Raw genomic sequence first — 65,439 nt, 5'->3', positions numbered from 1 at the left:
ATCTGTAAAATTAACAAATTTTCTATATTCAATACTAAAAAACCATAATTATAATCGAATGGTGGTTTTAACAATTTCCATATCAATAATTTGAACTGAATTGTATCGATTATAAAATTTTTTTTTTAAATTCAGTAAATGAAGCCGATTTTAATTTAGAATTAAATCGTCAGAACATCAAATATTAGTCGTTGCAACCGAAAAATAGTAGAGAGTAAAAAATATTGAGCACTGCAACCAATTATCAATGGAAACATTATTTAAAATTGAATGATGATAAGAGGAACCAAATTCGATGTTCACAACCAATAAGTTGGTGATTTTAGTTGACGTTTATAAAAATATATAAAAAAGCCAAATTGAATCTGCGTATAAATAAAATCGGAAAGATCGGATAGAAAAGGTAATGTTTAATATGTTTTTTATCTTCTAATATATTTTGTGTTATTTTAGTTTTCATAATTTTACAGCTGCGGAAATGTAGTACTCCTTTGGACATGTTGGACATGTTGGACAGGTTGAAGAGCAAAATTTCCGACACATAAACATCAAATTTTCATCATCAACCATCAACTTATATATCTATATAAGTTTTGTAAGTTTATTCATTCATATTTTATTGTAAATATTTTAAATAAAATTAAATATATTTTAAAATACACAAAATCCACAAATTTGTTTTCAATAAATAATATTTCAGTTGCAAATACCAATAATTTCAAATCACATTACCGAATAAATAACAAAAATAGTTATGTACATCATATATTCAGTTACAGGAACCGAATTTTTCAATAATTACAATCGAATTTTGGTATAGTTGTGAGAACCGACTGAATTCGATTGGAAACAAATTCGGTTATCACAACGAATCTGTTTTCTCTGTGCACATTCTGATGTAATTTACTCGAAACTATGCAAGATAATTCCATAAAAATTGGCATACATTCGTTTCCACACAAGAACTTAATCTCTGCGTAAAATCGCCAGAATCGGTCCACAATTTCATATACCTCCCATACAAAAGTACAAATTCCCGGAAATTTGGTTTTTTGCTAATAACTTCCGTCGTAATGTCAATATTTTCACAAAATTTTAGAAATTTAAATTTTAATACAATAGAATTATTCAGAGGAAAATTTTTTTGGATGGGTCCATAATTGGCCATAGCTCCCATACAAGGTCCCCTCCCGAAAATCACTTAAACGCCCATAACTCATTACTAAATTAAGATATCGATATAAAATTTGGTACAAGTATTGCCCTTATACACAGAAATATTACAATGAAAGATTTTTTGGATCGGTCCATAATTGGTCATAGCTCCCATACAAGGTCCCCTCCCGAAAATCACTTAAACGCGCATAACTCATTAGTAAATCAAGATATCGATATAAAATTTGGTACAAGTATTGCTTTTATAAACAGAAATATTACAATGAAAGATTTCTTGGATCGGTCCATAATTGGTTATAGTTCCCATACAAGGTCCCCTCTCGAAAATCAGTTAAACCCGCATAACTCATTACCAAATCAAGATATCGCTATAAGGTTTGGTCCAAATATTTATCTTATATACAGGAATATTACAATGAAAGCTTTTTTTGGATCGGTCCATAATTGGTCATAGCTCCCATACAAGGTCCCCTCCGAAAATAACTAAAACGCACATAACTCATTTCTTAATTAAGATATCCATATAAAATTTGGTACAAGTATTGCTCTTATATACAGAAATATAACCATGAAAGTTTATTTGGATCGGTTCATAATTGGTCATAGCACTCATACAAGGTCCCCTCCCGAAAATCAGTTAAACCGCATAACTCATTAGTAAATCAAGATATCGATATAAAATTTAGTACTAGTATCGTTTTTATATACAGAAATATTACAATGAAAGATTTTTTGGATCGGTCCATATTTGGTCATAGCTCCCATACAAGGTCCCCTCCCGAAAATCACCTAAACGCACATAATTCATTAGTAAATTAAGATATCCATATAAAATTTGTTGCAGGCATTGTTCTCACATAAAGGAATACTACCACGAAATCTTTTTCCGATCGGTCCATAATTGGTCATAGCTCCCATATTAGTTCCCCTTCCGAAAAACACTTAAACACGTACAAATCATTACTTAATTAAGATATCCATATACAATTTGGTACAAGTATTGATCATATACAAAAAATATTACTAAGAAATTTTTCCATCGGTCTATAACTGGTCATAGCTCCCATACACGGTCTTCTCCCGAAAATAACTAAAACGCACATAACTCATTACTAAATTAAAATATCCATATATAGTGCTCATATACAGTGAAATAATATTATGAAATGTTTTTCTGATCGGTCCAGAATTGATCATAGCTCCCACACAAGGTCCCTCTTAGAAAAACACACATACAAAATTCCCTTCCGAAAATCAGAAAAAACGCACATAACTCATAACCAAATATTGATATCCATACATTTATCAAAAATATTGCTCTTATATACATAAATTCACTATAAAATTGTTTTACGATCGGTCCATATTTGGTCATAGCTCTTATACTAGGTCCAGAAAATCACTTAGATTCACAATATTTATTACCAAGTAATGATATAGATACAAAATTCTGAAATTTTGTCTTTATATACATAATTGGACATAGCTCCCATACAAAGTCCTTTTACGAAAATCTCTTAAACGCACATTACTTATTACCAAATTAAGCTATTAATACATAATTTGGCAAAAATATTAGTTTTGTATACTTATATTTCTCCCATATTTAAAGAGCATTATCAATTTGTGTTGAACAAAATTTTGTGTAGAACATAATTATATATGTATTTGTATTTTGAAAATCTTTAAATCTTTCACACATATACATACATACATGCAAATTAAACTAAATTTATAATGTTCAATAAATCTTGGTATTTTAATAAATTTAACTTTTGGGATTTTTTCCATTAAAGACATGAGAAAACTTATTTCTACAAATATTTGATCAATTAGAAAAGTAATAACATAAAAGTAGCTGGTGGAGGGTATCTAAGATTCGGCACAGCCGAATATAGCACTCTAACTTGTTTCTTTTGACTTGGCAACAGCTAGAAAAACCCAAACAATCGCATACAAAAACACCCTTTAATTATTAAAAAAAATTCTATTAAACCATTGGCAAACTTTTCTTTATTTTTTTTAATTTCTTTTGAAGATAAAGATAATGATTGTGATGATTTATAAAAAAATATGTAGTAACCAATGAGTCAAATTAAAATTAATCAAATAGGTATTTCTTTTATTTTGTTTTGATTTAAATTATTCATATACAATTGTTTATGTATGTACAGTAAATCAACTAAGTTTTTTGCTTACCTTTTTTTAAGAGAATTTTGTTTTTCGTTCATAAATAAATTTTCCCAAATTTACCGAGGATCGCCCTATATTTGACCTATATAAAGCCTCATTTAGAAATTTTAGTTTTTTTTATCAATAAATTGCTTAAATATTTTGGAATTATGGCAATATTCAACATACTTAAAAGTTTCTTTATAAAAAAATTAAAAAGTAAAAATTCATGGTGTAGGGTATTATATGGTCAGCCATGCCCGACTATACTTTCCTACTTGTTCAATCGTTATTTGCAAAAATCATATCCTCATTGTGTAAAAATGTGATGTTATTTGCCTTAAAAATGTTTAAAGGATAATAATAAGGCAATTTCGATATAAAAAATTAGTTTAGATTTCTAGAACAAGTGTAAATCAATGAAATATAATTATGAGATGCTTAATCAATAACATTAAAAAATATTAAATAGAGTAATTGATGAAATGATCCAAAGAATTATTAGAAAAAACGCACTGAGTGGTGCTTCAAAATCTTTAACTGCCAAAGGGAGGAGACTTGTATCCATGGAAAACCATTGGACTCCTGATTTATCTTCTCCAAAATCCATATACGAACTAGGAGGAACACTACGTTTTAATTTAGACCTCTAAACAGACCTTAGGATGCTTGGAACCAATGTAAAGTAAACTGTTGTGTAGTACAGGAAAAATACCTAATTTAGATATTTTAAAATAGAGGTGGTTATCATACCCTAAGGTCAACAAAAGCAAAAATTTTCAGCGAATACATACACTTATAAATATTTAGAACCCAAATCAAGAATAACTATTCAGATCTTAATACGCCTAATGTATCTTATTCATAAAATAAAGCATTTAAAATATGAGGTTGAAAATCAGGATTTTATCATGTAATAGTTTTATAGTTGTATATGGTGATGTCCTCATACTCAGAGTGGCTAGGATGGTACTTAGTGTTAGATTTATTGAATAAGAATCAATATTATACAATTCTAAATAAAATTTACACAGTACTCCCCAGTATAATGGGGTTTCAGTAATGTAGTTTTTATCAATACAAAATGACCAAAAACCTAGATTATTTTTGTTATAATATATAGATATACCTGTTTAGTCTAGGTCCAAATCCATTGATTATCTAATATATCATGTATCCAATTCAAGATTACTTATTATTTTCGAAATTTAATCAAAGAAACGATAGATAGACTTAATATGAATTAAGTCAAATATTGATAAATTCTTATAGGTTTAGGGGATAATAAATCAGTTAAGAAATGGCCAAGAAGAAACAAAAAAAAAATATATAAAATTTTACATAGGCAAATTACTTAATTGATTCACTGTATGTACATGCATATCAAAAACATACATGTATATTTATGTAATACACTCATACATTTTTGTTGTTTTAACCTTTCACAATGTAAAATTACAAAAACAACATTTTATGTTTTTATGTCCCTCTTAATTTTATTTTCATAAAAACTTGGACAAATTGGATTGATGCCAAACAATTCTGTTACAAACAATATGTTTAAATATATCCTGTAAAAACAATTTTTTACATACATATTTGAATATATTTTTACATATGATCCTCTAATTATTTATCTACTTTTTTTTTCTAATTATATTACCTTTTACAATAAATACAAATACATACATTTTAATACTCCACATAAAAATTATAAATTTAATAAATACATACATTCAATAATTCAATTAAAAAATTTTGTAATTAAAATTTGGTTATTTCATGCATACATTTCTCCCATTATATACATACTGCTCGAACATGTAGTCCATCTCCGTTTAAAATCTACCACACTTTTGGACACCTTTTTTGTACTCTTCAATTCTCTTTTAACAAGAGCCCAATATCTCTCCACTGGCTGAAATAATGGACCGATTTCAACCATTTTCAATAAGCTTCGTCCCTGTGCCAAAAAACATACTTGGTCCAAATTTCATCAAATTATCTTGAAAATTGCGGTCTGTACCTTGCGCACAAGGTTTACATGGACAGCCAGCCAGCCAGCCGGACAGACGAACGGACGGACTTTAAGGTGGGTATTGGACCAATATTTTTGTATGTTACAAACATCAGCACAAACGTATAATATCCTCCCCACTATAGTGGTGTAGGGTATAAGTACAAAAACAACATTTTATGTTTTTATGTCCCTCTTAATTTTTTGCATTCCTGTTACAAATTTCTAAAATACATATAATTTCCTTCATTACACCGTCCAACACCATTTTTCACACACGAACCAAACCATATACATACGAAAGCACATAATTTATATGGTATAACTGATCTTGAAAATTGCGGCCTGTACCTTGCGCACAAGGTTTACATGGACAGCCAGCCAGCCGGACAGATGGACGGACGGACATGTCTTAATCGACTCAAAAAATGATTCTGAATCGATCGGTATACTTTAAGGTGGGTATATATTTTTGTATGTTACAAACATCAGCACAAACGTATAATACCCTCCCCACTATAGTGGTGTAGGGTATAAAAATCCAACAAAATAAACCGAAATTCTCAATATGCAAACTACTTTTTTGACATGCAAATTCTAATGAAGAATAATAAAATGCAACAACAAATGCACCAAAATTTGTATTTTAATATTTATACCCTACACCACTTTAAATTCTACATAAATAATATTGAAGAAGACTTAACTACCCCTACCAACATTTTTAAGGATAGGGCCATATTTTGCCCTACTCCACTTTGGGCCCTCTTAAAAAAAAATCTCTATTTTTGTCAAAAAAGTAAAACTATTCCGAAATAAAGTTAAAAAAACAAACCAAATGCTTTATTTTTTAAATAATCCCCATTTTTAACATTCATACTGACTGGTGTAGGGTATCATATGGTCGGCTACGCCCTACTATACATTCATACTTGTTTTTTCTTGGTTTTCCCATTTTACACAATTTCTATTTTTAATTGGAAAACATTAATTTACTTTTTACATATTTTTTTCCAATTTTATTTATGAATAAAAATCTAAATTCTCTTAGAAAAAGTAGGCAAAAAACTTAGTTTATACAGAGTATGTGAAAATGTACGTGTGAAGCAATAACAAAAAACACACTCGTCATAAAAATGACCTATAACAGTACTTCTCTTTCCTACTTTACCGTTTTACGCACATTCCTACATGGTGGTTTACGCAAGGTCATTTTTTTGGTATGCCTGAATTGGTGGTGGAGAGAAGAAGAAGGAAATATCATTATTATATAGTCTTTTTATACCCTACACCACTTTAGTGGGGAGGGTCGATTTAGCGATGTCCGTCCGTCTGTCCGTCCGTCCATATAAACCTTGTAATCAAACTACAGGTCGCAATTTTTAAGATAATTCAATGAAATTTGGTACATAATCTTCTTCGAATTTAGGTATACTATGATAAGAAACCAAATTTAATATTTTTTTTTGCTGCAAAATAAATAAATAAATTTGTTATATTATCTAGACAGTCCTTAGGTTTCATATCACCCTTTTTAAAATTTCAAAAATTTACATTTACTTAAATTAATTAAGCTTTTTTTTAAAAAAAAGTCCATAAAATTACCTCACTAAAGTATTCGAATTTTTCCTGTATTTTACATTTCATCATATTATACGAAACATAAAATTGGAATCAAATGGTTTTTTGCTTAAAATTGTTTAGGGGATTACTATCAACCGAAGGGATATATTTTTGGCTCATTTGGGCCACAATTTTGGGGGATAGTACTATATTTTTATGTAATATCATTAAAATTTATCCAGAGATAAAACAAAAATTCGATATACTAGCCAACTTTGCCGGAAAATATCAATCCTAGTGCAACGAAAAGGTGCTTAAGATCCAGATAATTCAATTAGAAACTGAAGAACGATCCCAAAAATACATCATGGAACGTTTAAGTACAGATCCCTACAACAAAATATATTACTTTTAGATACCTCAAAGAGTCTAATAAATCTCAATATTAAATTTTGGATTTATCTCTGGAAAAGGGAAAAATAAATTAAAAATCCGCCATTTTAATGATATTACTTATAAAGATGGTAAAATCGCCCCAAAATTGTGGCCCAAATGGTCAAAAATATATCCCTTCGGTTGATAGTAACCCCTTAAACAATTTTATGCAAAAAAAAACATTTGATTCTAATTTTATGTTTCGTATAATACGATGAAATATGAAATACAGGAAAAATTCGAATACTTTTGTGAGGTAATTTTATGGACTTCCTTAAAAAAACTTAATTAATTAAAGTAAATGAAGATTTTTAAAGTTATAAAAATTGTGATATGAAACCTAAGGACTGCCTAGATAATATAACAAATGTATTTATTTATTTAGCACACAAAAAATATATTAAATTTGGTTTCTTTCCATAGATTACCTAAATTCGAATACTTATGAGAGACACTGTATATATACCAGATATAAATATACATATGTATGTATGTAAGTATGTGTGAAACAATAACAAAAAACATAAAAATGACCTGTAAAATGACGCACATTCCATAACGGTGGATTACGCTAGGTCATTTTTTTGCTTTACCTTTGAATTGGTGGTGGGAAGAAGATATGTAGATATGCACATGTGATGCAAAAACACATTCCTTATAAAAATGACCTGTAGTAGTGCTTCTCTTTCCTACTTTATCATTTTACGGACATTCCTTAACAATGGTTTACGCAATATCCTTTTTTGCTTTACTTGAATTGGAGGTTGAGAGAAGAGGAAAGAAATATCATTATTATTTAGTCTCTCTCATGTAAATTCAAAAGGTTGGCAATGTCATATGCAAATTTGTTAACACCTAATTTTTTGCATTCCTGTTACAAATTTCTAAAATACCTTTAATTTCCTTCATTATTGATCATTTCATAGACACTACTAATGCATTACTACCTGTTTACAAAGTTATTGTTATTGTTTCTTGCTTTATATTGAAGTTATTCCATATCATCCTGTTACAAACAATATGTTTAAATATATCCCCCAAAAACAATTTTTTACATACATATTTGAATATATTTTTACATTCATATGATCCTCTAAGTATTTATCTACTTTTTTCTAATTATATTACCTTTTACAATAAATACAAATAAAAATTATAAATTTAATAAATACATACAGTATCTCTCATAAGTATTCGAATTTAGGTATAATATGAAAAGAAACCAAATTTAATAACATATTTTGTATGCAAAATTAATAATTTAATTTGTGAAATTCTTTAGACAGTCCTTAGCCTTAATATCACGCTTTTTAAAACTTTAAAAATTCACATTTAGTTAAATTAATTTAGCTTTATTTAAAAAAAGTCCATAAAATTACCTCACAAAAGTATACGATTTTTTTCTGTATTTCAAATTTGACTATATTATACGAAACACAAAAATAAGAATCAAATGATTTTTTTGTTAAAAATTGTTTTAAGGGGTAACTATCAACCGAATGGATATATTTTTGGACCATTTGGTCCAAAATTTTTGGGCATTTGTACCATCTTTTTATGTAATATCATTAAAATTGCGGTTTTTGGCAATATTTGTATTTTTTCTTCTTTTTCCCAGAGATAAAAACAAAATTTGTTATTGGAATTTAATATACCCCTTGCGGTATCTAAAAATAACATTTTTAATTACAAGAATCTGTATTTAAACGTTCCAAGATATATTATTGGAATCATTCTTCTATCGCTAATTAAATTTATTGGAACTCAACTCCATTTTTATAATACTAGGGTCAAAAATTTTCAGGAAAACTTGTCTTCTATATATTGTTTTAGATAAACGTTTTAAGTTTTTAATATATTGTGGAAGTGTACAACTCCAAAGCATACCTCGAAGAAACGCCATTCAATATAGTGGAATCTTTCTTTTTATAACCAATGGCCTCAAGGCTGAATGTCACTATATAATTATGGTCTGACTCAAAAATATTGATATCTATTTAAATATTATCTACTATGATTAAAATAAACCCAAAATTTTGAACATACAGTGTTGTTGTAATCGGCAACATAATCAAGAATGTTATGAGTAGTAAAAACTAAAATCTACTGTATAGGATGACGTTTTGTAAAGGCATGTTTTGTAGTTGTACACCGCTACGATGTCTTGAAAATTTAAAATATATTAATGCTAATATCTACAATTATATATACTAGCCAACTTTGTCGGAAAATATCGATGATAGTGGTACGAAAAGGGAATTAAGATCCAGATAATTCAATTAGAAACAGATGAACGATACCAAAAATATATCATGGAATGTTTAAAAACAAATCCTTATAACAAAGATTATTATTTTTAGATACCTGAAGGAATCTATTAAATCCCAATATTAAATTTTGGTTTTATCTCTTGAAAAAGAGAAAAAAATGCCAAATATGTTCAAAAATCGTAATTTTAATGATATTGTATGAAAAGATGGTACAAATGTCCCAAAATTGTGGACCAAATGGTCAAAAAATATATCCATTCGGTTGATAGTTACCCCTTAAAATAATTTGTAGTAAAAAACTAAGGACTGTATAGAGAATTTAACAACTAAATTTATTAATTTTGCATACAAAATATGTTATTAAATTTAGTTTCTTTTTATATTATACCTAAATTCGAATACTTATGAGAGACACTGTACGTTCAATAATTCAAAAATTTTCTAATTAAAATTTGGTTATTTCATGCATACATTTCTCCCATTATATACACACAAATAAACGTTTTCAATTATTTTCTAAATAAAATTTGGTTATATCTTGCATACATTTTTCACATTTTATAATATTTCAAGTTCAACATGAAATGTTAAATTTTAGACCATAAGTCATTTCCTATAGTAAATAATATTTAAGTTTTATAGTAAAAATATTGTAACCTGATAGTCTCGACTATCGTTTTGTTTCGTGTTTTCGTCGGCACATATATGCTTTGCTTGCGTACATTTCATGTTCGTATATTACTGCTTGAAAGGCTTCAATATTGTTGACTTCGAATAATTTGTGTAGGAAAATATTTTAATATTATAGGCAAGCCATATTAAATATATATGGGTATTATAAATATGTTAGCGAGTTGATGCGTAATATATTGTATGTGAACACATTTTATATTTGTCTGTAAGCTGTAATATGCAATAGCTTGTATGCGTAAATATTTTTTAGCAAAAATACTAGAAATATTTCGAATGGGAGCAATTAAAGATATTATATTCATAAAATATATTTATATTTTAATATAACATACGTATGCATAGGAGAAAATATGCATTTTGGTTACTAATATATTAGTAATTTTAATCACTGGTTTTAAGTTATGTAGTAAACCCTTACAGCTTACATGTTAACTGTAAGGGTTTGCTGAAAATAATGTAACATAAAAAGCAAAATAAATAAATACTACTTAAATATTAAGAAAGAACATTTTGGCGCCCGAGCAGGGACTTGTGAAAAAATAATAAATAAAGAATAAAAAATTGTTTTTGATCAATTAATTCAAACTTATTTTTATTAAATAAAAAGTTTTTTTACATAAATATTCACAAGCAATAAACAGTGATAATAACAAAAAAAGTGAAGTGTTTAAACAAACAATAAATAAACAAACACAACACTAAAGGTACGTTCACACCTATTAAATATTTGACGTTTTTTATCAAATATTTGTTGGCTGTAATGTGAACACAAAATATTTTTGAAGAGCAAACAAAATATCAGCTGTTTTTCGTGAAACATTTTTATTTGTTAACCTACAAATTTCTTCTTAGTGTGAACACAATGTGAACACCAAACATGAAACATTTTATTTAATAATATTTTTTACGATTTCATAGAAATTTCTGCCTATAAACAAAAAATTAAATACATTTTTATTTCATAATGTGCTTAAAATGAGTATTTCTATTTTGACGTTTTGTTTGAAGAAACAAAGCCAAACACAATTCAATACAAATAGTAAAAGTTTGTTTGCCCGGTGTTCACATTACAACAAATAATTTCGTAAAGCAATTGACGGATAAAACAGTAAAAAAACAAGATTTTGTTTGCAGGCAAAGAAGAACATAACAACAAGAACAGCTAATGCGCAACCAAACCAAAAGCCAAAAATATATGTGTTTATATTTACTAAAAAGCTATATCATTGAATAATAACTTCTATATATTCTAAAATTTCATTTAATTTTGTTTTTCATCAAAATTTTTCCACAAAAAAATACAAATTACATTTCAATACCTTGAGCAAGTGGAAAAGAGATAGATAGACTTGCATAAGGTATTGAAATTACATTTCAATGTCTTGTGCAAGTGGAAAAGAGATAGATAGACTTGCACAATGTATTGAAATTATATTTCAATACCTTGTACAAGTGGAAAAGAGATAGATGGTGGATCTTTACTGTCATGTTGTTGCTATTTAGTATAGTCAATGTAGCGAAAAACCTTGGTTGTTTGGAACGGTTTATAGCAATTTCAAAAAAATCGCTATAAGCCCGGAAATAACCAAATTATAAATAATTCTCATTAAATTACATATCTATAAAATTGAAAATTATAGAGAATTGTTTATTATTAATGTATTTTTATATCCATTAATATAATAAATAATTGTTGAAATAAATTGAGTAATAAATTAATTAAATAATTTCTCAATTAATTACTAAACTATAGACTAGATTATAACCTATAGACTAGACTATAAACAATACTATAAACTAGAGTATAGACAAGACTATAGACTAAACTATAGCTTGACTATAGACTAGACCAGCGGTTCCCCCGGTTTTTACTTCACGGACCCCTTGAGGAATTTATTTAAATTCGCCGACCCCCATACATATTTTGATATCTTATTGTTCTAAATATGTAATTGTTCATCCGAAAATTGTCATAGTCTATAAATCCCAAGGTCAAACAGATGTAGATATGTCATTTCTATAAAATATTTCCGTACATTGAGAATAATTAATATTTCAGAGAAGTTTCAATTGCCTGTTTTTGAAGATAGAATGACTTCATTGTTGAAATGTTAACATGATGTTTAATTTTATGATCGTGAGATCTTTCACGTTCATTTTTTTAAGGTAACGAAAAGGTTTTTCATCAAATATCGTCGACATGTGCTTAAAGAGTCACGTTGCAAAATTATTTTGCGATTACAGACGGGTAATCTGAGTATGTTATCTAATTTTTCGGGAAAATAATATAAGAAAGTTGAACTTCTTCGATATTGTTGCGGAATGCGTTTATCCGCATAATATATGACTTGAACTCTTCGCGAAAGTACCGTGAATTTTACTGCATGGTTTTGACTATTTATGCATTTTCTGATGTTAATTTAATAATATTGGTCGACAAGTTAAAATCTGTGTATCACGTCGGAATGGAATATTTATATTTAAAATTACCTGGATTAACGTATTGAAGACGAATAAAGAGTCACCTCTGTTTCGGAAATATATTATTTTAGTCCTTCCAAACAAGAACTTAAATCTGCGATAAGCTTGTCCTTGAATTATGAAATGTGGCGACTATTTACATTTTCGTATGACGTGATAACACTTCTTTTCAGAAAATAAACAAAGAACAGCTGTCATTGACGCTGTTTGATCTTACATTTGGTTTGCAAGATCAAATAATTATTTTACCAAAATGACGTAAATTATTTGACTTTTGGTGTTCACATTGATGAAACAATGAGAAAATATTTATGTGCCAGCAAATCAATTTGTTTTATGCAAATCATCCGCATTGCTGTTTGTTAACATGAAATATTTTATGTTCAGATTCGACAAACAAAGTTTTTTCAATCGTGTTATATATTAATCCATAAATCCCAAGGTCAAACAGATGTGGATATGTCATTTCTATAAAATATTTCCGTACATTGAGAATAATTAATATTTTAAAGAAGTTTCAATTGCCTGTTTTTGAAGATAGAATGACTTCATTGTTGAAATGTTAACATGATGTTTAATTTTAGGATCGTGAGATCTTTCACGTTCATTTTTCTTTAAGGTAACGAAAAGGTTTCTTCATCAAATATCGTCGACATGTGCTTAAAGAGTCACGTTGCAAAATTTTTTTGCGATTGCAGACGGTTTATGCATTTTCTGATGTTAATTTAATAATATTAGTCGACAAAATCAAGTTAAAATCTGTGTATCACGTCGGAATGGAATATTTATATCTAAAATTACCTGGATTAACGTATTGAAGACGAATAAAGAGTCACCTCTGTTTCGGAAATATATTATTTTAGTCCTTCCAAACAAGAACAATTTTGTTTACAATTTGACAAACTTAAATCTGCGATAAGCTTGTCCTTGAATTATGAAATGTGGCCTAACTTCATACTCCGAGATAAGAGTATCTCTTATTTAATTGTAATTTGGGAACCGTTGGACTAGACTGCAAACTAGACTATAGATGCATATATTATGTAGTATAACTATATATAGTATGTTGTTACCAACCAATAAATAACAAAACAAACAACAAAAATAATAATTATCATTAATTTACGCAATTGCTTGAATTTCAATTAAATGTCACAACTTTGTCTCAGATTTATATTTTATAAAAAATAAAATAAAACCAGTCATATAAGCGACTATTTACATTTTTGTATGAGGTGATAACACTCTTTTTCAGAAAATAAACAAAGAACAGCTGTCATTGACGCTGTTTGATCTTACATTTGGTTTGCAAGATCAAATAATTATTTTACCAAAATGACGTAAATTTTTTGACTTTTGGTGTTCACATTGATGAGACAATGAGAAAATATTTATTTGCCAGCAAATCAATTTGTTTTATGAAAATCATCCGCATTGCTGTTTGTTAACATGAAATATTTTATGTTCAGATTCGACAAACAAAGTTTTTTTCAATGGTGTTATATATTAATATTATACACTTTTATTATAAAAATTTAATTTTAAACCTAATAAAAATAGTTAAAATTAAAACAAATTGCCAAATTGTTTTTTTCTTGCATGAAAATATACGATATACCTTGGCTGCAAAACATGTGTGTGTTTGAACCAAATTATTTTTGCACTGTTTGATAAAACAATACCATTAAATATTTATTCAAGTCTGAACATGAAATAAATATTGCATTTGTTTGACGCAACTTTATAAATATTTTATAACAAATATTTGGACCAAATATTTTACAGGTCTGAACGTAGCTTAACCTAAACAACATTTAAAAAAACAAAACATCGTCCACGGATTCCAACATACAGGTCATCTTCCTCATCTTCATAGCCACCAGATGCCTAGTCGTTGCCGCTGCATTATTTGTCGTGCTGGAAGAGGTAAAAAGTGTAAAAATATTAGTGTAAAAACCTTAAATTTGAAATTTAATCAAATTTAAGAGATTTTTGTAAATTATTCAAAAATTTTATCACCTTGCAAGTCGTACACTATAAAATATTTTTTACACTTTATTGTTGTGAAACATTTTATTTATTTAAATATTTTATTTAAAAAACCCACCCTTAAAAGTGAGACAATCGCGAGTGTTTTGTTTTTATTCAAAGTAGGCATTTTTTTCACTCGTGAATACAATTTTATTTATTTCTCTCGTTTTACAACTCAGTTTCACGAGATTTATTTTTAATCTCGCGAGATCTATTTTTTTAAACTCTTCATTTTTTATGCTCACTTCATGAGCGATAGTTATATATATATTGTTTTTTAATTTCTCTCACAAGAGATATCAAAATGAATAGAATTTGAATAAAAATCGCACACAGAAAATGTGTGCACGAAACCCGGTTTAATGGCGGTGGTAAAAAATAAATTTAGTAAGAAGGATGTACGTACATATGTATGTGAAAGATGGATGTGTGTGCGGAGAAAAAGGTTTTATGGCGACAAACAAATGTTTTAAAAAATAAAAATGTTTTTTTGCGAAACAAAAACTTGCATATATTTTTAAGCATTTTATTTGGTTAAACACTAATTTATAAATATTTAATAAAGATATTAATGGGTTATTGTAGGAATTTTGTATGGAAACGGGGATAATTGTGTGAGTACGGGGATAATTAAATAGCTGTCGAAGTATTGATATTATTATTATTATTCAAATACTCTAAAACTAAATTACATATTTATTTTAAATATGACCATGCAATTATGATGTTACATTAATGCTAATATTAAAATGCTCTTTAAACATATAAATAATTAAATCCTTAAAATTTAAAAAACCCAATTAAAATAACTGGAATTCCAAAAAACTCAAAATATTATTGACCTGTAAATTTTTATGAAAAAAAAACAAAATAAATTGCATCAACAAATGTTGTTTAGTACAAAAACTTAATTGACACTTCAATTACAATAACAATTGATATTTCTATTTGCACACGTGCACAAAGATCGTAAAAAGCCATAAAATCAAAATTAAATTTCTGGAAATTGATAACATTTTAAAAATTTACGAACATCTACAGGCAAACATAACTCTTTAAAGTTTACACACGCATATACATAAATGCACATGTATTCTTACACATTTACACATAAAAAAGTTAATTTTCATTTTCTTAAGATTTACAATATTATAAAACTTATGAAATACTCTTTTGTACTCGTTTCATGAGAGAAATTTATTTTCCGCTCTTTAAATTTAAATATCACTCGTGAAATTTATTTTAGAAAGTCACGAGAAAACAAGTATGAATGTATAGTCGGACGTAGCCGACTATATAATACCCTACACCTGTTTTTTTAACTTTATTTCGGAGTATTTTTACTTTTATTTTGGCAAAAAAAGATTTTTTACAATAGGGGAGTAGGGAAAAATATGGCCCTATCCTTAAAAATGTTGGTGGGGGGAGTTAAGTCTTCTTCAATAATATTTATGTAGAATTTAAAAGTGTTAATAGTGTTTGTAAGTGAATTTTGACCTTTAAGTCATTTTCTGAAGGGGAGTTTGTATGGGGAATAGGATCAAATGAAGCCCGATCATTACAAAAATAGGTAGTGTCATTTAAAGTTCTATAAAACTAAGTTTTGTCGACTTTTGTTAACATAATAGATCATTTAAATTAATTATAAGCCAAAAGGCCCTATTTGGGGGGTACGGTTGTATGGGGGCTAGTCGAAATAATGGACCGATTTTAACCATTTTCAATAGGCTTGGGTCAAAAGAAGCGGGTGTGCCAAATTTCATCTAATTATCTTCAAAATAGCGCCCTGTACCTTGCGCACAAGGTTTACATGGACAGCCGGCCAGACGGACGGACATAGCTTAATCGACTCAGAAAATGATTCTAAGCCGATTGATATACTTTAAGGTGGGTATTGGACGAATATTTTTCTATGTTACAAACATCAGCACAAACCCAATATACCCTCCCCACTAAAGTGGTGTAGGGTATAAAAAGATAAATTCACAAGAAAGTAAACAATTTATTTCGCTCGAATTAATATCACTCGAGAGAGAAATCAATTTGAATGCTCTTCCTACTCTGTTTTTATTATAAAAATATATACACACACGCACATACAACTTACTCTTTTTATCGTTGAGAGATATTTCATATTTTCACAATTTAGTCTTGTATGCCGTCGGTATTATTTTCATTTGAAAAATAATTTTTTATTTTATTAAAAATACACTAAAATATTCCCGGGTATTAAATTTTTTAATTACAAAATTATTAACTTTTTATTTATTTACTTCTTGTTTTCTTTTATTCTTTCATTTGTTGGTCAAGATCATATTTCAATTCCAGGCGTTCCTATACCACTCACATTGAATTGTTTACATTAGCTGTAACAGTGTAGTGCGTTTACACTAGCATCGAAAAGTTAAATTTCATACAAATTGAAAATTAAATAAATTAATTTTAATTTGGAATAAAGTGATCGGTACAAAATTGCGAATAAAAGAATAATTCGAGAAGAAATAGTCCGAATATTGTGTAACCGACGAGAGATTTCATTTAAATTCGAAAATAAATATTTTTTTATACAATTCTGAGATCCAAAGCAAGAATTTAAATTCTTTTTGAAAAATTTTGATTTGTCAATAAATTATTTTGATAATATTTTTATAGTTTTTTATTTTTATAATGGTTGGTAAAAAACGTCAAGATTTACCTTCCAAATCGGATGCTTTGACAAAAGCATTAGAAAAGAAAGCAAAGGTTGTACAAAATATACAGAGAAAATACTATTTCTTTTAATCCTATTGAGCTAGAATGTAGATTGGACATATTGACAAGTTATATAGACCAAGCAATGAAGCTTTAGTCTGAGGTTGATAATTTAGATCCCAATAATGATGACAGAGCTGAGCTTGAGGATATTTGTGTGACAACAAAATCATTGTTTTTAAGTATCTTGGCTAAAACTAGGAAATCGAGTGTGCCTGAAACATCGTTTAGTGTACAGTCGAGATTACCAAATATGAAGCTTCCAAAATTCAGCGGAAAATATTCCGATTATAAAAACTTTATGTGCCTATTTAAGAACTTGGTCCACAATGATCCGATGTTGACAGACATAGAAAAATTTAACCATTTAATATCATGCTTGTCCGAAGAAGCTTTAGGAACAGTAAAAGCTTTTCAGATTTCTGAAGAAAATTATGCCAGAGCTTTAGCTAGTTTAAAGAAGGTTTACGACAATGAATGATTGATATTTTTCGATAATATCTCTAAACTTATTAATCTTCCAGAGATCACTAAACCTTCGGCTTCTGCTTTGCGAACATGATTGATACTGTTTCTGCAATTTATGATTCTCTTTTATCTATAGGAGATGATAAAAAGATTACAAATGCTATTTTAATCCTTTTAGTGATGTCAAAAGTAGATCCAGTGACCAAATTTAAGTGAACAGAACAGCTAGATTTCGAAAAGCTGCCACTATGGTCAGACTGTGATGCCGCCTTGAACAAACGGTATCAGCATATTGCTGCTGATGAATCTTCAAGTTCAAGGCCGAGGTTTAATAAGAACAAAACTGACAATTCTACGAAGAAAAATAATAAAACATCACTAAATTGTACGACATCAAGACAATCTACTTCATTTGCAGCTGAGCCTGTACTTCAAAGATTTGATTTATAAAATCTGTAACAGCTTGCATCAATTGTTTGAAAAAAGGACATACAGTAGCTAGATGTTCAGCACCTAAGTGTAGAATTTGCAGAAATTTGGTTCACACAATGCACTGCTACACAGATACACAACTTCTGATAACAGTAATGCGTCTAATAGCAACTTTGAACAGCAGTCAACTTCTAACGCGTCAATAAATTACTCGTCTTCTGATGATAGAATTATTCAAGCGACAGCTGTGGTAAAAGTTAGAAATAGTTCTGGCAATTTTATATTAGCCAGAGCTCTTTTAGATTCCGGTTCTCAACCAAACTTAATAACTGAGGAACTTGCACAGCTACTACGATAAAAGAGAAGGAGGTAGATTGAATTTGAATGGCATTTGCGAAACAAATTCATATTCAAAATCTTGTGTTAATTTAACTGTCACGTCGAGGCTTAACTCTACTCAATTTAGCTTAGAAATTCCTAAAAATATAGAATTAGCTGATCCTTGCTTTCACAAACCCCATAATATTGACTTATTAATTGGTGCAGAGATATTCTTTGACTTAATTTGTGTCGGACAAATTAAATCTGGTCCTAGTCTTCCAATTTTACAGAAGACTTCTCTTGGTTGGATTATAATCAATCAATCAAAGGGATCTAACGCCAATAATAAAGTTTTTCATATAAATTCTTCTATTGAAAACGATAGCAATATAGATTATATTGTTAAAAAATTCTGGGAATTAGAAGAAATTCCGAAAGAAACGACAAAAATATATTCTGAAGAGCAGCAGAAATGCGAGGAAATCTTTAGAAATTCAGTACGACGTTTATCGTCAGGACGATTTGAAGTCTCATTGCCTTTCAAATCTGATACAAAATTGCTAGGTTCATCTTTCGAAAACGCTAAAAAAAGATTTCTTTCATTAGAACGAAAACTTTCTAAAAATAATGAAATCAAGCAAATGTATCATGATTTTATGAAAGAGTATTTCGACTTAGGTCATATGTCAATTGTAGACAAAATACCAGATTTTCCTTATTATTTCATTCCACATCAATGTGTATTGCGACCTCAGAGTAGCACTACTAAACTTCGAGTAGTTTTTGATGCTTCATGTCAAACTTCTACACATGTATCACTTAACGATCTGTTAAAGGTTGATCCCACAGTGCAAGAAGAATTATATCCGACATTGATTCATTTTCGTTTTCATAAATATGCGATCACTGCAGATATTGAAAAAATGTATCGTCAAGTTTTAGTTGGCGAAAACGATAGAAATTATCAATTGATCATTTGGAGGCAGAATCCATCTGATAGTTTGAATATGTTTCGCTTAAATACTGTGACTTATGGCACAGCGTCTGCACCATTTTTAGCTATCAGTTGTTTGATTCAATTAAGCGATTTATACAAAGAGGTTCAAAAGTAGTTCGCAGTGATTTTTATGTTGATTATTTGTTAACTGGAGCTGAAAGCTACCAAGACCATAAAATAATTCAAACCAGGTTACTGAAATTTCAAGTTCAGCTGGTTTTAAACTTATAAAATGGTTTTCAAATCATCCAAATTTTATTAGTTCTTTGGGGAATGATAAACTATTATACAGTGATTCCGATTTAGCTAAAGCTCTAGGCATATACTGGGTTCCGAAGAATGATTCTTTTGAAGACAATTTTCATGATTAAAAAGCCACAACAAGAAACATTTTATCAGTTTCTTCTCGATTGTTCGATCTTCTCGGACTCCTATGCCCTATTGTAACAAAATCCAAAATGTTGTTACAAAAACTTGACTGGGATGAAACAATTCCCATGAGACTAAATACTTCATGGGAAAATTTCAAATCTAATTTAATGGAAATTGATTCAATAACTATCCCAAGATTCGTCCACACGACTTCGACAGCAAAAATTCAAATACATGGATTTGCTGATGCTTCCATTAGAGCATATGGGTGTTGTTTGTACATTAGAAGTTCTGATGCAAATAATGCTTACAGCTAAATCTAAAGTTGCTCCGCTCAAAACTAAATCTCTTCAGAGACTTGAGTTATGTGCTGCGCACCTATTGTCTAAATTGTGGTCTCGAATTAAGTTATTATTGAACTTTGAAATCGAGAGTGTTAATTTCTGGACAGATTCAGAAATTACACTTCACTGGATAAAAACACATCCTTCATCACTTGCAACTTTTGTTTCAAACCGAGTTGCTGAGATTCAAAAATGGTCAGATTACTAGAAAAAGAAAAACGAATGTATTTGTTGCAGTAGAGGATTCACAAAATTGCTTGTTAAATCTGACAGGAAAATATTCTTCTTACAAAAAGTTACTACATATAACTTCTTTTGTACTTCGATTTGTCAACGTTTTGAAGAAACGAAAAATAAGTAAATCATCTGTACCTACTGCAAAAGAGTTAAAGTGGTCATTCTTACGACTTGTAGAGACAATCCAGAAAATTAACTTTTCTTAGGAGATATTAAAAATGCAAAAATCTCTTGTCTTGCCGTCTAATATACAAAGACTGACGCCATTTATACATACATTAGAAGAAGAAAAGAGAAAGTTTTCACTATTAAGGGTAGGTGGGAGATTGCTTAACGCAAATTTGGACTACAATACCAAATTCCGCAAGTGTGTACATTGCTTCCGCTATAAACCTAAACTTATGTCTCAAATAATGGGAAATTTACTCACTAATAGAGTGAGAGCTACTCGACCATTTTCAACTGTCGGAGAAGACTTTTGTGGTCCCATAAACGTTTCTTTAAGAATTCGTGGTAGACCCCCATTAAAAATGTGTGTTTCACTTCTAAGGCGGTACATCTAGAATTAGTATCTGATCTTTCGACTGATACTTTTCTTCTTTCTTTTAAAAGGTTCGCTGCCAGGAGAGGACTTCCACAAGTGTTGCTGTGCGACAATGGGACGAACTTCGTCGGAGCCAGCCGTGTTCTCAAGGAACTTCATCAAGCGTTCGACAAGAGCCGGCAAGCAGTCGAATTGTTCGCAGCGTCGTGCGGGGTAAAGTTCAGCTTCATACCACCCCGGGCTCCTCACTTCGGCGGGCTGTGGGAAGCCGCCGTCAAGCAAGCGAAGTTCCTACTTCTGCGAGCCGTGGGCAACGCGTTGCTAACGCAAGAAGAAATGGAGTCGCAGAGGCAGAGGCGGTGCTCAACAGTCGTCCAATAGCACCGCTGTCTCCAGACCCCAACAACGGAGAAGCGCTGACACCAGCACACCTACTAATCGGCGGGGGTCTGCGTTCGCTGCCGCCCGAATCCGCTGAAGGCGTTACAGGCTAAGGGGCGAAGTTATGGAAGCGTTGGCGTCTGCTTTGCGGCCTCAAGTAGACATTTTGGCAAGCCTGGTCTCGAGACTACATCCTGGGGCTTCAGGGCAAAGCGAAGTGGACCAAGGAAATGCCCAACCTCCAGGAAGGCCAAGTGGTCATAGTCCACGAGGACAATTGCCCGCCACAGCAATGGTTGACCGGGAGAGTCATTCGCGTCGTCGAAGGTGAAGGCGGCAAGATCAGATTGGCGGAGGTCAAGACCAGAAGCGGCGTATTTAGACGTCCTGTCCACAAACTGGCTCCACTGCCAAACATTTGAAGACCTTCGGTCTTTCAATGGGGCCAGAATGTTGGGCCACAATGGTTTTTTTTAATATTAATTTTTTCCCCTTTTTCTCTTTTTAATTATTATAATGAATTGAATTCAATAATAATAACAATAATAATATAATAAATGAATTTAATAATACTTACCTTTACTTACTTACCTTTACTTTACTTTACTTACTTACCTTAGTTTTAAGTTATGTAGTAAACCCTTACAGCTTACATGTTAACTGTAACGGGTTTGCTGAAAATACATAAAAAGCGAAATAAATACTTACATGCGAAGTAAACTTAAAACCTTACGGTCATTTTTATTTAGACAATTTCACCAGTGCCCAAATTTTTAAATTATAATTTATTTAATTTTGTTTTTTTTTAATTTCTTAAAATATATTAAGAAAGAACAGTAGGCATGTTATATATCAATGGAAAGTTAATTTTGTCTATTTTTCAAAGCTGTATATAATTTTTGAAAACTAAAAAAAATCGCGGAATACTTTTTTTAAATTAAAAAATGTTTTTTATTCAGTTTTTGCGAAGATACAAATTTTTCAAACTGCAATAAAAATTTTATTTATGAATATTTGATGAAATTTTACAGTTAGGTAATTTTTTTTACTCAAAATCCAAAATTAAATAAAAATTTCGAATTTTCTTATTAGAAATCCCGGAATTCCCAAAAAGTTTTAAAAAATCCCAAAAATGGGATTTTTTGGTCTTTTGCCTATTATATCCATACCAGGGGCGGGGTTATCGAAACCCGTTACAAAATTATTAAGAACATATTGGGACATATAAAGCAGGTCACTATAATTTGATATCGACTATGCGATTTGAGAATTTTTGCTCAAAATTGAATTTTCCATAAAAAATAGGATTTTTTTTTTGATGGACCTGGTCCCCTCGGCATCAAAAATTTTTAGGTTTTGTTTTATTTATCATATTGACTTTACATTCAGCTTTCAAAAAGTATAAATTCTATATACACCTTCTTAAAAACTTTTTAGATAACTTAAAAAGAACAAATAATATTTCTATATTCGACTGTCCCGAATCTTATATACCCTTCACCAAGTATATTAAAAAAAAACAGTTTTTATTTATTTTGTATATCTGCACACATGTCACACATAACATACACACAAACAAATATAAACTGTAGCAGAAAGAAATATTTACCGTTCTACTGTAATACCACCGTCAAACTGTATTAACACCCACAAAAAAATATGAGCTGTATTACCAACATATCACTGCTTTATCTCCTTGTTCTTGTTATACCCTTCACCATCGTGAGAACAGAACAGCATCCAAACATAAAAAATACACAGCTGAATTACGTCGTCATTTTAAGTCCGATCGTTACATATGATATATCAATATTTATGGCTTGGCTGTAGCTACATTTCACGCTTAGACGATTTTTAAATTAGACGTAATATTCTATGCCCGACTTCTGATATCTCGGATCCTTCCCCAAAATCTGAAATTGTGGCTATACAATAATAAGGAGCCTTTAATTATATGAAAAAAATTTTCCAGATAATTCGATACAAATAGGCTGATATTTCTCACTTTACCCAAGAACGAAGTTTTTTGAGAATAGATTAAATCGGACCATTATTCCCCTTATAAAAAGGGCTTCAAGGTCATTAATTCCATCTTAAACACTACAATTAGGATGAAATTCTGCAAAATATCTCTTATAACAAAATAAATCAAACACTAAATTTTAATAGGATCGATCCATAATTGATCCTAGCTCTCTTTCAGAATATCAGTGTTTCATCAATAAAACAAATATGAATGTAAAGTCGGACATTGCCGACTATATACACCAGTCAGTATGTTAAAAAGGCGGATAATTTTAAACAAGTAAGAGTGCTATATTCGGCTGTGCCGAATCGTATATACCCTTCACCATAGTGTATTTTAAACATATTAGTTTCATACATTTTTTCCCGACTACATTATTATTACACCAAAAGCAAAACAAAATGAACAACAACAACGCTAAACGAATAGATGCCTTGTGTATTTTGTTATTTATTTCGCTTAGCGTTGTTGTTGTTCTTTTTGTTTAGCTTTTTATGTAATAATAATGTAGTCGGGAAAAAATTTAAAAATTATAAAAGATGTATAAAATACACTATGGTGAAGGGTATATAAGATTCGGCACAGCCGAATATAGCACTCTTACTTGTTTAAATTAAAATGCATATAACTTTGGACTCAGTCATGATTTTTACATAATTCTTTCACTGCTTGATATATAAGTATTGTGATTTCAATTTCATATATATTTCAATCTTTATTTATCATAAATTCATGTACAATACAATTCACGTGGTTTGTTCTTAAGCTCAGTCTCCTTTTGATTTTCTCTTCTATTCTATATCATTTATTATGACAAAAGTTACCATATTGCTTATTATCTATAAGTGCTGCCAACACCTTCCCTTCTTAGTTAGTTCCTGGAAGGACTAAACCTATCTACAGGTTTCCGTTGTCTGGCTGATCTGCGTGGTGTTGAGGATTCAGCAAAATTGCGGCTTAAAACTTCTTGTCTTCCTGGTACTTCTTTTAGGTTTTCAAAAACAGTTGGGTTAAATTTCGTCCTTCGCTCGGTGTGTTACTATCACAATCTTGAAGCTCACTGTTTTCCACAGTTGGTTGTTTATCCGATATTATAACTTCTGGGAAGTAGTCCAGTCCAATGCCTAACCTACGGGGACTTGATGTTGTATCCGTGCTATTTCTTGGACGTAGTTGATTTTTGTGTGCACGAATCAACCTGCCGTTATCAAGCCTTACATTATACATGACGTTACCTCTACGCTCTATTATTTTTCCAGATTTCCAGACAAAACTGTTATTAGGTACATGGATACTGGCGTAAACTTTGTCTCCTGTCTTAAATTCTTTTTCAATAACGCCGTGTTTCTTATCATATTGTTTTTTCATGCGTTCGGCATGGCCATTTGGATAAAAGGCGTTTTGGGATGTTGAAGGTGGATGGAGAAGATCTAGGTGTATACGCATTTTCCGGTTGTATAAAAGTTCTGCTGGTGATTTATTATTGTTGCAGTATCGATTTGGTGTGGAACGGTAACATTGAAGAAATGTTTGCAAGTTTTCCCGTATATTACCCTCCTCATGTAGTTTTTTTTAACGCTCTTTTGAATGTGTCCACGAATCTTTCAGCTTGCCCATTTGACATCGGGTAATATGGACTGGAGAGAAGTTGTTGAATACCTCTAGATGTAGTGAATTCTTGAAACGGTGTACTCTTGAATTGAGTTCCGTTATCGGAAACAATTGTGCGCGGTAGCCCATGTCTGGAGAATATTTCATTTAAAATATCTATTGTCTGCTGAGCGGTTATAGACTTAGTTGGAACTATTTCAGGCCATTTGGAAAAGGCGTCGACCACAACCAAGAAATAATATCCTTCAATTGGGCCACCGTAATCTACATGAATGCGCTCCCATGCGTTTTCAGGTGTAGGCCAAGGACTAAGCCCAGTTTTCGTTGACATTTTTGCTACTGAGGCACATTGGCCACACTGTTGTATAAAGGCTTTTATATCCTCATCAATTCCAGGCCAAAATACATAACCGCGAGCAATAGATTTTGTTCGTTCAATTCCTGGATGTCCCTTGTGAAGATCTTTTAGGAGACGTTTGCGATAAACTTTGGGAACAACTACACGTTCTCCTACCATGATACACCCATCAATGACACTAATTGCTTCTTTGCGTTTGAAATACGATCGGAGTTCTGGGTTAATATCACTGTTGTTTGGCCATCCGTTTTGGCAATATTCTATTATTGAACGTAAAGTCTGGTCCTTTTCTGATTGCTCTTTTATCATCATGTGTGTTATTGGAATTTTTGTAAGATTATTAGCAAGTACTTGATTGACTTCATTTTCTAATTGTATTGAGGCAATGACAAATTCGTCTAAATCAGTGTTTTGCTTATTTATAAGCCGTGATAGCACATCGGCGTACCCAAAGCTGCTGGTAGATTCAAAACTGATTTCGAAATCGTATGCTAATAGTTTGGTTGCCCATCTCTGAAGGCGATTGGCTTGATGTGCACTTATACCACTCTTTTTCCCAAAAATAGCTATGACAGGTTTGTGGTCCGTTTTTAACTTAAACTTCCTGCCAAAAATCATTTTATGGAATTTTGTTGTTGCAAAAATATGAGCCAGTGCTTCTTTCTCTATTTGCCTGTATGATTTTTCCGCTGCCGTGATTGATTGCCCCGAGAAACGTCGGTTGGCTTTGTAGCACTACGAGCGGTTTGTGTGACTTTTTGCAATTCGTGTATGCGGAGTTTGTTGAAAACTTCTTCTGTAATAATTGTTATGTCCGAGCCAGTGTCAAGTTGTAATTTTACATCGATTCCATTGATTTTAATTGTGGCGAATTTCCTCAATGAACTATTTATTGTGTTACATGTGAAAATACTTCTTGCTTCGGGACCAGAGTTGTATGATGGGTCGGAGTGTTTTTTATTATTTTTCCTTTTGAAGCAATAACCCTCTTTGTGTCCCAGTTTATTGCATTCTTCACACTTATGATTTTTATACATGCAAAGACGGGCATAATGCATGCCGCCATAATACCAGCATGGTGAATTTGGTTTGCTGTTACTTTTGTTTTTTTCCAGTTGTAAACGATGTACTTGATTTTCACCATGTGCATTTTCAATGAGAGCTGAATCAGTTTTTAGATTTATGATTCTTTGACATTCTCTTGATAGAATATCTAGCGTAATTACGTTTGCTTCACTATCCAATTTACTTAACAGTTTTGTACGCACATCAAAATCTTCTGTTGACTTGAGTCCCATTACAAACATCAGACACTTGAACTGATCTAGAGTAAGATCATTTAATTTAAACTGTTCGCATTGTTTATTAACAAACCCTGTGTATGTAATGAAGTCCATTTGTGGTTCTTTTGTTAATTGCAGACACTTGAAGCGAGTATTAAAAATTGATATTTGGCTTCCAAACAACTGTTTTAATTTTTCTACAGTTTCTTTAAAACTGCACAATTATATTCATTTTCCGTAACAAGAGTCTGACTTTTGCAGCATCATCTAATTTGTTTGCATCTATTTCGAATAAATCTTCATATCTTGCATACCATGAGTCGAAAGTTAGGTTAAGTTCGGCATCATAGCAAAATTCACTTATATTGGATGCAAGTGCTTCAAGAATAAATTCGTTCCCCTTCTCCATTTTAGGAGTTGTATCGGACGAAGTTGTTGAAGCTGTAGACTGTTTGGACAGTATTTGGGACATAAGTTGATGTAATGCCATACTATCCTGATGGTTTTGACGTTGTTGAGCTTGCATTTGCTCCAGCAACCCTTTGATATTTTCATCCATTATTCTTGCACTCTATACAATATTTTTATTGTGTTAAAAATAAGTATGTTCCTTTACACCTCGTCGCCAATATTGTGATTTCAATTTCATATATATTTCAATCTTTATTTATCATAAATTCATGTACAATACAATTCACGTGGTTTGTTCTTAAGCTCAGTCTCCTTTTGATTTTCTCTTCTATTCTATATCATTTATTATGACAAAAGTTACCATATTGCTTATTATCTATAAGTGCTGCCAACAATAAGCTTGTTGTTAAGTGAATAAAATAAAACGAAAATCGGGAATATTTGGACCCGCTATTATCAAAAAACTAATGTAAGGACGGTAAAAACTTTAAAATTTTAATTTTCAAATGCGAATATTTCCTAAACTATAAGAAATAATTTACTGCTACAACGACATTTTTTATAGTGCTCGATGAGGAGATTATATATACGATTTTTTTTTTAATCGGAACTCAAATGAAGAAATAGGATCGTTTTAAAAATTTAACATAGCCTAATTTGAGGACCCCCCGCCGGGCCCCTGGTTGGCCTATAAGGTCCAAATTCAAAACCTAAACTCGACAACACCTCATCTTTGTGTGTACCAAATTTCATTAAAATCGGAATAATTGTTTAGAAGTTACCGAATTATTTCCCACTTTTTTTTTCCTATACCACTGTGTGCTGTTGCCTCCTCCACAACCAAAATTCCTAAAAATTCGGTCATTATTTTGACTTCCTTTTGATTAAAATAACGTATACAAATTGCCATCCACTTTACTCTAGATATATCAGTTGATTCATCAACTATTAAAGAATATTTTCCATTACCAACATTTAATAACAATTCTTCTAGTAGTGTTGGCGCAATGACATACTTAATTAAAGCAGAACATTTGGTTCGATGCATTTTTAACTTAAGTGATTTGTTATTAATTTGTAGTGTTTTGGGAAATAGATCACATAAATGGTCGACGGATATTATGCTTGTGTGCGTAGATATATACATTGCCAATTTTATTTCAAAAATCTTACTTTCTTTTTATGTTTTTAATATACCTTTAATAAAATTTGAACAATTAATGTTAAAATAATTTATTTATGTATGTAGGTTTTTTGTCTCCCACCACCAAATATCATTTAAGTATAAGAACACATTCATAGAACATTAAGAAAATTACAAGTATTGAAAATACCTTAAAGACACCAAAACCAAGCCCTTTGTATACAGTATGATAACCTACACCATGGGTATACATCGTCACCTAAATCGCAAACGGCCCTACCTAACATTTTTAAAATTTTACAGGAGAAGCAAAAAACTATTTAAATTGAAAAGTTTGTTTCTATTAACGCGATTTTGAAATTTTAGTTAGCCGTTTGCGTTTCAGGTGACAATATTTATATAAGTCAATTTATTATTCTCCGCATTAGTCCATTGATTATTCTGAGAACTAGTCTTTTGAAAAGATCATGGACTAATCGATTGTCTAGTCTCTTGAAAAGTCAACTACTACTCAATAGACAATTTCATAGATTAGTCAATTGAATGTCAATAGATTATTCCATGAACTGGACAATACCTATATTTTTCAATAGAATAATTAATATACTAGTCCATGGACTTATCAATAAATTAGTACCTATAGTAGTCAATATTCTAATCCATTGCACTAGTCATTTGAAAAGTCCATAGACTTATTTATAGACCAGTCCATAGAATATACAACAGATTAGTCCATGGACTTGCCAATAGACTAGTCATCTGAAGAGTCAATAAGACATACATAAACTAGCCAATAGTTAATGGACTTGTCTATTGACATGTTCATTGACAAATCTATTGAATAGTGAATTCATTAATCTCTGAACTAATTCATTGGTCAATAGATTTGTTTATTTACTTGCCAATTGACTTGTCTATGCACTAGTTTATTTACTATTTATACTAATGTTTTGACTATTCTATTGACCATTTAATATAGAAATATATATTTAAAAACAATCTGCATACATAGGTATGTCAAGATGTAAAAACTTTAGAAGAATGTTAAAAATAATTCTGGGTAACTAAATAAAACTGGAAAGTTACATGTTTTGATGGTGGGAATATTCTGTATTTTATTAAATGGACTTACCATAATTTTTAATTGTTTTTGATGTCTTCAACGAATTTAAATTTATGCTATGTTTATCTGTCAATCCGTGTTTTTTTAAATCTTTTTTGGCACTGCAGTCCAACTTTACAAACCTTGCACCACGCTCCATTCAGGTGTCTCCTCGATAGGAACAAGCCAGCCTGTTTATTACAAAATTATTTTAAAATTTATGTTTTACTCAAAGCCGCCGTCAAGCAAGCGAAGTTCCTACTTCTGCGAGCCGTGGGCAACGCGTTGCTAACGCAAGAAGAGGTAGAGGCGGTGCTCAACAGTCGTCCAATAGCACTACTGTCTCCAGACCCCAACGACGGAGAAGCGCTGACACCAGCACACCTACTAATCGGCGGGGGCCTGCGTTCGCTGCCGCCCGAATCCGCAGAAGGCGTGACAGGCAAAGGGGGGAAGCGTTGACGTCTGCTTTGTGGTCTCAAGTAGACATTTTGGCAAGTCTGGTCTCGAGACTACATCCTGGGGCTTCAGGGCAAAGCGAAGTGGACCAAGGAAATGCCCAACCTCCAGGAAGGCCAAGTGGTCATAGTCCATGAGGACAATTGCCCGCCACAGCAATGGTTGGCGGGTTTTTTTAAATTTATTTTTTTACCCTTTTTTAATTATAATAATGAATTTAATAATAATAACAATAATAATATAATAAATAATAAATGAATTTAATAATACTTATCTTTATTTACTTACCTTTACTTACTTATCATTACTTTCTTACCTTAGTTTTAAGTTATGTAGTAAACCCTTACAGCTTACATGTTAACTGTAACGGGTTTGCTGAAAATAATGTATATAGAAAAAAGTAGGCTTTTTATTTTTATATAAAAAGCAAAATAAATACTTACTTGCGAAGTAAACTTAAAACCTTACGGTCGTTTTTTATTTAGACAATTTCACCAGTGTCCAAATTTTTAAATTATAATTTATTTAATTTTGTTTTTGTTTTTAATTTCTTAAAAAATATTAAGAAAGAACATGCTGTAAAAGGAATGCTACCCCATAAAAATCAGGGTGATATTTGGAATCAATTATGGATCGAACTCTTTTGAACCATGAGTAATTTTCTCAAGAGGACCTTTATATGCGTCAATTATGAACCAAAACCGCTTATGAAAAATTTCAGTACAATACTCTTATTTTAAATAAGAAAAACTCTTATTTTAATAACCAAAACTCGTTGCAGAAGGGAAACTTTTATAGGGGCTAGGGTCAGTTATAAATCAGTCATTATTACTCATTAAATTTGGAATGAAGAATTATGTTATTAAGTATACATTTTTATGTCGACTTTCAGCGTTGTGCTAGTATTTTTTTCTGAATTTTCTTCAGCAAATTTTCTAAAGTTGATCTTATATTCTCATAACTTTTTGTAGACCGATTTTGGTTCATATAAATCATGTTCTCATTGAATATCATTGCTGTACTCTCATTTTTATTTCAGTAATTAAAGTTAATGTAATTTTATAACGGCGGCTTTCACACATTTCGCATGAAATTCGGAGCGAATTTCATAATCGTATTTCATAACTCATATTTTTAAGCCAGTAATGATCGTTTAAGTAATTTTCTGAAGGTGACCTTATATAGGGGGTAGGGTCTCGCGAGAAACTTACATACTTGTATCACATTTTATCGCTATACTCGTATTTTTTAATTAATAATGAAGGAAACCATGTATGGGCGGTAGGACAAATTATAGACCGATCCTTCATAAATTTGTTGGAGAGATTTTGGCAAGCATTAAACTAATGTGTGTCAAATTTCGTCAGTACATTCATATTTTTAAGCCAGTAATGAGCATTCTAATCATTTGCAGATGGCGGCCTTATATAGGGGAAAAGTTCATTTATGGGTCGATCTTAAAAAAATTGGTTAAAAGGTTTTGGTACGTAAGAAACTTACTTATTCCGAATTTCATCGCTATACACTCATTTTTGGGCCAGTAATGAGTGTTAAAGTAATTTTTGAAGGTGACCATATATGGGGGGTAGGGTCATTTATGGGCCGATACTAACAAAAATTGGTTTAAAGGTTTTGGTTCGTAAGAAACTTACTTGTACCGAATTTCATCGCTATACTCGAGTTTTTAGGCCAGTAATGAGTGTAAAGTCATTTTCTGGGGGGTAGGGTCATTTATGAGCCTAAAAAAATTGGTAGAGAGGTTTTGGTTCGTATGAAACTTACTTATACCGAATTTCATTGTTATACAGTAGTTTTCCGATTTAACGAACCCATATGTTGTCAGGCCTGTTCGTAAAATTGAAAAGTTCGTTATATGCAGTACTAAGTAAAACGTGAGTTTTTGGTAGGAAAATAATTAAAAATAGGTACATAAAATATTTTTTAAATGTATTTTATAAAAATTTATTCTTTTTTTTATAAAAATAGTACAAAACACAAAATTCCGAATCTTATATACCCACCTTCAAACCATATTTGTGTCGAATTTAATCGCTGTATTTTTAATTCTGTCATGAGCTTTAAAGTTATTTCTCGAAGTTCATCGCTATACTCGTATTTTTAAGCGAGTAATGAGCGTTGAAGTAATTTTCTTAAGGGGGCCTGATATGGAGGGTAAGGTCAATTATGGACCGATTCCCATAAAATTTGTTAGAGATATCGGTTAGTACTCGGCGTACTCGTATTGTTAAGCGAGTATTAAGCGTTAAAGTCATTATCTGAAGGACGGACGGACATAGCTACATCGAACTAAAATTTAATAAGAACACAGAATGAGTTACAGTTTTGGGTATAAAAGCACCGCTTGCTACAACTTAGGTTATTTGTTATTTTTGATAAATGTCATTTTATCTTAATTTAAATAATAATATTTTTATTAGTTCGTTAAACAGAGTACAAAAAACAAGTTTTGTTCGTTATTTAAGGTAGTCAATAGGAAAAATTAGCTAGTTCGTTAAATGCGATGTTCGTAGAATTGAATGGTCGTTAAATCGGAAAACTACTGTACATGCATTTTTGGGCCAGTAATGAGTGTGTAGGGTCATATATGTGCCGATCTTTAAAAAATTGGTTAAAAGGTTTTGGTTTGAAAGAAACTTACTTGCACCGAATTTCATCCCTATACTCGCATTTTTAAGCAGTAATGTGGGGTAGGATTGTGGACTGTGGGGTAGGATTGTGGATAATGGACTGATCCTCAAAAAATTTGGTACAAAGATTTTGGCTTATATGAAACTTATTTATGTCGAATTTCATAGCTATACTCGTACTTATAAAGCAGTTATGACCATAAAAGCTGTCTTCAGGAGGTCTACTTGTATGGGGGCTATCCGAAAAAGTGACCGATATGGCCCATTGTCAATACTAAACAAATGAGGAATATTTATGCAAAATTTAAACTGTCTAGATTTTTGCCGTTTTTTTGCCCAAAATGTGTCTTAACTCTTTTATTAATAAAATAAAATTTTCTTTAAGAACATATAACGCTTTGGCGTAAAAGACTTGTCCTATTTTTTGAAAATGTTGACACTGCGTCCTTCCAAATATGACCTATTTTTTATCAAAACTTAAACTTTGGGCGACATGTTCTAAAATCCCAAAGCTGGGATCAGAAAACTGAAAGCAGTTTTGGAAACCTCAATATGTTTTCTATTTACTCCAAAAGTATTTTCCCAGCCCTGAAAGAAATGTGGACCCTATGGGCAAAAATGTAAAAAATCCCATTTTTGGGATTTTCATTCCTATTTTTGGGAATTGCGGGATGCCCTTTGATCTTTTCCATTTTTTTGCATTTTCTTATTTGAAATGACAAGCGTTGAAGATTTCATTGAGTTTTGTTCATAAATAAAGATTTTGTCATATATTACATATTTGTTAAATTTCTAAAACTATGATTTATATCAAAATTTTAATAGGGTCGCAGCTATCTGTTGTGCGTGGCTCACACTAAAATTATATTTTTTTATTGTATATACAATTTTATAGTCTTTAATAAAATAATTAGCTAAATAATTTTTAAAAATTGTCCAAATATTTTATTCAACACCAAATGTATGTTCTGTCATACTTAATACTAAAATATGAAAAATATGAAATTAAAGGTTACAGGTTTAAATGAACATATTTTTGAATGTAATTGAGATATTGGCTTGAAATTTTTTGTAAAGGGTCGATAATTTCCATATCTAACTAAAAAAAGATATTAAGGGATAAATATGGACTAAATTGTTGTAGCTATCTGCGACCCTATTAAAATTTTGATATAAATCATAGTTTTAGAAATTTAACAAATATGTAATATATGACAAAATCTTTATTTATGAACAAAACTCAATGAAATCTTCAACGCTTGTTAAATTTGTCATTTCAAATAAGAAAATGCAAAAAAAATTGAAAAGGTCAAAGGGCATCCCGCAATTCCCAAAAATAGGAATGAAAATCCCAAAAATGGGATTTTTTACATTATTGCCCATAGGGTCCACATTTCTTTCAGGGCTGGGAAAATACTTTTGGAGTAAATAGAAAACATATTGAGGTTTCCAAAACTGCTTTCAGTTTTCTGATCCCAGCTTTAGGATTTTAGAACATGGTAAAGGTAAAAATTCTATGAAATTTCCAACTTAGAATCTGATTTGCTAATAGCATATAATTTAAAAAAAAAAGCAAATATTAAACTTGATTTTGAAAATTGAACGATTACTTGTGGCAATAAAACTGATAAATTTTTAAATTTTAATAAACCTACGTCAATATCTAGTAGAACTATTAGTGATAATAATCATAGAAGGGAAAGTGAAGAAAATATTGTAAATAAGATTATCGACTCAGGAAATAATCTGGAGGGCAAACATTATATAGATTGATACTTTCAATTATGAGAAAAATACAATTGATAGATTAGAATGTGAAATTCGCAAGAAAATATATAATTTTTTTCAAAAATTAATACAATTTTACCATTTAGTAAACAAATGACGGAATTATACGTCCCAGTAAAGCCCTTACAACTCCGCAAAATGCGAATGGTTTTCGATTATAAAAAAATGAAATGAAAACACAATATCATATAAATATCCGACACCGGATGGTAACGTTATACTTTCAAATTTAGAAAAGCAAAATACTTTTCCACCATTGATCTCGAATCAGGATTCTATCAAATTATGATGGAAATGAAATCGGAAGATATTGGGAAAACTGCATTTTCCATAAATAATGGAAAATGTGAGTTTATTACACTACCTTTTGGATTAAAAAAATGCACCAAGCATTTTTCAAAGCGCCATGGATAACATTTTAAGAGACTATATAGGGATATTTTGTCGTCTATATAGATGATATAATTTAGAAGAACACAGAAAACATTTAAATATGGTAGTCCAAAGACTTAGGGATTCTAATATAAAAATCTCCATTGAAAAATCGAATCTTTTTAAGAAAGAAGTAGAGTTTTTGGGTTATATGGTTGCCCATGGATTAATCAAAATTGAATAATCCAGGAAAAATGAAGACTATAGTAAACTACCCTGAATCTAAAACTCTTAGACAGTTGAGAGGATTTCTTTGTATAAATGGATACCAGAGAAAATTTATAAAGGACTATGCCAAGATTTCAAACCCATTGACAAACAAGTAAGAAATTATAGTCGGGCGAGGACGACCATATAATACCCTACACCTGTAAAAAAAATATAATGTGATTTAGTTGCTATAAAAGCATTTAAGTTGAATTATACCTTGCTTTAGATATATTGTTGAATTAAATTGTGGACATTTAAGTGAAATTTTGATGGGGGCTAGGGTCATAATAATAATAATAATAGGTCCTCATTATTATGGAATTCGTGAGGATCATCAAGTTAGTATAGAACTTGCTTTTTGCAGCTTTTTGTCGAGATATGAGTATTTTAAACATAATTATGAACTTAAAAGCCCGTACACTTCGTGTACGGTAACATAAAACATCATGTGTCAAATTTTATTGAATTATCTTCAAAATTGCGACATATATTGTGATTACAAGGTTTACAAGCCCTATTGGGGGGTTCAGTTGTATGGGGGCTAGGTGAAATAATGGACCGATCTTAACCATTTTAAATCGACTCAGAAAATGATTTTGAGCCACCTTAAGGTTAGTATAGACCAATATTATTGTGGGTTACAAACATCAGCACAAACCCAATATACCCTCAACCAAAGTATAACAAGTAGTCCAACTCTCACATATAGGAAATTGCTCTCTTACATCTACGAGTGCCGTGTGAATTCGACTCTCTTGTGAGAAATTAAAACTCGTCAAAACCCTTAAATGTTTAACTTACTTTTTTGGCCACTTTTAAAGATTGTACGCAAAATTACGGTTGTGCACAAAAAATCTGTAATTTTTAAAAATAATTTTATCTCACTTTTCATACAAAATTTTGTTTAATTTTCTTAAACTGGAAAAAAATATTTTTTTATAATTATTGACATTTCATTTTTGTTGTTGTTGAATTTTTATTTTCAAACAGAGTTTAAATTTTTGGTTTTGAAAATTCGAACAAATTTAAAATTGTAACTTTTTTATAAATGCACCAATACATATACATTTTTGTTACTAACACATATTTAGAGTTATGCACTTTTTCCCTAACACATGCTTAGAGTTAGGTACTGCTGTCAAAGAGTCGGACTACTTGTTATACTTTGCCCTCAACACTTAAGTGGTGTAGAGTATAAATATCTTACTGGAGAGAATGGAAGAATTTCACAATATATGTCCAAGAAGACAGAAGTAGAATTCGATTTAGAGGCAAAAACAGCTTTGGAGTCTCCTATAGGAGTCTCCTATACACAGTGTTTTTTGACCGTTATTAAATTTACACAGATTACTCACACGCATAGAAAACACAATTCAGTCTCATTTGAGCTGTCAAAGAAGAAGGTTGTGTCGTCGCTCGTTTTAAAAAATATATTTTTTTTATAATTATTGACATTTCATTTTTGTTGTTGTTAAATTTTTATTTCAAACAGAGTTTCAATTTTTGGTTTTGAAAATTCGAACAAATTTAAAATTGTAACTTTTTATAAAACTCTGTGTGTTTGGAATGCACCAATACATATACATTTTTGTTACTAACACATATTTAGAGTTATGTACTTTTTCCCTAAACATGCTTAGAGTTAGGTACTGCTGTCAAAGAGTCGGACTACTGTTATACTTTGCCCTCAACACTTAAGTGGTGTAGGGTATAAATATCTTACTGGAGAGAATGAAGAATTTCACAATATATGTCCAAGAAGACAGAAGTAGAATTCGATTTAGAGGCAAAAACAGCTTTGGAGTCTCCTATAGGAGTCTCCTATACACAGTGTTTTTTGACCGTTATTAAATTTACACAGATTACTCACACGCATAGAAAACACAATTCAGTCTCATTTGAGCTGTCAAAGATGAAGGTTGTGTCGTCGCTCGTTTCTTGCTTTTGCAATGAAAATGAACGAAAGTATATTAATGAAGGGAGGGACAATACTAATTTTGTTGTACTTTTTTAGTATCTACACTACATATTTAGTAGTTTTTAGAATTATTAACTTTTTAATTACAAATATAGTTAAAAAGCTCAAATTTGTGTTTTTTTATATACATATATATTAATATTGAAAATAAATATGTGCAAAGCAGGACAAAAAATATTTGCTACTTTTAAACTAAAAATATTAGTTTTGTGTTACATTAAATTTATTTCTAAATTTCAGTTTTCGATACATGCATTTTTCTTTCACTTATACAAGTGCAAAATGTAGTAGTATATGTCTGCCGATCCTAGGTTTACACTCTTGGGTTAAGACAGCTCCAACTACTGTGTAGACGCGTCAGTTGTTAGTTTAAATTTTTTAGACTAACAACTGATAGGTTGCGATAGCGCAACTTGGTTAGTTAACAAACCTATAGGAGACTCCAAAGCTGTTTTTGCCTCTAAATCGAATTCTACTTCTGTCTTCTTGGACATATATTGTGAAATTCTTCCATTCTCTCCAGTAAGATATTTATACTCTACACCACTTAAGTGTTGAGGGCAAAGTATAACAAGTAGTCCGACTCTTTGACAGCAGTACCTAACTCTAAGCATGTGTTAGGGAAAAAGTGCATAACTCTAAATATGTGTTAGTAACAAAAATGTATATGTATTGGTGCATTTATAAAAAAGTTACAATTTTAAATTTGTTCGAATTTTCAAAACCAAAAATTTAAACTCTGTTTGAAAATAAAAATTCAACAACAACAAAAATGAAATGTCAATAATTATAAAAAAATATTTTTTTCCAGTTTAAGAAAATTAAACAAAATTTTGTATGAAAAGTGAGATAAAATTATTTTTAAAAATTACAGATTTTTTGTGCACAACCGTAATTTTGCGTACAATCTTTAAAAGTGGCCAAAAAAGTAAGTTAAACATTTAAGGGTTTTGACGAGTTTTAATTTCTCACAAGAGAGTCGAATTCACACGGCACTCGTAGATGTAAGAGAGCAATTTCCTATATGTGAGAGTTGGACTACTTGTTATACTTTGGTTGAGGGTATATTGGGTTTGTGCTGATGTTTGTAACCCACAATAATATTGGTCTATACTAACCTTAAGGTGGCTCAAAATCATTTTCTGAGTCGATTTAAAATGGTTAAGATCGGTCCATTATTTCACCTAGCCCCCATACAACTGAACCCCCCAATAGGGCTTGTAAACCTTGTAATCACAATATATGTCGCAATTTTGAAGATAATTCAATAAAATTTGACACATGATGTTTTATGTTAACGTACACGAAGTGTACGGGCTTTTAAGTTCATAATTATGTTTAAAATACTCATATCTCGACAAAAAGCTGCAAAAAGCAAGTTCTATACTAACTTGATGATCCTCACGAATTCCATAATAATGAGGACCTATTATTATTATTATGACCCTAGCCCCCATCAAAATTTCACTTAAATGTCCACAATTTAATTCAACAATATATCTAAAGCAAGGTATAATTCAACTTAAATGCTTTTATAGCAACTAAATCACATTATATTTTTTTTACAGGTGTAGGGTATTATATGGTCGTCCTCGCCCGACTATAATTTCTTACTTGTTTGTCAATGGGTTTGAAATCTTGGCATAGTCCTTTATAAATTTTCTCTGGTATCCATTTATACAAAGAAATCCTCTCAACTGTCTAAGAGTTTTAGATTCAGGGTAGTTTACTATAGTCTTCATTTTTCCTGGATTATTCAATTTTGATTAATCCATGGGCAACCATATAACCCAAAAACTCTACTTCTTTCTTAAAAAGATTCGATTTTTCAATGGAGATTTTTATATTAGAATCCCTAAGTCTTTGGACTTTGAAAGAAATTTTAAGACCAAATTTAGTGACAGCGATACATTGTTGTCCAGAAAATCTATATGAGTTTAAGGAAACAATAAAAGGAATATTTACCAACAAGTTTGTTTTTACAAGAATCTTTGCAATTGATATTGTTAATATTGATGACCAAAAAGCCAATATTATTAGGCCGAAATGATTCATTATTTTAAAGAATTTGTAAGGAATTGTGATATTTGCAATAAAGCGAAATATGATTCTAATTGGAGAGGTTCCAATTCCTAGCAAGGAGGGAGAGTTCCTTCAAATTAACATTTTTTATGCTAGTCCAAAGACTTAGGGATTCTAATATAAAAATCTCCATTGAAAAATCGAATCTTTTTAAGAAAGAAGTAGAGTTTTTGGGTTATATGGTTGCCCATGGATTAATCAAAATTGAATAATCCAGGAAAAATGAAGACTATAGTAAACTACCCTGAATCTAAAACTCTTAGACAGTTGAGAGGATTTCTTTGTATAAATGGATACCAGAGAAAATTTATAAAGGACTATGCCAAGATTTCAAACCCATTGACAAACAAGTAAGAAATTATAGTCGGGCGAGGACGACCATATAATACCCTACACCTGTAAAAAAAATATAATGTGATTTAGTTGCTATAAAAGCATTTAAGTTGAATTATACCTTGCTTTAGATATATTGTTGAATTAAATTGTGGACATTTAAGTGAAATTTTGATGGGGGCTAGGGTCATAATAATAATAATAGGTCCTCATTATTATGGAATTCGTGAGGATCATCAGTTAGTATAGAACTTGCTTTTTGCAGCTTTTGTCGAGATATGAGTATTTTAAACATAATTATGAACTTAAAAGCCCGTACACTTCGTGTACGTTAACATAAAACATCATGTGTCAAATTTTATTGAATTATCTTCAAAATTGCGACATATATTGTGATTACAAGGTTTACAAGCCCTATTGGGGGTTCAGTTGTATGGGGCTAGGTGAAATAATGGACCGATCTTAACCATTTTAAATCGACTCAGAAAATGATTTTGAGCCACCTTAAGGTTAGTATAGACCAATATTATTGTGGTTACAAACATCAGCACAAACCCAATATACCCTCAACCAAAGTATAACAAGTAGTCCAACTCTCACATATAGGAAATTGCTCTCTTACATCTACGAGTGCCGTGTGAATTCGACTCTCTTGTGAGAAATTAAAACTCGTCAAAACCCTTAAATGTTTAACTTACTTTTTTGGCCACTTTTAAAGATTGTACGCAAAATTACGGTTGTGCACAAAAAATCTGTAATTTTTAAAAATAATTTTATCTCACTTTTCATACAAAATTTTGTTTAATTTTCTTAAACTGGAAAAAAAATATTTTTTTATATTATTGACATTTCATTTTTGTTGTTGTTGAATTTTTATTTTCAAACAGAGTTTAAATTTTTGGTTTTGAAAATTCGAACAAATTTAAAATTGTAACTTTTTATAAATGCACCAATACATATACATTTTTGTTACTAACACATATTTAGAGTTATGCACTTTTTCCCTAACACATGCTTAGAGTTAGGTACTGCTGTCAAAGAGTCGGACTACTTGTTATACTTTGCCCTCAACACTTAAGTGGTGTAGAGTATAAATATCTTACTGGAGAGAATGGAAGAATTTCACAATATATGTCCAAGAAGACAGAAGTAGAATTCGATTTAGAGGCAAAAACAGCTTTGGAGTCTCCTATAGGAGTCTCCTATACACAGTGTTTTTTGACCGTTATTAAATTTACACAGATTACTCACACGCATAGAAAACACAATTCAGTCTCATTTGAGCTGTCAAAGAAGAAGGTTGTGTCGTCGCTCGTTTAAAAAAATATTTTTTTTATAATTATTGACATTTCATTTTTGTTGTTGTTAAATTTTTATTTTCAAACAGAGTTTCAATTTTTGGTTTTGAAAATTCGAACAAATTTAAAATTGTAACTTTTTTATAAAACTCTGTGTGTTTGGAATGCACCAATACATATACATTTTTGTTACTAACACATATTTAGAGTTATGTACTTTTTCCCTAACACATGCTTAGAGTTAGGTACTGCTGTCAAAGAGTCGGACTACTTGTTATACTTTGCCCTCAACACTTAAGTGGTGTAGGGTATAAATATCTTACTGGAGAGAATGGAAGAATTTCACAATATATGTCCAAGAAGACAGAAGTAGAATTCGATTTAGAGGCAAAAACAGCTTTGGAGTCTCCTATAGGAGTCTCCTATACACAGTGTTTTTTGACCGTTATTAAATTTACACAGATTACTCACACGCATAGAAAACACAATTCAGTCTCATTTGAGCTGTCAAAGATGAAGGTTGTGTCGTCGCTCGTTTCTTGCTTTTGCAATGAAAATGAACGAAAGTATATTAATGAAGGGAGGGACAATACTAATTACTGTTGTACTTTTTTAGTATCTACACTACATATTTAGTAGTTTTTAGAATTATTAACTTTTTTAATTACAAATATAGTTAAAAAGCTCAAATTTGTGTTTTTATATACATATATATTAATATTGAAAATAAATATGTGCAAAGCAGGACAAAAATATTTGCTACTTTTAAACTAAAAATATTAGTTTTGTGTTACATTAAATTTATTTCTAAATTTCAGTTTTCGATACATGCATTTTTCTTTCACTTATACAAGTGCAAAATGTAGTAGTATATGTCTGCCGATCCTAGGTTTACACTCTTGGGTTAAGACAGCTCCAACTACTGTGTAGACGCGTCAGTTGTTAGTTTAAATTTTTTAGACTAACAACTGATAGGTTGCGATAGCGCAACTTGGTTAGTTAACAAATTTTTTAATCTATTAAAAGCTGCTTTTGCCTCTAAATCGAATTCTACTTCTGTCTTCTTGGACATATATTGTGAAATTCTTCCATTCTCTCCAGTAAAATATTTATACCCTACACCACTTTAGTGTTGAGGGTATATTGGGTTTGTGCTGATGTTTGTAACGCACAATAATATTGTTCTATACCAACCTTAAGGTATAGCAATCGGCTCAAAATCATTTTCTGAGTTGATTTAAAATGGTTAAGTTCGGTCCATTATTTCACCTAGCCCCATACAACTGAACCCCCCAATAGGGCTTGTAAACGTTATAATCACAATATAGGCCGCAATTTTGAAGATAATTCAATAAAATTTGACACATGATGTTTTATGTTTATCCTATTAGGAGTTGTCGATCGTGGGTGTAAACTCTAATATTTATCTGAAAAACACTGACTTCAACTGAACAAAATTACGCTAAAATGGTTAAGATCGGTCCATTATTTCACCTAGCCCCCATACAACTAAACCCACCAATAGGGCTTGTAAACCTTGTAATCACAATATAGTTCGCAATTTTGAAGATAATTCAATAAAATTTGACACATGATGTTTTATGTTTATCCTATTAATAGGTCGCAATTTTGAAGATAATTCAATAAAATTTGACACATGATGTTTTATGTTTATCCTATTAGGAGTTGTCGATCGTGGGTGTAAACTCTAATATTTATCTGAAAAACACTGATTTCAACTGAACAAAATTACGCTACAAATGAAAAGAAATTATTCGCTTGAAAAATTATTTGTATGGTGTTTCAGATTTGTAAATACATAGATCAGCCACTAACATTTGCAATATCTTCTAAGAATTGAAATGCAAAACATAAAAGGTGGATGTCTTTTATAGAAGAGTATTCTCCGAAATTTGTTTATAAGCCGGGTGCGACAACTGTTGTAGTAGACGCACTTTTCAGACAGGTTTGAATAATATTTCTGACGAGTCTGCATAGTACACAACATTCTTCCTAAAGTAATGAAGAATTCACTATTAAGGAAACTTCCAAACCACTTAATGAATTTAAACAACAAATTCTTTTAAGCAGGGCCAATTGCACAAATTATGAATCACTTACTCAATTTAATAGAACTAGACACATAATAGAATTTGATACAAGGGAAAATCGCAAGAACAAATTGAAAGAAATTTTAAGACCAAATTTAGTGACAGCGATACATTGTTGTCCAGAAAATCTATATGAGTTTAAGGAAACAATAAAAGGAATATTTACCAACAAGTTTGTTTTTACAAGAATCTTTGCAATTGATATTGTTAATATTGATGACCAAAAAGCCAATATTATTAGGCCGAAATGATTCATTATTTTAAAGAATTTGTAAGGAATTGTGATATTTGCAATAAAGCGAAATATGATTCTAATTGGAGAGGTTCCAATTCCTAGCAAGGAGGGAGAGTTCCTTCAAATTAACATTTTTTATGCTCAAAATTTGAAATTCCTTACATGTATTGACGCTTATTCAAAATTTCACGTAGTAAAACAAATAGAAGACAAAACAAATTTAGGCGAAAAACAAATAGGAAAGTATAGTCGGGCATGGCCGACCATATAATACCCTACACCATGAGTATATTTTAAAAATTTGTATTTTTTATAAAGAAACTTTTATGTTAAATATTACCATAATTCCAAAATATTTAAGCAATTTATTGATAAAAAACTAAATTTTCTAAATGAGGCTTTATATAGGTCAAATATGGGCCGACCCTCGGTAAATTTGGGAAAAGGATATATTTTAAAATAACAATTAGTTTTGTTGAGTTTCATTGCGATACAAATGGTTACAAGTCAATTTTAGATGTTTATGACATTTCTTGAAGGGGGGTTTGTATGGGGGCTAGGGTCAAATAAGAACCGATCCTTACGAAATCTGCAGTGTCATTTATACTTATATAAAACTTATTTATGCCAATTTTTATAGAGATAATAGAATATCTGTCGTAATTATGGCATAAAAAGTTCAAATCGGGAGGTACGGTTGTATGGGGGCTAGGTGAAATAATGGACCAATTTCAACCATTTTCAATAGGCTTCGTCCCTGTGGCAAAAAACTTGGCCCAAATTTCATCAAATTATCTTGAAAATTGTGGCCTGTACCTTGCGCATATTGTTTACATGGACAGCCAGCCAGCCGGACAGACGGACGGACGTGTCCTAATCGACTCAAAAAATGATTCTAAATCGATCGGTATACTTTAAGGTGGGTATTGGACCAATATTTTTGTATGTTCCAAACATCAGTACAAACGTATAATACCTCCCCCACTATAGTGGTGTAGGGTATAAATATTGGATATAAGATTAAGAATTCAATTATATTTTGCTGATCCCAGGCATAGTACTAATAGCGGTTAAGTGGAAAGAGCACACTCAATCCTGATCGAAATAGCGAGATGTTTAAAAGAAGAATTTCATCTTTTAGACACCGTTGAGATCTTTCATAAAGTAGCTCAACAATATAATTTCACCATAGATTCTGTTACAAATGAGAAACCATTTGAAGAATTTCACAATAAAGTTAATCATGAAAACCTGCCTAATAAATACTTGGAAGCTCAGACTAGAATGCTACAAAGAAAAAACCCTACTCAGATCAGAACATTTGAGGAAAATGAGGAAGTTTATGAAAAATTAATAGGACAAAGGGATACAATACTTCCACGTTACAAGAAACAGAAAATAAAGGAAGACTTAGGAAATATGGTTAAAGTTTAAAGTAGAAATAGAATTATTCATAAGGAAAATATAAAAAAATTAATTTTATCTTACGAAAATGATAAAATTGCTTATTTTACTAGCCACATTCACAAACTTCAGACTTGAGGTCCAAATATTAGACTATTCTCAATTAATTTCAATACACACTGGACTAACAAGAATGCAAGACGGAAATTTTAAATTAATACATTCCATAGATTTGGACAAATATATTGATTTTTAAAAACCAAATATTTTAGTTCAAATTTTAAACCGTGAGCGTATGAGTGATTTTCTGAAGAGGACTTTTATATGCGTCAGTTATGAACCGATACTCATAAAATTTTTTACATTTGTATAAAACCTGTTTATGCAAAATTTCATCACAATACTCATATTTTAAATAAGGAAAACTCTTACTTTAATAACCAAAACGTTACTGAAGGGAAACTTTTATAGGGGCTAGGGTCAGTTATAGATCAGTCATTATTACTCATTAAATTTGGAATGAAGAATTATGTTATTAAGTAAACATTTTTATGTCGATTTTCAGCGTTGTATTAGTATTTTTTCTGAATTTTCTTCAGCAAATTTTCTAAAGTTGATCTTATATTCTCATAACTTTCTGTAGACCGATTTTGGTTCATATAATACATGTTTTCATTGAATATCATCGCTGTACTCGCATTTTTATTCCAGTAATTAACATTAATGTAATTTTATAATGGCGGCTTATATGGGGGAATTGTATGGTGAATAAGCGACACATTTCGCATGAAATTCGGAGCGAATTTCATAACCGTATTTCATAACTCATATTTTTAAGCCAGTAATGATCGTTTAAGTAATTTTCTGAAGGTGACCTTATATGGGCGTAGGGTCTCGCGAGAAACTTACATACTTGTATCACATTTTATCGCTATACTCGTATTTTTTAATTAGTAATGAGCGTTAAAGTAATATTCTGAAGGAAACCTTGTATGAGCGGTAGGTCAAATTATGGAGAGATTTTGGCAAGTATTAAAATAATGTGTGTCAAATTTCGTCAGTACATTCTTATTTTTAGGCCAGTAATGATCATTATAGTCATATTCAGAGGGCGGCCTTATATGAGGGAAAGGTCGATCCAAAAAAAATTGGTACAGAGGTTTTGGCTCGTAAGAAAGCTACGTGTTTCGCATTTCATCGCTTCACTCGTATTTTTAAGACATTAATGAGCGTTAAAGGCATTTCCTGAAGTGAACCCAATAGGAGAAGTAGGGCCAATAATGGACCTATCCACATAAATGTTGGTAAAGAAATTTTGGCTCGCGAGGAATTTAATTTTATTAAATTTTATTGCTATATTCGTATATTTTAGCCAGTAATGAACGTTAAAAAAATGTTTAAAAGGTTTTGGTACGTAAGAAACTTACTTATTTCGAATTTCATCGCTGTACACTCATTTTAAGGCCAGTAATGAGTGTTTAAGTATTTTTTGAAGGGAACCTTATCATTTATAGGCCGATACTAACAAAAATTGGTTTGAAGGTTTTAGTTAGTAAGAAACTTACTAGCACCGAATTTCGCTATACTCGAGTTTTTAGGCCAGTAATGAGTGTATAAGTCATTTTCTGATAGGGACTTTATTAGGGGGGTTGGGTCATTTATGAGCCTAAAAAAATTGGTAGAGTGGTTTTGGTTAGTAAGAAACTTACTTATGCCGAATTTCATTGCTATACATGCAATTTTGGCCCAGTAATGAGTGTTAAAGTCATTTTTTGAAGGCGGCCTTATGTGGAGGTAGGGTCATTGGTTAAAAGTTTTGATTTGTAAGAAACTTACATGTACCGAATTTCATCGCTATACATTTTTGGGCCAGTAATGAGTGCTAGTCATTTTTTGAAGGGGATCTTATATGGGGGGTTAGGGTCAAATATGGACTGATCCTTAAAAAATTTTGTAGAAAGATTTTGGCTCATATGAAACTTATTTATGTCGAATTTCATCGCTTAACTCGTACTTTTAAAGCAGTTATGCACGTTAAAGCTCTTTTCAGAAGGTCCACTTGTATGGGATATATCCGAAAAAATGGACCGATATGGCCCATTTTCCATATAAACCTTAGCAATAGGGAATATTTATGCAAAATTTCAACTGTCTAGCTCTTCTCTTTTATGGGTCTATGACCAATATTTCGATGTGTTACAAACGGAATAACTAAAACTAAAATTTCAATTTTGATAAAACGATTTCTGTTAATTAAACTAAGTACGCTTAACCAACCAAGCGCAAAAAAGGAATGCTAAGAAACTTTTATTGTAGTGATGAGAATACTAAAAACAGGGACACTAAACAGGTATATGCATCACTACAACAATAAAAAAACAACATGTATTTTGTTTTTGTAATTGTATGAGCTCAATGTCAAAATAAATTAAAATATTTTTTGATGTTTGTCATTTAAAAAAATTCTTAATTTTATTTCAAAAAACATGCAGTGATTTTAAATGGAATTTTAAGGGATATGCATGTTTATATACTTATATTAAGGTGGATGCTATTGGTAAATGTTACAGAGGAATTGGCAGAGGACCTGACAAAAGCAAGATTTTGGAATAACCTGATTTGTGCCACGAAATTTGTATCTTTTTATTTGATATCTGAATTGGCCTGATTTGTGCCAATAAAGTTGTGTTGTGGCTACCAAAGTGTGGCTAAAGACAACAGCCTTCTCAACGTGCGCAATACGGGGGATAGTTGATATCTGGAATGACCTGATTTGTGCCATTAAAGTTCTATTCTAAACGGATGAAGTTTGGCTAAAGACAGCGGACCTCAGAAAGGGCGCAATGCGGAAGATGGTTGAAATATTTTTTTTGTGCAAACAATATTATTTTTTTACAAACTAAATATTTTAAATTTTTTTATTATTAAAATTTTATTTTATTTCAAATAAACAAAAACATATTTTGACAGAGAAGGTATGCAAATAAAAAAACAAAAAAATTATCAGCTGTTCGATTGCATATACCTGTTTAGTGTACACTGCTAAAAAAAACTTTTAAAAAATATTGCCTAATCACGTTTGTTAAAATCAAATTTCATAACACGTAAAATATTAAATTTTACAGATAAAACATTTCAATCGTGACGGTCGTACGTTTTAAAGAGATGAAAAATATATATATACATATATATTTTTTAAAAATTCTTGTATTTTTATATAGGACTTCAATAGCTCTATAACTGGTCGGAAGAAGAAATTGAAAGATCTTAATGGCCCTAAGATATAAGTAGTTAAAGTGCGTGACGTGATGTGACAGAAATAGAAGTTGCTTATTTCTTTTTTTGACAAAAATGTAAAAATCTGCGAGTTTCACCTGGCTATTTGGTTAAAACCTTTTTTTGAAATTTGCAATATTATTGCAAATTAATTAGTCCATAGATATATTTTGGACGGACATTGTTGAAAGTTTTTGGAATCGGAGAAATATTTCGACTATTTAATAAAATTTTAGTTGAAAATAGCTCCCGTATAAGAATAATATAAGAATTAATATTAATTAACATAAAGCTTTTAAAAATGCTTATATCACCATAAAATTCAATACAAATAATTTTAATATACACAAAAATCGTTCATCCTAATTTTTTTAAAAATTCGTCCATGATTAGGCATAGCTTCCATATAAAGCCCACATTTGATGTACCCATAAACTTGGATATATAACAAAAATTTCGCCATACTGATAATACAAACACACAAGAAACTTCCAAATGTACAACTACTGACCCTTCTGATGATAATACAATAATCGGTCATAACGCCAATATAAAGCCAATATCCGAAAATCACTTTTTTCTATACATTTCTTAAAAATATCATTTGTTGAATTTCTGTGCTCTTTCTTCTAAAAAATCATAACTATTATCTAATTGAATAAATTGCATAAATATCACATCTTTTTAAATAACAATATTTCACAATTCGAAGGTTGCACTTGAGAAAATTTATGTATTGTGACGTGACAGACTTTGAAATTATATAAAAAATAACCCGGCTTAGAATTATTTTTTTCTTTTAAATTGAGTTTTATATACTAAACTTGATTTTAATTCAAAGTTTTGAATACTTCTGAATACCAACTAAAAAGTTATCGGGATAAATCCTTTTTCAACGTGACGAACGTGACATTTAAAAGTCTATGAAAGAAAACCGAAAATTTGCCTTTAAGGATCTTTATCATTTTATATTTGTATGTTTTAAGATAACTATTAACTCAACAAATGTTTTCCGATTAAAGTCCATTTAAATATTAGCCTTTAAAATAATAAAAACTATCAAAAGCAAATGCTACTAAATGTGGAGAAATATGCCTGAAATATTATTGTAACTTTTAATTTAAGAAAAGCTTTGATCTTTAATATAATAAAATTTGAATCTTTTTCTATAATAAAAGAAGTTGAAATTTTATTTTTGATGACTTTTGGTTTTTGAGCCACGGTGGACTTTTCGGTGGAAATGCCCATATTCAAAGAAAAGAAAAAATGTTTATTTCTTCGCAAAGATAAAGAGCGTGGTTTAAATCAATAATACACTAACAAAATGTTTACTTAGGGTTTGTAGAGGTTAAAGTAAAAGGCATACTTTTAAAATGCATATAATATGTTATTGGCATACCATTGCACTTTTCAAGTTCGATTTGCGTCAAGTTTGCTAATACTATATCTATGGGGAATTTCATTTCAAATGAACCAACTCAAAAAATCGATTTTGACGAAATTTGCACAAACGTAAATATTATTGGATATTGGCTCTATCGGTCAAGAACTGACAGACTTAGAGAAGGCCAAGGTTGGACATTTTGGTCATACATGGTTTTATTTTAAGTAATTGGTCTTAGCAAAAATTGTCCAAAGGAGTTCAGATCTTTTTCATTTTATTTAAAAGATGCCCTTTTTTGCTTAAAAGAAAGCTTATTCAATTTCCTTAAAGGGCTTTACAGTCCCATAATTGGAGCGCGTAAGAAATCTATATTTATTTTTTTATTAACACAAGAATGAATTTTTTTATTAAGTATTTTGCACTTAATAAACGTTTTTGAAAAACGTCTATTTTGAAAAATAGGGGAAAAATTAAAAAAATTATTCTTGAGTTAATTAAAAAAAGTTTTTTTTTTCGATAGATATCCCACTCGCTTTTCAAGGAAATTGTATAAGCTTTCTTTTAAACAAAAAGTGTTCATTTTGAAAAAAAGTATAATAATAATTTTGAGCTAAAAACAGTGTTTAAATAACTAGACTTCAAGTAGCTGTAGTAACAAAATATAACTACTTGTGTAGTTAAAAATTTTCAAAAATTAACGGCAAATCATTTGATATTACTTCTGCTACCTTTAGATTTTGGAAGCAGTAGTTATATATGTAAAAAAAAAAAAAATAAAAAGTTAGTAGCAGTAGTAGAGTAGAGTATTTAAATATTTTAATGTAGCAGTTATGTACTTTAATGTACTTCAAATAGTAGCACTAAATATTTTCTTTAAGTAGCAATAAATGTTATTATAATTTTCAACAATCAGAAATTTGGTAGCATTGCCACTTTATTTAGATAGCAGTTCTAGGTAGCAATGTTACTTAAATATTTTATTAAAATACGAGATAAAATTATAGGACTTCGATTTGTAGGCCTTTTAAAGACATATTTACAAATTATAAAGATGCGATATTAATTTCTCATTGCCTTTTCGCATGAGATATTCTAGGAGGGCTCTATTTCCACTACTAAAAGGATTCATGTACATTTGTCAAAGGATTATGTATCAAATTTTGTATGAAAATTTATTCACAAAATTTTTATAAATTCTTATGAATAAGTCAATTAATGTAATTTCATATAAGGACATTTTACAAATCCTTTGAATGAAAATCTTATAAAAAGCATTCGACGGAAGACCATCTACAGGCCTTTTTAAGTAAGCATGTAAAATTGAAAAGATTTTTCAATGCGACTGGATGTATGAAAAAAAAACGCTACTGCTACAACTTCAGACAATTGTTTGAAGCAGTAGTTAAAGCAATAATATAATTCTTTGCAGCAAACGTAGTTTTTCTAACACTGGCTGAAAATTTGTGTCTGACCTAATATCCAATAGTACTAACGAAATCGATTTTTTGATTTAGGACACCTGACATGAAATTCCGCATATTGTGTATTCATAAGGGATGAAAATTTAATTAGTGTTGTTTAATTTTTGTTGTACTTATTTACAATGTTATAAATTGGTAATATGTAAAATGCTATATATAAATATTTACAATTCGTTAAAGAAAATATAGTTTGAACTTATTATCAATAAGGACATATACGCGTAAAAATGAATAAAAGTAATAAAATTTGTAACCTCTTAAAATCTGATATTCAAACAAGGAAAACATTTGAAATTTTAAATCAATATAAAATAAAAATAATGGATTTATCATTTCAAGAAAGAGAATATAACAGCCTACTAAGAGCAAAATTAAGTTCTAGTGATGGAAACACTGTGGAACGTCATGATCAAGTAAGTACTACAAGCTAGTAATATATTCAGTAAAACTGTTGTGTAGAAAGTATACCAGACGGGGATGGCTTTTAAATATCCTGGGATTCTGAAAACTTCAAAAAATCCTTAATTCCACGGGAGAAAATAAGAAATTTACTTCTAAATTAGACGATTAAAAAAAAATAATTTAATGTTTAGTTTCTGTGATGTAGACCGATATGAAGCAGATTTCTATGACGGAGAGACGACCTGCCTGGCACATAAAGTGGTATTTTTTCGAAAGTTCTGGTCTGGGCAATCAATATATGCATTAATAAAAAAAACCAGCAACAGCTGCTGTATTAACATCTTTTCTAAAGTTATCATGGCATCATAAGATGGATGCGGATATATACTGCGTTTCACCTCAGAATTAAGGCGGGTGTAAAGTTGCTGTTGACTGGTTTTATTAGAGCGTGTTTTACTGGTATGCATAGCGTTCTTTGCGACTTTCCTCTGCTGAATTAAGTTCCACGTCTTATCGCTAATCCATTCTTTTCTACCAGTAGTCTTAAATCCCAGGTGTTTTTCCGCTGCCTTAATGAAAATTTCCCGGACATGTTGCCATGTTTGGGTTTTCCTATTAATAGAGGCACATCCTAATAATTCGTTACTGAATAGGTTGGTTTAGGGTGTTTCAGCTTTGTCACATTGAATCTTCTCTGAGATACAGTGTTGTTCGTTCTTATGGCCGCGATTTTTATTCGAACAGTAGCAACTAGTAAGTGGTGATCGCTAGCAATATCGGCACCTCGTTTATTGCGCACATCTAATAACAAATCGTGCAATTTTGTGCTGATAGTTATATGGTCTATCTGATTTTCCGTGCGACAATCAGGGGATATACAGGTGACTTTGTGTACTCTTGGATGGGGAAATAACATACCGCCAATGACAAGATTATTAGTCCTGCAGGTTTCCAGAAATATTTTCCCATTCTCCGTTAGTCGTCCTAAGCCATGTCTGCCCATTGTGCTTTCCAAATTGACATTTTCTGAGCCAACCTGAGCGTTAAAATCACCCATCATAACCACAATGTCCCCTTTATACACCATTGCGAGGACACTATCGAGAAGGTCATAAAAAGATTCCTTTATGGAGTTTTCAGATGTGTCCGTTGGGGCGTAGCATTGGACAAATGTGATATTACGGGCTTTCCCTCGCACTCTGGCAGTGATGATTCTGTCGGAGTGAGGTTTCCAACCCATTAGGGCTCGCTTCACCTGTTTTGAAAGAACGAAACCGACGCCACTTGATTGGGGCAGCTCGGTCGTTGGTTTTCCGGAAAAAAGAACTGTAAGACCTTCTGCTGTCGTAAATTCCCCTGATTCACATCACCGTACTTCGCATAGCCCAAGTAATGACAGGTTACAGGTAAACGGTAAATTTTTTGCATAATTGTGCAAACTTTGGTGTTTCCAGAAGAGTACGTACATTCCATGTTCGATTCTTGTCCTATATATCATGCCAAATTCCGTCAACATTTTATCGGGTTTATCAGTTTCCACTATTGTTCTGGTTTCATTAATAAGGTATATTTTAAGACGTACGGCTTATTAGACCATAGCGTCCGGTCCTGATGGCAAAGCATAACGAATAAATTTTCTTTGAACGTTTTCTAGCGTGTAATATGACTTTTGGATAATGGACTATAAATGATCGCTCCATATTCTAATTAAGATCGTACAAATGGCGAGAATAACAATTTAAATGTATATGGCTCTAAAAATTCTGTAAAATTTCGCCTAAGAGACGCAAGTGTGGAATATGCTATAGGTATTAATTATTTTAAGTGAGGTTTGAAAGTCAATTTGAAATCGAATAATATGCCCAAATCCATAATTTCGTTCCGTTGACAAAAATATTAAAGAGAAGAGAACCCAAAATACTTCCCTTGTAGCATACTACGAATTATAAAAATTGATTTTATATAAACAGATGTTGAGGTGATACAATTATAGCATATGCACGCTTGTAAACCGGCTTATTTACTCGTCGGAGGGGGGTTCGGTTGCTTTATTGTGTCTTTGGATTTTTGTTTTTTTTTTTGCTACATATAAACTTATCTAAAACTGCGTGCAATAAGGAATGAAAAATAGAAGAGACTCATAAATGTTGTTCCACAAGAAACAGATTGGTAAAACAAGATGTTGTTGTTTGTACCATATGTCGCCCACCCAACCTTGATCATATTTAAGAAATCCTTAAAATACAAAACAGATAATATGATCCCTAATGTACATACAACCAAGATTTACCACTAGATCATCAAAATCAAACAGTCATGATTAGTTTTATTCACTGAATTTATTCATTATTGTATTTCTTCTAAAAATTCATGTACATATAAATAAAAAAATGTAACATTTTGTTTAATTTAGTTAGCTCTACATTATGAGTAAAAAAAACCTATCTAATACAAAAAAATATATGTATATTGTAATTGGTTTAAATAAAAGAAAACAAAATTAGTTTAAATAAACAAAATGCAGGTGCTTCACTGGTTAACAAAAATTTCGCGAGGTCATTGACCGCATATGCAAAATTTAAAAAAAAGAACAAAAACAACAAAAAAAATATTCGAATCGATTGTAAAAAAAAGGTAAATAAAGAATATAAAAATATAAACAAAAGAAATTAAATCTCACTTACATTATGTTGTTGTTGCTCCCACGCCGAAAGTACTTTCGATGAGTGCTGTTTAAAATTTTGGTGTTGTTGAGAGAGAGTGATCGATTAGGATTAAAGAGAGTATGGTTTTATCTCTTTAATTTCTTTTACCCAAATTATATTAAAATAAATTTTTTCTTTTGTTTTAATTATTTTTTTTTTAAACCGATGAAGCACGTTAAATATATCATTAATTATTTTGTAAATAAAAAAATTAACACCTATCGGATTTTTTTTACATACTAATTTTCTTTGATTAAACAAGTTACATATTATATTCAAAATTAAAGAGTTTTTTTTTCGTAAACTTCAGCACTGTTAACATTACACTGTTAAAACTTTGCGTGTTCTTATACAAAAATGTTAAATTCCACTTGTTAAATTTGAGTGAGCAGGTAGATTCGCATAAACATACATACATACGTAAATATGTTTAGCGGTTTGAATATAATACTTAGTTGTTTTTGAAATAATTAAAGAAAGCAAATAACTGCGTTTTTAAACAAAATTAAGTAACACTAGACAACAAATTTTCAACTTAACAATAATGAACAAAATTTTACTTAATTAATATAGTTTTTGTATAAGTTTTCTTTCACCTTTCAGAATTAAGTTATTTTTATTATTATTATTATTTGTTGTAAGTGAACGAACTAACGTTTAGCACTAATTAGATGACATTATCAGGATATTGATGTAAATTTATTGTATGTCGAGAATAAAATCACTATGTAGGCTAGTGTATTTTGTTTGTGTAATATATATATAATTTTTTTTCTAAAGCAATATTTTTCTTTTAGTTAAATTTCGTTTTAATTTTTATATTTTTGATTTTAAATATTTAGCTATTTGCACTTATTTTGCACACTTTAACACTTTCCTATCACTACACCGACAGCTTTCTTTGTTTCAGCAATCACTCTATCACGAATTAAATTCCACCATCAACTAAATGCAATGATTAAATAACTCTCTAAAGCAGGTATACGATTTTTGTCCCCAAATCTTGCTAAGAAGAGCACAAAATCAAATTGGGGGTTATTGTTTTCCCCCAAATATACAACAACAATATAAATTAGGTGATTAAATCAAAATCCAAGCTCAATCCAAAACGAATGTTGATGCTGCTATTCACCCAAAGAAAACCAAAACTGATTCAGAAAAGATTAAGAACAATATCTTTCTGATTCAAGTAAAGAACAATCCTAATTAAGGTAGAAAGTACTTTGTTGAAAACAAACTTATTATATTTCCCACAAGCAACACTTACAATTTTTATTTAGTTGTAATGGGTTCAATTTTTGCTTTCAAAGAAGACACAAAAAAATATATGATATAAGTTGCACTTTACCAAAAATCTTATGGAGTTTTCTCATCAGGCTACGATCACAAAGTAATGGCGTTTGAAATTTACCTTACTATTAGACTTCTTTTTTTTCTTTAAAACAGTAATGTTAACGCTATATTTCCATAAAATTAACATACATTTTTATAAACAAATGAGGAGGTATAAATAATAAATGATACATAAAAAAGAACATATTTGGGTGGTGAATATTTTCAATGCATAGATGGCGCCTATAACCGTTAAACTATTACAAAATTTGAAACAGAAGGTTAGAACTGAGACAGGAAATACTACAAAACCCCCCCACAAAATCAGGCTTTGGGGATTTAAGAATTAAATTTACCAAACATGATTCCAACTGACGAAGTAATGAACGAAATAAATCACTGGCGAATATCCTTTGCGTGGTAATTTCCAAGAAGATTTCCTTGCAGATCCTCCAGTTAATAACTGTTTCCTAGTTTCTTCCTTACACGAGCTTTGACAAAATTGGGTGCAAGTTTAGCATTATAATTCTTCTCAAAGTCACTTTGCTTAAAGTTACGTCTATAAACTTCTTGTCCCTCATTATAGGTTATAGTTTTGGCTCGTAGGTTATAAGATTTTTCGTTGCGAACGAATTGTTTTTGAATTAATTCAGAAGCACGCTTAGCCATTATTTGAAGAGAATCATTTCCATCAAAACGAACAGAACGATCATCCAACATTTCGAGCTGACGCAAAAGTGCGTATGTGGTTCCATTTGTCACCATATGTTGACCAAAAGTCAGGTAGTATGGTGATGTACCAATGGCAGAATGATTAGCAGACCGAAGCGCGCAACAAATATTGCTAAGAAGTTCATCCCAGTTTTTCTGATCTGGCCTAATATATGCTTTTATAGCCGACAACACCGAATGATTCACACGCTCTGAAGCATTGGCTTGAGGGGCATGAATAGCTGTATAGATGTGTGTTATACCATATTGTTGAAGAAGCCTATTAAATTCGTGGGACTAGAATTGGGAGCCATTATCAGATACAATTGTTTCAGGAACTCCAAATGTATGAAATAATTCCTGTTCTAAATACTTAACAACTATATCCGCAGTAAATTTTTTTACAGCCTTAAGAAAAGGAAACTGGTCAAGAACTATAAAGATCCCAATGTTTCCTGAGCGAGATCTGGGATATGGTCCCAAGAAGTCCACGTAGAGCTTTTGAAAGAACCGTTTTGTCTCAGCAATTTTTCCCATCGGTTGTTTTAAAATTTGATTCGGATGTTTGGTCATTTTGCAAACCTCGCAATTATTAATATAATTTTTAACATCTATAACAAGATTTGGCCAAAAGTAAAACCTTCTTATTCTTTCCAATGTCTTATTAATTCCACTGTGTGCTGACAAAGTACTATTATGAGCTTTGCTTAGAATTTCTGGAATCATTGGCTTTGGGATCCACAATTTCCAAGCTAAATCATCCTGAACCTTTTCCCCTGAAGCATGTTCAGTCCGTCTGTATAAATATCTGTCGATTATTTTCAAGTCAGGCATTTTGTCGATGTTCTTGCTCACTTTGTCCAAAAATTCTTTGTGTTCGTCAGAGTGAAAATGGGTAGAGTTTAAATCTACGAAAATCCCTGAGTCACTGTCTGAATTGTACAATCTGTCCAACCCTAAAGCTGACAAATCGTCCGTGTTGGCCCTAGAAAGTGTGTCAGGAACCACATTTAAATTACCACGTCTATGCTCTATTTTGAATCTATTCCCTTGCAATTTTAAAGCCCATCGAGCTAGCCTTGAACTCAGATCAGTCTGAGACATGAGCCACTTTAACGACGCATGGTCAGTTATAACAGTGGACTCATGTCCTTCGACAAAAGGTCTGAATTTTTTTATACTAAGCACAGCAGCTAAGCATTCTTGTTCGGTCACTGAATAATTACGTTGGGCTTGGTTGAGTTTCTTGGACATAAATGCCACAGGAATCTCTTCACCCTCCGGAAAAAGTGTCCGCTGTTATCGACTTTCCAGTTCCGAGATCTGTTAAACAAATTAGAAGATTTTTAGGGATGACAGGTTGGTATAGAAAGTTTATCAAAAACTACGCTTCTATTACTACACCATTAACTGATCTTTTAAAGAAAAAGAAAAGATTTGTATGGTCTGAAGGGGCCCAAAAAGCCTTTGAAATTTTGAAATCGCATTTGAGCTCAGCCCCTGTTTTACACAGCCCGGATTTCTCGCAGCCGTTCTTTATACACTGCGATGCCAGTAAAACAGGAATAGGAAGTGTGTTGATCCAGAAGAATACGGAGGGTGAAGAGATTCCTGTGGCATTTATGTCCAAGAAACTCAACCAAGCCCAACGTAATTATTCAGTGACCGAACAAGAATGCTTAGCTGCTGTGCTTAGTATAAAAAAATTCAGACCTTTTGTCGAAGGACATGAGTTCACTATTATAACTGACCATGCGTCATTAAAGTGGCTCATGTCTCAGACTGATCTGAGTTCAAGGCTAGCTCGATGGGCTTTAAAATTGCAAGGGTATAGATTCAAAATAGAGCATAGACGTGGTAATTTAAACGTGGTTCGTGACACACTTTCTAGGGCCAACACGGACGATTTGTCAGCTTTAGGGTTGGACAGATTGTACAATTCAGACAGTGATTCAGGGATTTTCGTAGATTTAAACTCTACCCATTTTCACTCTGACGAACACAAAGAATTTTTGGACAAAGTGAGCAAGAATATCGACAAAATGCCTGACATGAAAATAATCGACGGATATTTATACAGACGGACTGAACATGCTTCAGGGAAAAAGGTTCAGGATGATTTAGCTTGGAAATTATGGATCCCAAGGCCAATGATTCCAGAAATTCTAAGCAAAGCTCATAATAGTACTTTGTCAGCACACAGTGGAATTAATAAGACATTGGAAAGAATAAGAAGGTTTTACTTTTGGCCAAATCTTTAATTATATTAATAATTGCGAGGTTTGCAAAATGACCAAACATTTTTTAAAACCACCAATGGGAAAAATTGCTGAGACAAAACGGTTCTTTCAAAAGCTCTACGTGGACTTCTTGGGACCATATCCCAGATCTCGCTCAGGAAACATTGGGATCTTTATAGTTCTTGACCATTATTCAAAGTTTCCTTTTCTTAAGGCTGTAAAAAATTTACTGCGGATATAGTTGTTAAGTATTTAGAACAGAAATTATTTCATACATTTGGAATTCCTGAAACAATTGTATCTGATAATGGCTCCCAATTCAAGTCCCACGAATTTAATAGGCTTCTTCAACAATATGGTATAACGCACATCTATACAGCTATTCATGCCCCTCAAGCCAATGCTTCAGAGCGTGTGAATCGATCGGTGTTGTCGGCTATAAAAGCATATATTAGGCCAGATCAGAAAAACTGGGATGAACTTCTTAGCAATATTTGTTGCGCGCTTCGGTCTGCTAATCATTCTGCCATTGGTACATCACCATACTACCTGACTTTTGGTCAACATATGGTGACAAATGGAACCACATACGCACTTTTGCGTCAGCTCGAAATGTTGGATAATAGTTCTGTTCTTTTTGATCGAAATGATTCTCTTCAAATAATGGCTAAGCGTGCTTCTGAATTAATTCAAAAACAATTCGTTCGCAACGAAAAATCTTATAACCTACGAGCCAAAACTATAACCTATAATGAGGGACAAGAAGTTTATAGACGTAACTTTAAGCAAAGTAACTTTGAGAAGAATTATAATGTTAAACTTGCACCCAATTTTGTCAAAGCTCGTGTAAGGAAGAAAATAGGAAACAGTTATTATGAACTGGAGGATCTGCAAGGAAATCTTCTTGGAAATTACCACGCAAAGGATATTCGCCAGTGATTTATTTCGTTCATTACTTCGTCAGGTGGAATCATGTTTGGTAAATTTAATTCTTAAATTTCCAAAGAATGATTTTGTGGGGGGGGTTTTGTAGTATTTCCTGTCTCAGTTCTAACCTTCTGTTTCAAATTTTGTAATAGTTTTAACGGTTATAGGCGCCATCTATGCATTGAAATTATTCACCACCCAAATATGTTTTTTTATGTATTATTTATTATTTATACCTCCTCATTTGTTTATAAAAATGTATGTTAGTTTTATGGAAATATAGCGTTAACATTACTGTTTTAAAGAAAAAAAGAAGTGTAATAGTTAGGTAAATTTCAAAACGCCATTACTTTGTGATCGTAGCCCGATGAAAAAACTCCATAAGATTTTTGGTAAAGTCCAACTTATATCATATATTTTTTTTGTGTCTTCTTTGAAAGCAAAAATTGAACCCATTACAACTAAATAAAAATTGTAAGTGTTGCTTGTGGGAAATATAATAAGTTTGTTTTCAACAAAGTACTTTCTACCTTAATTAGGATTGTTCTTTACTTGAATCAGAAAGATATTGTTCTTAATCTTTTCTGAATCAGTTTTGGTTTTCTTTGGGTGAATAGCAGCATCAACATTCGTTTTGGATTGAGCTTGGATTTTGCTTTAATCACCTAATTTATATTGTTGTTGTATATTTGGTGATATTACACTCTCTGTAAGCTGACCAAACTAGGTAATATCAAAGTAAGAATTCACCTAATTCAGTTACTATATTGTTCTTTTATTTTTCTCAACATAAACTAGGTTTGGCAGCTAGTGCTAGAGAGGAACGAAGAGAAGGGAAAAACAATAACCTCCAATTTGATTTTGTGCTCTTCTTAGCTAGATTTGGGGACAAAAATCGTATACCTGCTTTAGAGAGTTATTTAATCATTGCATTTAGTTGATGGTGGAATTTAATTCGTGATAGAGTGATTGCTGAAACAAAGAAAGCTGTCGGTGTAGTGATAGGAAAGTGTTAAAGTGTGCAAAATAAGTGCAAATAGCTAAATATTTAAAATCAAAAATATAAAAATTAAAACGAAATTTAACTAAAAGAAAAATATTGCTTTAGAAAAAAAATTATATATATATTACACAAACAAAATACACTAGCCTACATAGTGAAACGGAAAATTATTCTCGACATACAATAAATTTACATCAATATCCTGATAATGTCATCTAATTAGTGCTAAACGTTAGTTCGTTCACTTACAAAAAATAATAATAATAATAAAAATAACTTAATTCTGAAAGGTGAAAGAAAACCTATAAAAAAACTATATAAATTAAGTAAAATTTTGTTCATTATTGTTAAGTTGAAAATTTGTTGTCTAGTGTTACGTAATTTTGTTTAAAAACCCAGTTATTTGCTTTCTTTAATTATTTCAAAAACAACTACGTATTATATTCAAACCGCTAAACATACTTACGTATGTATGTTTATGGAATCTACCTGTTCACTCAAATTTAACAAGTGGAATTTAACATTTTTGTATAAGAACACGCAAAGTTTTAACAGTGTAATGTTAACAGTGCTGAAGTTTATGAAAAAACTCTTTAATTTTGAATATAATATGTAACTTGTTTAATCAAAGAAAATTAGTATGTAAAAGAAAAAAAATCCGATAGGTGTTAATTTTTTTATTTACAAAATAATTAATGATATATTTAACGTGCTTCATCGGTTAAAAAAAAAATAATTAAAACAAAAGAAAAAATTTATTTTAATATAATTTGGGTAAAAGAAATTAAAGAGATAAAACCATACTCTCTTTAATCCTAATCGATCACTCTCTCTCTCAACAACACCAAAATTTTAAACAGCACTCATCGAAAGTACTTTCGGCGTGGGAGCAACAACAACATAATGTATGTGAGATTTAATTTCTTTTGTTTATATTTTTATATTCTTTATTTACCTTTTTTTTACAATCGATTCGAATATTTTTTTTTGTTGTTTTTGTTCTTTTTTTAAATTTTGCATATGCGGTCAATGACCTCGCGAAATTTTTGTTAACCAGTGAAGCACCTGCATTTTGTTTATTTAAACTAATTTTGTTTTCTTTTATTTAAATCAATTACAATATACATATATTGTTGTTTTTGTTCTTTTTTTTAAATTTTGCATATGCGGTCAATGACCACGTGAAATTTTTGTTAACCAGTGAAGCACCTGCATTTTGTTTATTTAAACTAATTTTGTTTTCTTTTATTTAAATCAATTACAATATACATATATTGTTTTATATTAGATAGGTTTTTTTTATTCATAATGTAGAGCTAACTAAATTAAACAAAATGTTACATTTTTTTTATTTATATGTTGTGGAACAACATTTATGAGTCTCTTCTATTTTTCTTTCCTTATTGCACGCAGATTTAGATAAGTTTATATGTAGCAAAAAAAAACAAAAATCCAAAGACACAATAAAGCAACCGAACCCCCCTCCGACGAGTGAATAAGCCGGTTTACAAGCGTGCATTTGCTATAATTGTATCACCTCAACATCTGTTTATATAAAATCAATTTTTATAATTCGTAGTATGCTACAAAATAAATTTTTGGCGCCCAACGTGGGGCCCGATTACAAACAATTTCTCACAAATACCATCATATATTGTTTTTTTGAAAATCAAATATAGTTTGTTCGGATCCCTTATTCTTACAGTTCTTTTCTAATTCTAAACTTTTCATTTTCAATCAGTTTATTTTGAAATATTATGGATATCGTTTTATGGATATTGGCTTTAAGCTTTTCTATTTTGTAACCTAATATCTCAAGATATTCCCTAACTAATATCTAAGTAATTGTTAAGTTGGATTTTACTCTAGCATGTTGGAATGCAGAACTTGGATAGCTAAGCTAGGTTTTTGACCCATGTTCCTCTTAATTTTCACTTAACAATAATCTTATACCATGGGAGGAATTATAGTTGTTTGGTTAAAGCATCTATCCCTCATTGTAACCCCTCTATTTACTTATTCTATTTTTTCGTATTTAAAGTTTTCCACAATGATTAGTGTACACAACAAGTTTTACTTACTAGCAAATCGAATTAAACAGTCGAATGCATAAATTATTTTGTTACATTTCAATAACACCGGCTCGATATTGATTAATTTTGAGTAAGGTAAACATTTACGTTCTCTTAAAATCATTTTGCTTACCATAAATATTATAATTTATTAAATTCACATCTCTGATTTTTCAGTTAATTTAATTTAAAGACAAACCACTTAATTTTTATTATTTTTTTTATAACCATTTTCTGGATAAATATAAATTTTTACTTTTCACTCTATTAATTGGCCAGTGGATTTTGTCTTATTTAGCTATTTTGTTAATCTACTGTTGCATGTAATTAGTTTATGTTTCAGTGATGCATTTAGTGAAGAGAAGTTTACAGTGTAGCTTAAATAGTTTTTTTTTGTAACTAGTAGAATATAAGAGTTTAAGTTTGATATATATCCGCTGTTGTTCTTAACATTTTTAGAGAACAAATACATACGAATAGTTTGATTTCCGTGTTGAAAACAAAGATTGATTGTTCTAGTTCCTGTTTCCTATAGATTCGTTAATGTTTTAGGGGAAATACGACTAATATTGTTGTTAATTGTATAAAAAGTACACAACAAATTAGATTTTGATCTGATTAAATATTATTAATTTCGTTTCAATAATTGCTCTTTATTTTCTTCATTGTTTTCTTTTTGTCGTTTAAAATGGGAAATAGTGATAATGCCTCTACGGCTGCTAACAAACAGTTAGTCTGTAAGGCTAACTGTTTGTTAGCAAAAAATGTTAAATTCTACTTGTTAAATTTGAGTGAGCAGGTAGATTCGCATAAACTTCAGCACTGTTAACATTACACTGTTAAAACTTTGCGTGTTCTTATACAAAAATGTTAAATTCCACTTGTTAAATTTGAGTGAGCAGGTAGATTCGCATAAACAAACATACATACATACATACATACATACATACATACATACATACATACATACATACATACATACATACGTAAATATGTTTAGCGGTTTGAATATAATACGTAGTTGTTTTTGAAATAATTAAAGAAAGCAAATAACTGGGTTTTTAAACAAAATTACGTAACACTAGACAACAAATTTTCAATTTAACAATAATGAACAAAATTTTACTTAATTAATATAGTTTTTTTTTTTATAAGTTTTCTTTCACCTTTCAGAATTAAGTTATTTTTATTTTTATTATTATTATTATTATTATTATTATTATTATTATTTATTTGTAAGTGAGCGAACTAACGTTTAGCACTAATTAGATGACATTATCAGGATATTGATGTAAATTTATTGTATGTCGAGAATAATTTTCCGTTTCACTAGTGTATTTTGTTTGTGTAATATATATATAATTTTTTTTCTAAAGCAATATTTTTCTTTTAGTTAAATTTCGTTTTAATTTTTATATTTTTGATTTTAAATATTTAGCTATTTGCACTTATTTTGCACACTTTAATACTTTCCTATCACTACACCGACAGCTTTCTTCGTTTCAGCAATCACTCTATCACGAATTAAATTCCACCATCAACTAAATGCAATGATTAAATAACTCTCTAAAGCAGGTATACGATTTTTGTCCCCAAATCTAGCTAAGAAGAGAACAAAAACAAATTGGGGGTTATTGTTTTTCCCTTCTCTTCGTTCCTCTCTAGCACTAGCTGCCAAACCTAGTTTATGTTGAGAAAAATAAAAGAACAATATAGTAACTGAATTTGGTGAATTCTTACTTTGATATAACCTAGTTTGGTCAGCTTACAGAGAGTGTAATATCACCAAATATACAACAATATAAATTAGGTGATTAAATCAAAATCCAAGCTCAATCCAAAACGAATGTTGATGCTGCTATTCACCCAAAGAAAACCAAAACTGATTCAGAAAAGATTAAGAACAATATCTTTCTGATTCAAGTAAAGAACAATCCTAATTAAGGTAGAAAGTACTTTGTTGAAAACAAACTTATTATATTTCCCACAAGCAACACTTACAATTTTTATTTAGTTGTAATGGGTTCAATTTTTGCTTTCAAAGAAGACACAAAAAAATATATGATATAAGTTGCACTTTACCAAAAATCTTATGGAGTTTTCTCATCGGGCTACGATCACAAAGTAATGGCGTTTTGAAATTTACCTAACTATTAGACTTCTTTTTTTCTTTAAAACAGTAATGTTAACGCTATATTTCCATAAAATTAACATACATTTTTATAAACAAATGAGGAGGTATAAATAATAAATCATACATAAAAAACATATTTGGGTGGTGAATATTTTCAATGCATAGATGGCGCCTATAACCGTTAAAACTATTACAAAATTTGAAACAGAAGGTTAGAACTGAGACAGGAAATACTACACCCTGGGGAACTTCTGATATTAACTTGGACGTCAATTTGAACAAAACAAATTCTATTTCCAAGATATGATTACAAGCACTTGTGAAAAGATGAACGTATTCCTAAATAGTAAAGCTTTCTTAATAGAATAGAATGGAAATTTTTTCAAAGGCTTTTGATAAATCTGTATATCTACATTTGTAAACCCAAATGTAGATTTATTAAGTATTTTGAAAACCATGATGTTGAGGAATTATAAGAGATTTTGTAACAAAGTATAAGATTAATAGCATATTCGAAAATTTTCGATATAGTCGTCAAACAAAACCTCAGATAACGATTTATTAAAAATTTGTAAAATTGGAAACACCATCGATTCAGTACACTTCTTGATTAAGAAGGCACTCAATCCATCTGCATCGGATTGGAATCAATTTTTTAGACGAGAGATAGCCACTAAAATATCATCCTTACATAGTATAACCTGACACAGGTTTAAATAATTTATATATTTATTAAAATTAGAAGTAGAAGAATCGAAATTTGCAAAAAGAAAATAACTTCAGGGTTATCATAAATCATATATAAAGGAATTTCCGTAGATTTCTTTTTGGAATGACCACATTTCCTCCGAACCCGAAAATAAATAGCGCTTATGTAATTTATTTCTTTTATTTTTTTAATATTCGTAAACCTTTGGTGTACGACTAGACGAGAAATATGTTTTATATGGAATATATTGATCAGATTATTTAGAAATGTATTCAATAAAATATCATACGATATATTATTAGATTTTTGATAAAATAAATTTATCCAATCTTCATTAAACAAAGCAGAATTTAAGGCATCAAAATTACAATTATATCATATTTTTTAGTAATAATCATAAGTTTTAGTAATTAAAAATTTTGTACATTTAGAGAAGGAATACAAGAACTAGTAGGCGGAATATAA

At 30.7% G+C, this 65,439-nt stretch overlaps 2 protein-coding genes and 3 long non-coding RNA genes across 5 annotated transcripts; 1 reads left to right on the top strand and 4 right to left on the bottom strand.

Moving 5' to 3' along the window:
* Positions 1–25,269: 25,269 nt before the first annotated feature.
* On the bottom strand, positions 25,270–25,839 carry LOC124419213 (uncharacterized protein K02A2.6-like). The gene has a single exon (XM_046947829.1). It carries the CDS (start codon positions 25,837–25,839, stop codon positions 25,270–25,272), a length of 570 nt encoding a protein of 189 aa, XP_046803785.1.
* Positions 25,840–26,345: 506 nt separating this feature from the next.
* LOC124419212 lies at positions 26,346–26,978 on the bottom strand. Its single transcript, XM_046947828.1, has one exon. The coding sequence runs from the start codon at positions 26,976–26,978 to the stop codon at positions 26,346–26,348; it is 633 nt and encodes a 210-aa protein (XP_046803784.1).
* A 27,506-nt stretch (positions 26,979–54,484) lies between these two features.
* Positions 54,485–55,613, bottom strand: LOC124419751. Its single transcript, XR_006940796.1, has 2 exons — positions 55,114–55,613; positions 54,485–55,048 (listed from the first exon to the last, which is right to left on the bottom strand). It is a non-coding gene; the product is annotated as an uncharacterized LOC124419751 (long non-coding RNA).
* Positions 55,614–59,419: 3,806 nt separating this feature from the next.
* LOC124419750 lies at positions 59,420–60,132 on the top strand. Its single transcript, XR_006940795.1, has 3 exons — positions 59,420–59,530; positions 59,596–59,783; positions 59,855–60,132. It is a non-coding gene; the product is annotated as an uncharacterized LOC124419750 (long non-coding RNA).
* A 3,516-nt stretch (positions 60,133–63,648) lies between these two features.
* On the bottom strand, positions 63,649–64,338 carry LOC124419752. Its single transcript, XR_006940797.1, has 3 exons — positions 64,133–64,338; positions 63,883–64,067; positions 63,649–63,811 (listed from the first exon to the last, which is right to left on the bottom strand). It is a non-coding gene; the product is annotated as an uncharacterized LOC124419752 (long non-coding RNA).
* Between the last annotated feature and the right edge of the window lie 1,101 nt (positions 64,339–65,439).

Source organism: Lucilia cuprina, chromosome 4 (assembly GCF_022045245.1).
Source record: "Lucilia cuprina isolate Lc7/37 chromosome 4, ASM2204524v1, whole genome shotgun sequence".
Taxonomy (NCBI): domain Eukaryota; kingdom Metazoa; phylum Arthropoda; class Insecta; order Diptera; family Calliphoridae; genus Lucilia; species Lucilia cuprina.
The sequence above is the reverse complement of the archived record's forward strand: the minus strand, read 5'-3'. Positions and strand labels throughout refer to the sequence as shown.

Excerpts from the sequence above, each read along its gene's own strand:
- LOC124419212 (XM_046947828.1), bottom strand. The coding sequence starts at position 26,978 with ATGGGACTCAAGTCAACAGAAGATTTTGATGTGCGTACAAAACTGTTA.
- LOC124419213 (XM_046947829.1), bottom strand. The coding sequence starts at position 25,839 with ATGGTAGGAGAACGTGTAGTTGTTCCCAAAGTTTATCGCAAACGTCTC.